At 37.9% G+C, this 61726-nt stretch overlaps 1 protein-coding gene across 1 annotated transcript; it reads right to left on the bottom strand.

The window, feature by feature from the left end:
• Window positions 1-12502: 12502 nt before the first annotated feature.
• LOC149262097 (uncharacterized) lies at window positions 12503-30709 on the bottom strand. Its single transcript, XM_089374523.1, has 3 exons — window positions 30160-30709; window positions 29772-30073; window positions 12503-12600 (listed from the first exon to the last, which is right to left on the bottom strand). Exons 1-3 carry the CDS (start codon window positions 30588-30590, stop codon window positions 12503-12505), a joined length of 831 nt encoding a protein of 276 aa, XP_089230649.1. The 5' UTR covers window positions 30591-30709.
• Between the last annotated feature and the right edge of the window lie 31017 nt (window positions 30710-61726).

Below are 61726 nucleotides of genomic sequence, written 5' to 3'. Positions count from 1 at the left end.
TTACTTGTGAACTCCATGTTCAACATGCAAGGAGTTACACATCTCCCTCATACACAATTGTAAAAAGCAAAAATGTCATCAATATCTTAAGATTTCGAGAAAATTATTGTATACTCTCAAGTTGAGAATTTTCATATTAGCATAGTTAAAACATGCTCCAAATATGGTATTTAACTAAGTGATTTAGAATTAGGTTGGTTTGAATTACAAAATCTGATGGTCACATTCTATAAGAAAGCTAAACACAAAATATTAATGTTATTAAGTCATTTTTGAGATCCAAACCCTATTAGAAAATAATTCCCCAAGGAATTAGGCAATTTTAGTGTGAGACATAAGCATCTCATAATTAGTAGCATACCATTATTTATTTTTGATTAATACAAACTAACATAATCCATTTTAACTCTAGATTTATCATATGCCTGGGATCAAATCTCTCGAGATAAAAACAAATTTGAAAAAGTTTTAACTATTTTAGTTATATATATATATATATATATATATATATATATATATACATGTTTCAACTATGTTATATATTCCATGTTTCAATCTTATGTTGAGCATGGAAGGAATTACACATCTTCTTTATACTAGGTTGTAGAAAGAAACACTTGACGCAAAAATGACACATATAATTTAGGCTTTCAAAAAAATGTCTTACACTTTCAAATTGAGAATTTACATGTTAGTGCAATTAAAACAAGCACTGCATGGCAACTTAGTCCCTACCTAAAAAATTAGAAGATACATAAGAAATAATCAAGCTTAATTTGACTAAGTTAAGCTTCATATAACTAAGCGCTTAAATAGTTTTTCTTTCACTTGCAAATTTTTTTTGGATTAACTTTACATATTATATTCAACAATGTAATAATTTTATATTTTTGAAGAAATTTGATAAAACAATTCCTCTAATAATGAATGAACTAGTGAATCTTGGGTAGCACTTATAATATGCTTAAATTTTAGCCAATACAAAATATAGCTTGTATAAATGTTCTCCTAGGATTGTTTTAGTAAACTTGACTCAGTCAAGTTACTGTGGTTTTGGGTTTCGGGTTTATGGACACCCATGATTTTTCCCATGGTATTCATCTCCAAATGTAGCCCATTTAAAAGATGATCAAACTCATGTTAAATTATCTTAGTGGCCACTGGGAACACAACAATGGTGTCTTTAGACACCACCATCTCTCTCAAGGCTTAGTGATCCTAACATGTTCAACAAACTCTAAAATATGCTTAAATGCAACATAAGATATGGTCAAAATCCTTGCATATTTACATTAAATATGGAGTTTAAGCTTAGTTTAAGCTCTTACTCCATGTCATATTTTTAGAAATGACTTGCAAAGTTTATACTAGATGTTTGAATCAGGTTGGTTGTTTTGTAAAGAAGGCTTAGCCTCATCACTTATCGTCTTCTTTAAAAAAAATGGGAATACCTTTGTTTGGTCATTTATATTCATTTAAACACAATGATAAGACTAAAAAAAAATTGGGGCAAATTTTCCTTTTGGTGCTATAACCAATCTCACAATTTTCTTTCTTCAAAAAGTAAAACCAAAAAATAAATGAAGATATTTTGTAAAAAGGATCTTTTTTAAAAAGTATTCATATATCAGATTAAGGGATCTTGTGATCGATAGAACGTTTGTACTCAATTTTCTCATATAGGATGACGCTCAACAAATTGAGGGACCGAAACATGTAGTAGTTTTTAATAAAGAAAGCTTGGGTGTGGAAGTCATCTCTAATAATTTGGCTCTAATTAAACTCTTTCCCCATTTTTCTTGGACAAATATCATATTTGTGAACTTGAAGTGTGAATATGGACTTGCTAGGTTTACATGCCAAAAAAGTTACCAAATGGAATGGACTTGAGGGATGATAAAGAACACCGACATTCTAAGACAACAATCTTTAGTTTCCTTTCAAGGTATGTAAATCTCATAATCATCATTCAAGTGAAGGTTTTAATTAAGTAAACTTAAGATTAGCATATTTCAAGCATAAAATTTGATAATAAAAAAATGGTTAATATTGAATAAATACAAGTTTGAATATGAAGTTGGTTGAAGCTTTCGATCTATGTATTACTTGGTTGCTATAAATGAATGAATATATTGCTCGGTAAAAGTGTTTCTCAAATGGAATACTGGAAAGATAAAATAAGACATGCTCACACTCTCAACCAGACACTAGTTTAACTCTAAAACAATTTGTCCTTACAAAAAGCACAGAGAATAAAAAGACATTTCACATAAATAGAAAATGGAAAATCCAAAGGCAGAGCACACAATGGGTTCAAATTACACGATACCTACCATTGTAGTTGATCAGTAGGAGAAGAAGACATGTCACCTCAACCTTTGAGATGAACTTTTTAATATTGCATGATTCACATGCACGAAGGAAACTTGGCTTGATCGTTATGGGAGATGAGATGCAAGCTTAGGCCATAACCGGTTAGTTATGAGTATTTACTTAAACCATTTTAAAGAAAAAAGTTTGAGTCACTCACTCATGGTTACTTAACAAAGCACTCACGGGTTACTTAAAAAAAGCGCTCGCGTATGTATCAATTGTAACAGTGTCCAAAAAACTTTGTAAAAAAAATTAATGATACATGTATTAATTGTAATTGTTCCAAAATTTATTACAAAATATTAATGAAACATGTATTAGTTATAACTATTTTTAGAAATTGTTGCAAAAAATTAGTGAGATAATTATCCATAACAAATTTTATCGGTGAGACTAAGATACATTAAAAATTTGTCCAAACAAATATTTACAAATTAAAATTTTAAATTATAATAAAAAAATAAATTATTTAATTTTAAAATTTAACATTAAATTTTTCATAAATCAAAACTAAACTAACAGCAATGAAACAACAAATTGATTATTAAAATCTCGTTTAGGTAAAAACTAATAACTTCATAATGTAATCTTAAGTTAATAATTTAAAACTAAATTAATTTTAATTAGAAGATACAATGATTACGTTTTAAAAGAAAATCAAAGGAATAATTCCATTAAAAAATCAGTTTCAAAATCCAAACCTCATCGCAAAAGAATTACCATGTGATTTTGTTAGGACGCAACATTTCAAAAGAATGATATCAACGTATCGTTATCAACAAAAAGCTTGAGGTGTCTAAGTTAATTCATTACAAGTTCTACTCGTGAAAATATATTTTAATTTATTTGTTAAGTCTTAACGAAAAGAGATGAGCATTTTGTTATTAGTCTCCACTAAGGTAGGATTTTAGTAATCTATTTGCTTGTAATCACTATTAGTTTAGTTGACTAAAACAACATATATATAATATATATATTATTAAAAAAAAAAAGAATCAAGTATTTGATTGGACTATAATTTGATGGTCTTATTGTAGCGTTTGCACAATATAATGCCACACTACCTCACATATTTTATGTCATAATTTATGGATATCACTATAATATTCATGCATGATTTTTAGATATTTGTGTAGTGATTTTTTATTCTTAAGCTTTGTAAGAAAACCATCCAAAAATAAAATCTTTGAAAATAACTCATACTCATATAAATAACATATTTACTATCAGTTACTTCACACCATAGTTTAAGCAAGTTTTTGCATAAACAATGGATAGAAATAAGACGTAAATAAATGTAATTACAAGGTGTTGTTTCCCACCATTGTTTATATTTTCCTTATATAGGAGTAAAATTTTAAATATGTAAACATACTAGTATTACTACCCACCAAAATTTACTCAATTAATTTATCCACTTCACATCTCAATTTATTAGTTCCTGTGAAAGCAAGACTATAGGATTCAATTTGCTTGTTGGTCACTATTAACTTAGCATGCATTTTTTTCTAGAGCATAATTTTAAACTATGGCAGGGACATCTTCCTTGCAACACTCGTTAAAATAGATTTTGATAGTGATATTTTCTAAAGACATTATTAAACATTGGTTAAAATTTATCATGTGAATCTTTTACCACAAGTAAAATGTGAGTTCATAAACATTAATTATCATGTATTCTCTTTCAAAATAAAAAATTGATAGTGATATTTTCTAAATGCATTATTAAATTAAAAATAATATCGATATAGTTGTAGCTTCATAAATATCCAATCTTTTAATTCAAATTCTCTTGTTTGGTGATGTTGATTTATTTGTTGCTTCATTTTATTTTGTATCGTAATTGAATTTTCCTTCAATAGTATTAGGATTTCTTACTATTGCTCTATGTGATCCTACATTACTTGAACCTTTGCTTCTTTGTCATCAACGATGTGATGGATGAAGGATAGTATCCATGAAGTGCCATAAATGGGCTACTTTTGATGAAGTATGGAAGGATGTGTTGTACAACCATTTTACCAAGGGAAACTTCTTGATCCATCGTGTTTGTTTATCATATGCATAACAACAAATATGTCCTTCTAACAATTTTAGTTTTCCCATCAAGTGAGAATGGTAAGAAGAGTTGTAAGCTAATTGAGTAGCCAAACAATAAAATAATTTAGTCCAAAATTTCCAATCATGATTATATTTTTATCACTTACAATAATCATGGAGGTTCCATGTAGCTTCTGAACTATATCCATGAATGTTTTGATTACGATAATTTCTTAAAATAGTGAGAAAGAGAGAAAAATTGGGCATACTTTGTGAATCAAACCACTACTACCTGTCATTCTTTCATTCAAATTTGCATGAACCTATAATAAATCCATTGTAACACTTACAAATGTTGACTTGGTATAACTAATGGTTGTAGGAGACTTCCAGCGTCTTAATTGTCTCTCGTTTGTTCTATTGGCATATCACTCATTCATCCACAATTTTTTGAACATTAGTTTTAAGACCTTTCCATAAAAAAATCCTTCTTTATCTTACGATAAGTTTTAAAGAAGCTTGAATGTCCTCCCATAAGAAAAAAATTCAATTTCAAAAGGACCTTTTGTTTGAGTTGGGAAATTTTACATAAATATAGGAAAGATTGATGCCACATTAGATCATTCTTCCACACAAATGCTTCTAATGCAATTGGGTCCTCTTGTAGTTCTTGAATGATCTTGCATATCATCTAATATTTATTCCATTCTATCCTTGCTTCTTCCACCTGATTAGATTGTGGAGTGGAAATAAGACATAGTAAACCCTTTATTTCTTCTTCTTTCCTTGAAAGTGCATCTACCACCCTATTATGTTTTACTTTTTTCTAAATGATTCCAAAGTAAAAACCTAGCATCTTTGTAACCCATTTATTTTTCTCTTCCAAATGTAACCATTGCTACAATAAATACTTCAAGTTATCATGATCAATTTTTTCCTTAAAGTGTCTTCCTATTAAGCAACGGTGTCATTGCTTACTAGAATGTAATATGGCTAGTATTATTTTTTCATGACTAGGTATGAGTTATTTTTTTCCTTTAATTTGGCTACTTTCAAAGATAAGGGGCCTACATTCTTGCATCAAAACTACATAAATTCCATGTCTTGAGGCACCACACTTCACAATAAAGGTTTTTGTGAAGTTAGGAATGATCGAGGCAAGAGTTGTGCACAACCTTTTTACATTTTTTTTTAAATATTTGATTGCTTCTTGAGTCCAAGAAAATGCTTTCTTTTCTAATAACACAATTAGGAGCTCTACTTTTTGACCATAATCATTTACAAGTTTGTGAAAATACCTTGTTAACCCTAAGAATCCTCTAAGATTATTTAAGGTTTTCATAATTGGCCATTTCATCATAGGTTTGATTTTGTTAGGATCCACTTACTTTGACATCTTCATGAGATAAAATATAACCCAAATATTCCACTTCTTGAATGCAAAAGGAAGACTTGGAAGAATTTTTATATAATTGTTGTTTTTCCAATAGTTCTAAGACCATGTCTACAAGTTGTACATGCTCTTCCTAAGATACGGTGTATGTTAGTATATCATCAAAAAGTAATAACAAAAATTTCAGAGGAAGGGTTTTAAAATAGAATTCGTCATGTTTTGAAATGTTGAAGGTGCATGAGTAAGACCATGTAGCATTACCAAAAGCTCATGATGACCTTAAAGTCTTCTAAAGGTTGTTTTGAGAATGTATTATTGCTTCATTCTAGTTTAATGATATCTAAAATGGAAATCCAACTTTGTAAAGAAAATTGCTCATTTCAATTCATCTAGTACTTCATCAATGATAGGAATAGGAAGTTTATCTTTGATGGTAATTTTGTTGAGCTATCTATAATCTAGACATATACACCATGAACCTTCCTTCTTTAAACCATTACCACTTGTGTAGAAAAATCACATTGGCTTGGTTGACTAGTGTTAGCCTCTAACATTTCTTGAATCAGATGTCGAAGATCACTCTTTTGTGCATATGGGTACATATAAGACCTAGTTTTAGGTGTTATGCTTCCTACTTAAAAATTAAGAGCAAAATTGTGATCTTGAGAAAGAGCAATACCCTTAGGTATCTCTCCAATTACCTTAGAATGATTTTCAATAACTTTTTTCGAGATTTTTTGGAGTAGGGGGTATAGATGTTTGAATGTCTAATTACCACAATTATGTGATTACATCATGGTGTCCCCTTTTGAGTAATATTTTCATGCCACTAGAATTTATCACTTTAGAGGGTCTTCGTTAAATACATATAAGTTTAATTTCCTTTCCTTCTACAGAAAATCTCATGAAAAGTTCTTGAAAATTAAGGTTCATTGTTCCCAATGATTGTAACTGGTGAGCCCCAGTATTGCAGCAATAATGCTGCAACTCCTGGAACTCCCTTCTTTAATTTTATCAACCCGGTAGTTCGTAACAAACTTGGAAGCGACGGTGCTGTATGCACAAGTACTAGCTCTTGCCGCGGCTGTCACTTGATCAGCTGGCACAAGTCTGCTAGGAGCTTAAGCCAACTTCTATGAGCTCTTAGAAGAAGCTTTTTAACTAATGGATGAAAGCTAACTCAAAGGAGGCTAATCTACTTGCAGAAAGAAGCGAAAAGCAGAAAGGAAATGCAAACCCTAGCAAACCCTAGTTTTATCGACTAACCCTACTAGTGCAAGAAAAATGATGAAAGCTACAGAAAGGAATGCCATTGACTCTTAGAAAGGTAAAATGCATGTGACTAAGCTACTTCTGAAGTGAAATCTGAGAAAAAAAACATCTTTTTGTATTTTTGAGTAAGTTGGCAGAATTATTGTGCATGCGATTTAACTGTTTTTTACTGTGCAGAGGTGGATTGGCGAGAGGAAATGCTTGGAGGAGGTCGGGAAGGTTCAGAGAGGGCCTAAGGGGTCCCTAACACCCTTCTAGAGAGTTTCACAGAGTTTGGCTATCAAGAAACCTCATTCGTGAGCTTCTACCGGAAGTCTGCAAGGGTTCTACAGGATCTTCTGGAATTTCTACAAGATGTCTGTAATTTTCTACAGGATGTTCAGAAATGGGATTTTGGAGGATGGATGGAGGAAGAAAGATGAAGGAGTGGGTATGGAGGTGAGATAAGGGTGTGAGGAGGTCCAGGACATGGGGAATGGAGCTGAGAAGTGGCGAGGATGGTTGGATTTGTTCAAGGAGGACTGAAGCAATGATGCACAAAAACTAGGGTTATGTGAGCAAATGGAAAACGTAAGGCAAGAAGCTGAGTTGAGGGATGGAGCAGATGGGTTTGATGGAGTATGGGCAGGTAGAGAAGTGGTACAGGTGCTCTGCAATTTTTTTTTCCAACTAAACCAACGAAGACTTGTAAAATCAAAGACCTAGTTACGTTGACCTAATCTGATCTAGCTGATAGTAAAGAGAATGAACAGGAGTTTGAACTGCAATGAAACCATGTATACTAACTTATGCAACTAAGCAAGAAAAAATCTGAACATGTAACCAACTTCTACAAATGATAATCAAAAACTAGTGATTGCATGGCAAAGAAAAGTCAATGTTTTTGTGGGCAGCAAGGTCACCTTGATCCCAGCTCCTGATCCCACTGAGGGAGAGGTGAAATCATAGGTGTTTGATGGCCCTTTTTTGAAGCTTTTCCCTGTTAACAACCTATCAACTTAATCTGAACATCAAAATCCTTTTTAATCATCAAAAGTAACCTAAAAACAAAACAAAATTTAAATATAAATAGCAGATTCTATTTTGAGAATGCAGCAAAAACACATAAAGGTAAACAAAGGAGGTACTGGGCACTTGAGATGCGCCCAACCCCAAGAGCTACAACCTCCTAAGGGAGATTTAGAGCTGGTGCAAAGCTGGATTCATCTTTATTGATCAAAAGAATAGTTACATTCCAAAAACTGTCCACAAGGAAAACTTGAAAATGTGCTAAAATGCAGAGCTAATCTACTGCCTAAAAAATGACTAAAAGAATGACTAAAATCGAACTACAAACTAGCTAACTTCTGCCTACAAAGTGACTAACTGAAATGAGGCCCTAAGCCCTCTTATTTATATAAATTGAGGACCCCAACAGCCCTCCTAAACTTTAGGAACTCGACTGCCAAAACTTGTAGTTAACAGCACTTTTACTAGCACTTGCCCGGCTGCCCTTGTGATAATTGATTTGGTGGCCCTTGAACTCCGAGCTGATGGTGGAGAATTTGAGGTAAGGGTCCATAAATGAAGGGGACACCTTCCTACAAATCCTCTCCATTGTTCTTCCACGAATTTGGCTGCCAAGTGCTCATTAAAACCTTTGATTTTGTCTCAAAATTGACTAAAAATCTACACAAAGCACTCATTAGACTTGTTGGCATAATGACTAACCCAATTCACTCTATTAGCATAAATATAATAAAAAACATGCAATAAACTAATGAGAATAGTGGATTAAGTCGAATTAGGAGGTTGAATGAGCCCATATAATTATCCAGTTTGGGGCTCATCAGTAACCATTGGACACCTAATACAACACCAACAAAACATTTGGATTACAGTCATGGGATTATCCAATAAATACTCCCCCATATTGATATGAATACCATGGAAATTCCTTGAACAATTTATGGTACCTTTGTTTCTAAACATTAATTGAACTTAGGTGTTGGAAATACAAATCAATTGAAATGTTTTGTTAATTTGCAAATGAAGTTATGGACATTACTAAAATCAATCAACCCTATTAACTTTTTATTTTTGATATATCCTTCAATATTGAGGATTTTTGGGTTACTAATGCCAACTAATGCATCACAAGATATGGATGGAGAAGTCTCTTCTAGTTCTAGATCTTGAAGTGGTTCTAACTCTTGATCTTTTTCCTCTATATATTTTGTGTATAATAATTTATTCTCACTACATTTATGTCCCTTTCCATACTTTTTGTCACACTTGAAATATAGTCCCTTTTCTCTTCTTTCATCCATTCACTAAGCTTTCAATCTTATAGGTTGAGTGATATCAGGATGGGGAGCATGATACTCTATATAATTGTCAATGACCACTCTTTTGCTAGTCATATTTTTAATTTCAATGTTCCTTCCCACACTAAAAGCATGCTTTATGGATTTAGATTTGAATACATGTACCTCATGTTGAATGCTCTCTCTTAAAGTGTCCATAAATAGGTATAACAAATTATCCTCTAGAATTTTATTTACCTTAATACATATTTTTTTGAATTGTTGAATGTACTTTGTAATTGGGGTTCTTTGTCATCAATTGACTAATATTTTACTACTCTTAATATCCCCATAATGTGCTATAAATTCATTCGTAAAAATGGACCATGAGATAATAGATTCAATTTTTCATTCACAAAGAAATTGATACTAGAAAAATTGATCATTTTCTAAATATGATGATGCAAGAGTTACATTTTGTAAAGTTGGCACTTGGTGTAGATCAAATAATTGTTCCAACTAGAATAACTATGTTATAAGATATTTACCATCAAAATTTCGCATATTGATCTTGGGAAATAAGTAGTTCCTTGATGCCAAGTGAAACCCTTGATGATGCAAATCTAGAGGTGATGAATAATGATTTTGGGACTTAATATTTATTTTCTCCACTTTTGCATGATTTCCTTGCATCCTAAATCGCGTTTAGAATATCTATCATCTAGGATACATAAGAAGATGATGGAAACATAATTTTTCAATTCTTTTTTATTTTTGTCCTTATTATTTTCCATCTATTCCTTATTCTCATCCATTTTATTTTACATCTCTTCCTTATTATCATTCAAATCATTATTTGTTATTTTGACCTAACATTCAATTCATTAAAATGTTTTTCAATTTTAAATAGCTAGTGAAAAATATTTTCTCTTTCTTCGTAAGTCATGGTTGAGTTCTCTAGATGTTTACCATGAGAATATTTTTTTATAGAATTATTTTCCATGTGAGAAAATAATAATACTCCTCCTTTATCATATTTTTTTAATGATAAAAACCAAATCTTCCACTAAAAATTTATGTTGTTGGTAAGTTACATAACTTTAAAAATCATGATTTGGAGATTACTCTGAAGTCGATCTTTCTCTTAATGTATATCTAAAATTTTGGCCTTTCTAAGTTCTAAATTTTAACTTGTAGCACATTGATATCTCTTTTTTCCAATTCCATGGATCTAACCAAAATTTTATGTGGCAAGTGAAAGTTATAATAACTTCCCAAGACTTGATCTTTGGCCCTTTATAGATAGCTAAACTATATCGATGACTGCATGTTCAATATTTGAGATCTATTTTTGAAATTATATTCAAAATACTATAGTTTATCGTCGTTTGAAAGGATCTAGTGGTATTACATTTGGTCTTTCTGGGATTTAGTTATGGTAGTTATATCCAGAATATATGTTTGAGACCAACTTTTAGACTAGCCAAAACCCTTAATTTTAATAGTTTATATTTCAAAAATTATATAGTCTCATAAACCAAAATTAATAATATATGTACTCAAATATGTTTGTCTAAAATCCTGAAAATTTCACAATATGAAACTTCACAAGAAAGGTTTATAGTGAAAGTTCCTAGATACTAACTCATATGAGACTAATTTTAGAACTAATCAAAAGCCCTAATTCCACAAGATATATTAATAAAATATAATGATCCAAAACCTTCGATTTTTTCCAAGATTAATTTGCTATGTCTCCTTAAGATAATAAAACTTTCATTGAATATGTCATCCAAATCAGTGAAGATGGCAACTTGTGCGTTCAGGTGGAAAATTAGAGGGTTAGGGTAAAAACCCTCATTTTACTGCAGATTATTTTGCCCGTCCGACTTACCTCAGAACGCCCGGACGACCGACCTGCACCACTTTCCTTTCACTGTTGTTGACATCTTGTCGGTGGTTATCGTTTCCAGTATGGGCGAGAACATGGAGGGTATGGACATCGAGCAGCTGGACTATTCTGCGGGCCCATTTCCCAACCAGATTATTTTTGGAAACCCTAACCCTAAGCGCCCGGTTTCCATTTATTCTCATCCCTCCATTTCAAGGCCACCTGTTTCCATTCTGGTGGTTAACTTCCCAGGGCATTGTGCCTCTTCTCTCATTTTTGGTTCTTTTTCCATTGACTCCCCCACGCTCGATTGCCCTCCGCTATCCCCTGGCACCCTAAACCTCCTTACTGCTCTTTTGCCGCCATCTCCCATTTTTGAACCGAATCCCCCAGTTAGCCATCTCCATCTGTCGATCTCGACTTAGCATCCGGCAGCGCCTGAGGAACCCCCAATCTCTTAGGGTCATAATTTTTCCATCCCGACAAGTTCCCCATCTAGGTGCTTTGGATCGCCTACCATTAAGGTAAAATCTACGACTCACCTATCACAAGAAGGAGCAGACCCCCCGGATCTGCTCTTAGATCACCCATCAGTGCCTTGCACAGGGAAGAGGAAATCAAAGTGCGTGAAAGCCACTGCAAAGGATATTACCATCTGTTTTAGAGAGGGGATTGCTATGGAGGAAGCAGCAAAAATGGCAAGCACTGTTTTGGTAGGTCATGTTCGTGGCAAGGCTTATTCAGCGGATCGACTAATCCTCTGGGTGCGAGAAATTTGGGGAAGTATGATGAAATATTTGCTTGAAGTGTAGGTACTCCCTAGAGGATGGTTCGCTCTTCATTTTGCTAAGGAAAATTACACTGATCTGGTCCTCTCCAAGTATTGGCACATAGAAATGACCCAGTCCTGCTCAAGAGATGGAGCCCCATTTTCGATCCGGAGAGGGAATAGATTGGGGTAGGACCCTTTTGGGTGTGACTAACAGGACTTCCTTTACAGTATTGGTCGGAAGAAGTTTTTGTTCGAATTGGAAATGCTCTTGGTACATATCTGGACCACGACAAGACCTTCGTGCAGACAAAGAATCGTACCCTTGCCCACATTTTAGTATACCTGGATATGCGAGAGGGGCTGGAGGAAAAGATCACACTCCAATGGAAGAACTATGCCCGGGTATAGATCCTGGACTACGAAGGAGTCCCATTTCATTGCAGAAGGTGCCATAAGGTAGGGAACATTTACAAGGATTACCCGCTAATCAAGAGACCGACGGATCCTCCATCTGCTCCAAGTGTTTCAAGGGGACCATCTGTGCCTCCACCAGAAAGCATCCCTGTCTCATCCCCTTAGGACCCAGTGCATAATAGATCCCCAAAGGCAACAGCTGGACCTCACAGGATGCCATCACCCCCCGACTAGAACTCGAGCAGCTGCGGAAGCTGCCAGAAAATCAGGTATTCCTCTGATCACTTCTTCCTTTTCATTATCTTGTTGTTCTGTAATGAATTCATCATCTTCCATCATCTCATCATCTATACACTACACTATTGCATCATCTCCACCCACCATAGCCACCATGGCTCCATCTATCCCCCCTTCGCCATCTTCCCTTTCCCCTCCCTCTACTGAAGGGTTGGCTCCTCCTCACCAGTACAACCTACGTTCCCGCTCTCATTCTGTTGGCCATCCGCCTCCCCTCATGGGTCTAGGTATCACCTCACCTAGACCTATTGTTCAATCTTCAAGAGGAAGAAAATCATTTCTATCAAAAGCCATTTTAAGGGTTGGAGCAGAGGTAGTCTTAGGCAGACAATCCACTTTGGAAGGGGTTCTTAGAGCGTTGAATACCCCGGGCAGGGTTCCCCCATGAAGTGCCTCTCATTCAATTGCAGAGGCATGGCTAGTGCCTCCAAGAAACTAGCCCTGCGTAGGTTATTTGATATAGAACCTATTGATATGATATTGCTACAAGAAACCTTGGAGGATGCAGACCATATCTCCAGAGCATTACTCTCCTTAAAACGTGGTTGGAATTTTCACTGTCTTGATGCCATGGGCCGATCCGGGGGTCTAGCCATTGGGTATAACCCTCGCACCATAAAGGCTCTATCTGCTTGGGGAGGATCAGGGTTTATTGGTATGGATATTTTTTCGGCAGAGCTGGGCCTTAATCTTCGGATAGTTAACATTTACGGGCCATGTCATCAAAGGGAGTCTTTTTGGCAGCAGTTCCTTAATCTCTCAATTGTATCCCCTAATCATGTAATCCTTAGGGGAGATCTCAATTTCTCCATTGGATTTGGGGAATCCTGGGGCTCACAAGCACAAGTGGACTCTCTCTCGGGACTTTTAATGAATCTCCTAGAACAACATAACCTTGTTGATGTCCCTATGAATAAGCCCCTTCTGACTTGGAGGAACATAAGGGTGGGGGAAGTTGCTCTAGCCAGACGATTAGATCACTTTTTGATTAAGGAGTCTCTGCTAAATCAGCTACAGCAGTACAGACAATGGGTTGGGTCAGGGGGTATCTCGGATCACTCTCCCATATACCTAGAGATCCTTGGCTCCCACCCTAAACCAAACCCCCCCTTTAAATTCAACCATGTCTGGCTTCAAGATCCTGGATACATCAATTTGATTTTAGGTTATTAGAAGGCCAACCCTATCTCAAGGTTCAGATCCTTAACAGAGGGTTTCTGTCATAACCTGAATTAGCTTAAGCACCTCTCCATCACTTGGGCCAAAGAGAAAAAACAGAGGGATGACCATACATTAGCACAAATTGAGTCTGATATGCGTGTCCTCTTGGATGAACGCAACCTGGGATTCTCATCTGACATTGAAAAATCCCACCTGATTGAGCAAGAGAAACAGAAAGAAAGGATCCTCAAGGAGAGAGAGGAAACCTGGAGACACAAAAGCCGAGCCATTTGGCTGCAAGATGGTGATGATAATACAAAATTATTTCAGAATTATGCCAAAGGATGGAAAGCATCTAACACTATCTGGAATCTTCCTCTACCTGACGGGGGAGTGGCAGATAACTTTAACAAGCTATCTCTCCTAGGTACCACACACTTTCGGCATCTATACAAAGCACCTCATGGATCTAATCTAGCTGAAATCATTAACATCGCTAGCCTTTTTCCTCGATTTGTAAATGAAGATGAGGTTGAAGAACTAAACTCCCCTGTTACCCTGGGGGAGCTGGAAGGAACTCTAAAATGGTTGTCCTGGGCCAGATGGATGGTCGATCGAGTTTTATATTGATTTTTTCGAGATCTTGGGGGATGATCTGTTAAAGGTTGTGGAAGAATGCATAACATCATGATCTCTCTACAATTCCATTAATTCGACTTGCATCACCCTTATTCCAAAGTCTGACTCTCCCTCATCCTTCAATGACTTTTGGCCCATCTCTCTCTGTAACTATCTTTACAAGATCATAGCCAAAATTATTGCAAATCGTATCAGACCTATCCTCTCTCACCATATCTCTCCTGAGCAATTTTCTTTCCTTGAGCATCATCAAATTCATGAAGCCATTGGTACTGCCCATGAGGCCATTCATTCGATTTGGTCAAAAAAACTAAAAGGTATCATTCTTAAGATTGATCTGGAAAAAGCTTTTGATAGGGTCAGATGGTTATACATCAAGATGCTCTTCATTCATTTGGGCTTCCCTCATGCTTTCATAACCTAGATCATGTCATGTATTACTACCCCATCTTTCAGCATTCTCATTAATGGATCAGCCTCACATTTCTTCCATGCTGAAAGAGGTCTCAGACAAGGCTGCCCACTCTCTCCATTACTATTTTTGATTGTCATGGAAGGTCTCAGTAGACTTCTTGATCTGGCAAAGAGAGAAGGTAGACTTGGGGGCTTAAAAATAAATGATTTCTGTCACCTCACTCACCTTCTATTTGTGGACGATGTTCTCATATTTCTTGATGGCAGCATCTGAGACTCAGCCACTTTCTCATCCGTACTTTCTCTCTTCTCACTGGCTACCAGTATGCAAGCGAATCATGAAAAATCCACCATTACCTTAGCTCTCACCTCCATCCTGGAGTCTCGGTTTTCTCAACAAAATTTCCCCTATGACATCCTTCCTCTTGACTGTGGATTCAAATACCTTGGTTTTTGGATCAAACCCCTCAGCCAAAAGATAACGGACTGGATCTGGTTGGTTATCAAGTTGGAGAAAAATCTCACAAATTGGTGTCACAGATTTTTATCCAGAGCTGGTAGACTTGTCCTTATTAAATCTATTTTGGAGGCTACACCAGTTTTTTGGATGGCTTTGGCATGGATCCCCAGAAATATTCTTGCATGTATACAACAGATTTGCAGCAAATATCTATGGAATGGACAACAGGACAAGAGAATTTTTGCATGGGTCAGCTGGGCAAATATTTCCCTGCCCAAAAAATGGGGAGGATGGGGTCTGAAAGATCTTGCCCTATTTGCATAGGCCCTGGTTGCAAAAATGGGCTGGACTCTACTAACTGGGTAGAATCTTTGGACTTCGATCACTTATTATAAGTACATTTGGCCTCTCTCAATCATGGATTGGATTCGCATGCCCCGCTGGCCAAGGACAGGCATATCATCAGTCTGGAAAGCTCTTCTGCACTCCATTCCCATCATCCGCAACAATCTGGCCTGGAGAATAAATGATGGAACAAAAGCTCGTATAGGTTTGGATCCTTGGACTGGGGGGGGAGGAAGATATCAACTCCCCAGAGAGCTAATCCAATATCTTAATCACCACGAGATAAAAGTCATTGCTCACATTGCAAATCAGGAGAACACCACCATCTTCGCTCAAGGGTGGAAATCTGCCCAACAACTCAGCATACCTCCTCAATGGCATCAAGAATGGCAAGACTATATAGCTGCTCTGATCGAATCCCACATCAGGATAAAGGAAGGTCCTGATGAACTAGTATGGAGTCTAGCAGAGAATGGATTATACACTCCCAAGGCTGGCTACCTCAGGCTTATATCAAACAGACATCCAAAAATGGTTCATGCGTGGCGGCAGAGAATTTGAAAGCTTTGCTCTCCCCCAAGAACTAAGTTGTTCTTCTGGTGCATGCTCAGGAAAAAGGTCCCCACTGGGGAATCCTTTTCGCACTATGCTTTCCAAGGGCCACACTAGTGTGTCCTGTTAGTGCCTAAATCTACCTCAGGCTAAAGGAAGGCAGGTCTAGGGTAACATCAAACCACGCTTAACCTAGTAGCTAGCCCTACCAGGTCGGGAGAGGGCTCTCTCCTTGTCAATCTCAGTTGAGATGACTGAAATGAATATGGATTTTAGGCTAGGTATGGTAGCTCTAGGTTTTTTTTGGATTTTTTTGGGTCGAAACAGCAAGAGAAAGGATGATTTGGATCATGGCATCAATGTTAGTTTCTGCTGGAAAACTTGGGGAAAATTAAGTGCCATGTTCAGCCAAGTGAAGATTGTAAATGTGATAAGTATAAGGGAGAAAGACCGCTGCCCTGTAGGCATCAAACAAAGGATGGATCTGCAGCAGCAACTTTAGATGAAAGAGAATACCGAGGTTGCTCAACAGAGCATCTAACAATGGATGAATTCTGCTAAAACTACCATTACAACTAACAACAAAATCATCATGAAAGAAGCATAATTATGGATGAATTCCTAACATATCACTTAGATAATGCTGAAACAAAGGAGAAAAACATAATGTGTAAATGAATTACAGGAGAAAAAACATGCTGAACATTTTAGCACCATGATGAATCCCAAGCCTAAAGGGCAAAAACTGCTTTATTATGATATTCAATAAAAATTTACACAATCCAAATGCTTCTTTGCTACCAAAATCCAACCTCTACACTATGAAATTCATAAAATATATACATTTTCTCATCCCTGTACTAAGGGAATTGAGCTTAACCATTTTCTTCAAAATAGAATCAATTACATTAAACTTGGACCGAATTTCTGAAAATAGGTGTTGAAGATGAACTCGTATGTCCTAAACCATAGCACCTGTTACAAAACTAAAAGAGGCTTTTGTATATAAGGTCATGTTGGAGAAAACCCTCACTCAAATTTTAGAAATTTGTTTCCAGTTGTTCGCAATCTGTGCCACAAAATCATCTCTAAAACAGCAAATCATTAAAAATTTAAATCTGTGAAAATGAGCTGTAAAGATCTAGTCACATATCCAAATTCACGACACCTGTGAACAAAATGAAACAGGTTTTTGTTATATGGCCCGTGGTTAACAACAACCTCCTTGGGTTTTGCAAAATTACTTTCCATCTATTGTAAAATGGCACCGCATTGAAATGACTAAAACAGTAAAATAAATGAAAAGTTTTCTTTGTTTTAATGCAGGCTCCAAATATCACTGCATATCTCCCACATAGTAGTGCCTGTGCATAAAATTAAGAAGGTGTTTGTTATTTGGTATGTGATGGACAAAAACCTCTTTCACTTTTGTAAAATTTCTGTCCAAACTGATTTTGTAGTAAACTTGTCCCTGTATGCAGCAACTGACCTCAAAACATGCATAACCAAGAATCAATCATTCATTTCGATCATATCTTATGATCCAGAAATCGGTTACAGGAGTGTGATATACCGTTGAAAATAATTTTCCGAGCTTCTTCTAATGGACACATTTGTGACATGTTTTAAGTTGAATATCATGTGCAAAACATCTAACCAAACCAAACCTAGTAAGAGCTCATGTTGATCCCTACTGACAGGCTGCGAAGACTGGAACTAACATGTCCTTTGTAAGCAAGCTTCGGAAACTACAGAACATCTTTTCCTTCATTGCAAAACTTTGGGTAACCTCTGGCAGACCGTCTCCTCATCCATCCATTCGACTAGTAAATGGGAAGGCGATAACATTTGCAGAGCCTGGGAAACATGGTGTAATTTGCATCATGGTTCAAAACTATTATGTCTCCCTCTCCTCATTTGCTGGCACACCTGGGTGGCCCAGAATCGCATCATTTTCAGAGACGTTGTTGTTAGATGGTTGCATATTACAGCATAGATCATTTCGGCTTTCCATGAACTGCATGATCCCTCCATTCCCTGACCAAGGAGACCTCGTGCCTCCCCCCCCCCCCAACCCCATCCACCATTGACAAACACACACCTTGGGCATTCTTTGATAGAGCCACTCAAAACCAAGGTTGCGGGGGTGGTTTTATTCTATATCTTTCGGATCAACATCTCTTTAAGGTTAAGATGGGGCTTGGAAACGGAACGAATAATTTTGTTGAACTCATAACACTTCGACATCTATTGCATTTCTCTATTGGTCATGACTACATCAACCTTCAGATATTCGGAGACTCAAAAATCATTATAAACTGGTTCAATAATATTATTGCTTGTCATTCTCATACTCTCAGTAATATATTGGATGAAGTGAATATATTCAAAGCTCATTTTAACACTATTTCATGCCAACATATTTACAGGGAACATAACTGTTGTGCTGACGGGCTTTCCAAGGAGGCCACGACACTACCCAGAGGACAGTGGTTGATACAGGAACAGAGAGGTACAAATGAGTACCGTTACTATCACAGGCCCTACATTGATCAGATATATCATAGGGTAGAGAGTCCCTAAATTTTTGCAGATTTTGGACATGCACAGACAACATTTGTATATATTTACAGTATGTTTTTATTTTATGCTTATTTACAGACCTTATATATATGGACCTTGCCCTGCATGGTAGAGGAAATATTTTTGTAGATATCTGTTTATAAACAGTTTCATATGAACACCCTGCGTGGTGAAATGCTGAACAGACACAAGCACCAAATTTTTGGTAAGACAAAGCTCCATGTTTTACTAATGGATAAAGATAAATGATGCATATGTTGAAAAGCATCTACAATAAGTAATTTTTCAAATAAAATGAAAGATTACGATTTTTCCAGTGGAAAAAAAAAAACAAAAAAAACAAAAAACAAAAAACAAAAAAAACAAACAAACAAAAAAAAAAAAAAAAAAAAAACAAACAAACAAAACAAAACAAAACAAAACAAAACAAACAAACAAACAAACAAACTTTCATTGTCTAAAAATTTTCCAAAAGAAAGTTGTAGCAAAAATGCCAAGATGAATAATTTGAAATTGATTTAAAGACTGGTCACAAACCCCTAGAAATTATCATGGAACTGGACCAGAAATTTTCATCATACACACTTTAATATTTCTCCTAAATATCCCCATAATTTTGTTGTCTGAAACTTCCCAAAAAAAAAAACTTATAGTGAAAACTCCAAGGTGTCTTGGTTGAAGGGGAAAAACCTTAAGATTATAGGCTTCAATATTAAATGTTAGACAACAAACATCAATAGAGCCTAAAAATAGAGACAAAACTAACTCCATGCTCGAAGAAATAGATGTAGGAATGAAAATAAGCATCTTCAAGGGGGGAAATACCTTTGACAATAGAACAAATGTACAAGATGAGATGATATAAAACTAGTTCTCCTGGAGACAAGGATTGCGATTACAATTAAATGGTTTAGTTGAAAATAATAATAATAATTGAAATATAATAACTCAATACCTTGGACATTTACGAGAGGAATTATACTTAAAAATGGGCTTTGTCTAGGGCTTAGCATGTTATGATTCTAAATTTCCAATATACTTGAAGATCAAGTTGACCAATTGTCATAGGGGCCAAATATAGAAATTCTTGGGGAAGGAGGTGAAAAATAGGTTGGAATTATGACCAATTTTTTGTTCTTGATGTCAACCTCATGGTTTTTCCATACTATTGTCACATTATGATTGAGTGCAGAATGATGTGGCTAACTAGATCTTGGATGGAGAATGTGCTTAATGATTGTTTAAGTGTTGCAAGAGTCCTCATTGTTACAGAGAATCTACAATGGTTTGTTCAAGTATTGCAAGTAATATGAATGTTTATATCGGTGATGCAGAGGATGAGGAAGTGTATTAGTAGCTTAGTCATAGGTTGCATTTGAAATAGATTGAGAAATGTGAACTTTGTGAACCATACACTACCTCTGTGAGAGAAAATCGCATACATATGTAGGTTTCAAGAACAAAATTTGCATACACAACCATGCGCATGGAAAATAACAAACCATGTGCATTTTCCACAGTATTCTGCTAGAGTTTTGAGTCATCAACGTCTATTTGATCCCGTTAAAAATGATAGTCAACAAACCCAAGGGATTTTCCTATGGTATTAGCAAGACAAAGAAATTATAAAAGGAGAAGGGGAATGAACAATTGTGTGTGCATTTTTTATGAGCTATTCGATGTGATTTAGTTTGGAACATGTGTGCACCAGGGCGTAAAGATTGAAGATTAGATGGATATGTAGATCTGATGCAGATCAAGGAGACACTATGAGGCAGAGCTAGTTTTGTTATCTGTGGTGACTAACAAATGTTGATCCATGAGTTGCAGGGGTCTGTATATCTGAATGTCCTAATCTGATTTGTATACAGGATAGAGGATAGAAGCCTACAAATCTAAAGTAAATAATGTTGTTGATTGTATTTTATTTGTCACCCAATATTGGTTTCATGGTTTCCTATTCAAGAATTATCAGTTATTGAGTTGCTACTGTGATTTGCAGTGAGTTTGGAACAACAAGGATTTGATTGAGCATTTTCTATAGAGAGTTGTTGCAGAATAATTACATTGAGTTAATGGTTGGTTGATGAGGGTTATGTTTATTTTAATCTTCTAAGATCTATATGCTATTTTTGTTCCTAAATAATGCGTACATAGAAAATATTCTTCAGAATAGTCATGTATGATATCTTATGTATGTAGGTTCAGTGTGTTACAGTGTTGGAAAAAACTTGTATGGTTGTTGATGTTATGAATTTATGACGTTTCCTTTTTGCTAATGTTCATAAACATGATTTGCAGATATTTGACTTGCAAAGTGTGTTTTGGCATTGATTGAGTTCCTTGTGGCTTAAGGTTCATAAGCATGATATTGTAAAGATTTATGATGATGATAAAGTGATAGTTGTTGCTACATATTCAAAGAAAAAAGTTGATTTGGTTGATGAAGTCACTGTGTGTTGGAAATAATACTAAGAGGGGGGGTGAATCAGTATTATCTAATCAATAAAACTTTTTCATTTTCATACTGAGATTCATATACGCTACTTCAGTTAAGTATACCCGCGTATATACGCGACTGTGTCTATTGCAACTAGCGTATAACCATTAAACTCATGATTCAATTATGTGATCTTCAATCGGTGCATCAGAACATTATTAGCCATATTAACAGTCAACAGTAGCAGTAAAACAGATAGATCAACACACATAAGCAACACACATGAACACCATGATATAAGGTGGAAACCCAATGTGGGTGAAAACTACGTGCTACAATTCGTTTCTATCTTCCTTTATTAAGAAACTTCTTTTACAATGTACTGGTGCAGTCCTTTACCAGAACGCAGGCTACAACCTGCAGAAGGCTACAACCTTCTCTCGTTCTCCAGACTCTCCTGGAAGGGAGCTCCAACCCCCTTTGCTCTTGTACTAGCTAAGATACTAGTACGTAGGCGTCGGCCTACAATCTTCTATCCTCCAGGTACCACATTTCATACATTTTCAGACTGGATACACCTGAAGCACAACACTATAATCTAAAGGCCACGTTTCATCAAATTTTCATACTGGACCAATAACTATCATTGAAGCTCAAAACAATCACTACTAGCATCATCAATCTCTGAATCACTGAAACCCTGTTAACAACACTGTCACCAGAACACAGAGCAGACACAGAACTCTGTAATAACAATCAGACCCAACTGCAACTTCAAATATCATACTTTACAATGTAAACACTACTACGATGAATCAAACCCGCGTACATACGCACTTATTCAAAGGCCAACCCGCGTACAGATCTAAAAATATTTTCTTGTAACTTTGCAGCTGTACCAGACATCAGTCATACTCATAACATTTATAGAACATTACTTGCGTCAGTATGTAGATCTAGAATAAGCACAATCAACCATATAAAGATAGTTCATTTCAAACCATTTGATCCCGATCTATCCTTAGATCTTGTTCTCCATCAACCGGTGAGATCCCTCCTTAGCTCAGATCAAGCAATGCATCATCAACCCATAACCTGCATACTAGATCTCATCCTTCCTCAGATATTCAAGACTTTTCGGATGCATTTGCCTAATGATCTTCCTCTCCTTTTATAGTCTTAGGCCTTGCTCAATACCATGGACCAAAACCATAATAAAACAATACCATCGACCCAATACTTGGGATCAACACTTATGGGTGAAATACCACGGACCAAAACCATAGGTCTAAATACCACAGACCCAAAAATAAGCTTTCCGACATGTACGCGCTTTTTCGTGCATGAAACTGTGTGTATACCCTACTTGGTATATAGCGAACCTGCGTATACGTGACTTGGTATATAGTGAACCTGTGTGTATACCCTACTTGGTATATAGCAAACCTGCGTATACGCGACTTGGTATATAGTGAACCTGCGTGTATACCCTACTTGGTATATAGTGAACCTGCGTATATACTCTTCTTTCTTCATTCTTTGTAATCTGATCATCAATTCTTTGCTACTGACCTGCTGCACTATAATCTGTCATTTTGCCATCAAGGACAACACTTGTATCATAATGCCAACAATCTCCCTCTTTGGACTTGATGGCAAAGCTAACTTGTCATACTAAGAACTGTCATCTGATTCCTTTGAGTTGTCCTGCATCCCATGTATTTTGTCACATCTGATATCTCTTCTGTAGATTCATCTAGTTATATATAAGTGATTTGTTCTTCTACGATTAGGTTTCCATCAAGTACAACAAATGCATCATAATGCCAAAAATCTCCCCCTTTGGACTTGATGGCAACAACACCAAATCACTCTCCCCCTTTGACATCAAGGGCAAAGGGCGGACCAAGATATTTTCTTTCCTTAATAAACATTCCACTATCCATACTCCCCCTGAGTATCTGCTGAAATCTCTTAATGAGCTCCCCCTTTGTATATGCCAGGGTGTACCAATCTGTCCATGCTCCCTCGGAGTACATGCTGAATCTCTACTCTCCTGAAGTGTGCTAATCATGCTCCCCCTGACTGTAGGCGAGATCTGCAAAAGATGTTCTTCAAGAAGAACCATGACTTAAGCATCATAAAATACCTTCCTATCACCAAAAGACTCAATACATACATCCATTACCCAACCAAGTGGGGATCATCCACCCAACCAAGTGGGGATACCTCAGAAATTTACATATGACAACCAATTGCATCAATCATCCCAGGCATAGTGGGGAAACCAAAATAGGCCGTTACATGACCTTGATAAAAAAGATATACATGACATAGAGACGAAATATCAAGACTATGCAAATCACCAATAACTACTATCAGCAACATCTGACAATCACTGTATATATCAGCAACCATGTTCTCCTTCTGTTCTCCTTTCTGCAGCTGATCCACCTGAACCAAAAACAGCTTGAGTACTAGAACCAAGAGTTTCTAAGGTAATGCCAACAATGCAATATTAGAAGATTATCTGCTCCCCCTGAACCTGTGCCAGATGGTCTCTGTCAGACCCATATCATACTCTTCTCACCCAGAGTCTGGCCCACATATACGCTATTGTATCCACAGAAAATGGCGTATATACGCGGATACTCCTTGTGAAACTCGCGTACAACCAATTCCATATCAGCAACCTGTAAATGTCCTGTAGAGTATAAGTCATCAACCTATAACAAGGTATGTCTGCATCAATTCATCCCTTTGAACAGAATTCAGAGTCATTCACATTATATCATGTGTGAAACCACCATAGCCATTTCATCAACATTAAGATCTACATGATCCAAGTATCATTACTTGGGAACATCTGCATCAATCAACATATGTAAGTATCATATAGATAAGAACTCATCATCATGTCTCCAACTATGCAACTTTGAATAATCATCCATGTATCCAGCCAACAATCCTCATCCATTTATGTGCCAACATCATAACTGTATGATCTTTTATGCATATGACGACAGCAGCATACAAGTGACTCATCATCAAGTGAGGAAGATGTGTATTCAAGCTTTGTACTTCTCCTTATCATGTAAGCACCATATATGCATCATCAAGTAATCAACCATAAATCTGATCTGAACATCAACTATGTAACCCCAAGAATCATATGAAATTTTATCATGGACAACTCATAACCACATCATAGCAAGATATATCATTTAGCCATATAAGCATCATCACCAAGGACTATTAACCATAATGCCAACAATGAATTATTAAAGGCATATGCTCCCCCTCAACCTATGCCATCTGTTAGATCTGATCATGCATATATCAGCAATAAGCATCAAGACATCATCATCATCAAGTTAGGATCAAAACACTTCTAGACATCTTACAAGTATCAAAACATTTCCACACATCCTCAGCAGACTGTAACTATTAACCAATAGAGCAAATAATGGACTGAATCATATCAGATCCTTTTTCTGAGCCTGTCCCCACTGCTTTTCCTCAGACTGACATATACGCGACTTTGTAGTGTCTAACTCGCGTATATACGCGACTTCCCTTTATGGAACTTGCGTATGAGATTCAGGATACTGAAGTTTTATACTTTCAGCTCCCTCTGAGTCTATTATGTCTGTGCTGTGCTGTATCTGAGTACATTGTGCTGTGCCACATCTTTCTGACTGTACTTCCTTCTTCTTCCATATCTTCAAGTGTGATGATGTTTTCTCCTTTTGGTGTGATGTCCGTCCTTTGTTCCTGCATTCCTTTGCTATATGTCCAAGCTTGTTACATGCATAACATCTTACATGTTTCATATTCCTCCTGTAGCAATCAGCAGCTTTGTGACCAAACATATTGCAAGAAAAACAATATCCATTAAAGTACCTGGAATGTGATGATCTTTTTATGTGATGATCTTGAACCATTCTTCTTCTACATCTAGCTGCAACATGTCCAAGATTATGACATTCATAACATTCAATATTATTCATCTGAGTAAATGGCCGACTATTACTTCCATAGATAGGAGTAAAAGATTTTCTTTGAAGAATCTCTTTCCTTGATTGTTGACCTCTCATCTCTCTTATCTCCTTGTTGATCATTTTAGATTTCTCTTTAGAGTTCCTTGCCTCACCTTGTGAACTAGATTCATGAAAACCAAGACCAGTCTTGATAGCAGGAGACCTTTGACTACTAAGAATATCATCCAAGGCTTTAGTACTATCTTGAAATCGTAATAGTTTATCCTTTTCCTCTAATTTACCTCTCAAGATATTTACCTCAACTTGAAGTTGTTCTTCCTTTTCCAGACATTGTTTCTTCATGTTTTCTTCAGCATTTCTTTCCTCTTCCATTTGTTGCCTTAGTTTTAGAATCTCCTTTTCTTGTTCTTCATTCACATCGCGCTGCATTTGACAAATTCTGAAGGCACATTCCAGCTGAGATTTTAAGCTGATAACTTCGTTTTCCTGTTTTTCAATAGCTTGGAGTAGATCTTTATTCTGCTTCTTTGTTTCTTCAAGTTCTTCCTTTAGCGAGAGGGTCATAGCTTCAAGACTTTCATAATAACTGGATCGATCTCTGAGCTCCTTGATTGTTGTGTTCTTTTCAATGACTTCATTTCTTAGAGATGTTACTTCATCCTGCAACTTTTGATATTTGTCCTTGAATAACTCTAGTTGAGTCTTTAGTCTAGTAGCAGCTTCTTTGAAGGCACCATCCTTTATGTTCAAAAGTTCTTCTTGAGTTCTAATTTTGTTTGTCAGACTTTTAACTTCTACCTCTATTTGATATCTTTCTTGTTCACCCATAAGAGCAAATTCAGTTGTTTCGCTATCACTTTCATCTTTTCCAAATGGATAGATAGCTAGAACATCAGAGGATAGAAAATTCATACCTGATAGTTCATCTTCATTCAGAAATGATTCTGAATCTGATTCTGAATCTGAGAGCTTCTTATACCTAATCCCCAATCGATTCTCCCGCTGTCATAGTTCTTCTGAGATGTCTTCTTCCGCTTATGTGCTTTCTTCTTAAGATTCTTTCCCATTGTTCCACAGATCTCCTTTAAGTGATCAAGCCTCTATCAAAGGACCTGCTCTGATACCAATTGTTGGAAATAATACTGAGAGGGGGGGTGAATCAGTATTATCTAATCAATAAAACTTTTTCATTTTCATACTAAGATTCATATACGCTACTTCAGTTAAGTATACCCGCGTATATACGCGACTGTGTCTATTGCAACTAGCGTATAACCATTAAACTCATGATTCAGTTATGTGATCTTCAATGGGTGCATCAGAACATTATTAGCCATATTAACAGTCAACAGTAGCAGTAAAACAGATAGATCAACACACATAAGCAACACACATGAACACCATGATATAAGGTGGAAACCCAATGTGGGTGAAAACCACCTGCTGCAATTCGTTTCTATCTTCCTTTATTAAGAAACTTCTTTTACAATGTACTGGTGCAGTCCTTTACCAGCACGCAGGCTACAACCTTCTCTCGTTCTCCAGACTCTCCTGGAAGGGAGCTCCAACCCCCTTTGCTCTTGTACTAGCTAAGATACTAGTACGTAGGCACCGGCCTACAATCTTCTCTCCTCCAGGTACCACATTTCATACATTTTCAGACTAGATACTCCTGAAGCACAACACTATAATCTGAAGGCCACGTTTCATCAAATTTTCATACTGGACCAATAACTATCATTGAAGCTCAAAACAATCACTACTAGCATCATCAATCGTTGAATCACTGAAACCCTGTTAACAACACCGTCACCAGAACACAGAGCAGACACAGAACTCTGTAATAACAATCAGACCCAACTGCAACTTCAAATATCATACTTTACAATGTAAACGCTACTACGATGAATCAAACCCACGTACATACACGCTTATTCAAAGGCCAACCCGCGTACAGATCTAAAAATATTTTCTTGTAACTTTGCAGATGTACCAGACATCAGTCATACTCATAACATTTATAGAACATTACTTGCGTCAGTATGTAGATATAGAATAAGCATAATCAACCATATAAAGATAGTTCATTTCAAACCATTTCATCCCGATCTATCCTTAGATCTTGTTCTCCATCAACCGGTGAGATCCCTCCTTAGCTCAGATCAAGCAATGCATCATCAACCCATAACCTGCATACTGGATCTCATCCTTCCTCAAATATTCAAGACTTTTCGGATGCATTTTCCTAATGATCTTCCTTTCCTTTTATATTCTTAGGCCTTGCTCAATACCACGGACCAAAACCATAATAAAACAATACCATCGACCCAATACTTGGATCAACACTTATGGGTGCAATACCACAGACCAAAACCATAGGTCTAAATACCATGGACCCAAAAATAAGCTTTCCGACATGTACGCGCTTTTCCGTGCATGAAACTGCATGTATACCCTACTTGGTATATAGCGAACCTGCGTATACGTGACTTGGTATATAGTGAACCTGTGTGTATACCCTACTTGGTATATAGCGAACCTGCGTATATAGTGAACCTGCGTGTATACCCTACTTGGTATATAGTGAACCTACGTATATACTCTTCTTTCTTCATTCTTTGTAGTCTGATCATCAATTCTTTGCTACTAACCTGCTGCACTATAATTGTCATTTTGCCATCAAGGACAACACTTGTATCATAATGCCAACAATCTCCCTCTTTGGACTTGATGGCAAAGCTAACTTGTCATACTAAGAACTGTCATCTGATTCCTTTGAGTTGTCCTGCATCCCATGTATTTTGTCACATCTGATATCTCTTCTGTAGATTCATCTAGTTATATATAAGTGAGTTGTTCTTCTATGAGTGGGTTGTCATCAAGTACAACAAATGCATCATAATTCCAACACTGTGATATATGGTTTTCTTCCAGGGTTTGGTGAAAAACATGTTTTGAGATTTGTACATTGTTGTTGTGCATTAAAAGTGTGTATATACATAGGTTTCCTTATTGACATTCACGTATATATCCTGATTTGATTTTGGACAGAGTTTGTGGTATTATTTAGTAATGAAAATGAACTGGTATTGATAGAGTTTTATCATATGTTGTTGATTGAACAATGTAAACTTTGAAACGGGAACTGATACTGTTACCCGTTTTGTAGAGGTGGCAAAAAAATGACCCGATTTTCAAAAGTGTTGATGCAGAATACACATGTTTTTTTAAGAACATGCTTTTTGGAACTTTAATTTTTTTCATGTGCATTAAGTGGGTGAGGCTCGGTGAATGGTAGTGATTTTCATCCTGATTTTAAAAAGTGTGTATTCTGCATCACACTCTTTTTTTAAAAGACCTATTTTTTGACTTTAAATTTTCTAGTGTGTGAAATGTAAAAAATTATTTTCTAAATTTGATAGTTTTTGAAGTCGTCATTGTATTCATATTTTCTTGTTCTCTATCTTAATTTTTTTTTTTTTTTAGTGGGTTTTTTATTGTTTTGCGTTTTTAAATTATAAATTCGATAGTTTGAATTTTAGATAATCTACATATTTAGACATCTTTTCAACCCCCTTAATTAATTTTTCAATCCACATGAAATAATTGTTTCTAAAAAACAACATTTTTTAACAATGGACATAAAAAATAACCATTTTTAACATAAATATAACAAAAAAACTAAACGTTTTGATAATTTTTTGCTAGAATTAACATGTCAAAATCACAATTTTTATACAAAAATATTAACTAAAAATGGTCAAATAATAGTTTTTTTTATGAATTTCATGTCAAAAAGATAATAATAACTACTTTTTTTTCAAAAAAAAATGATTAACTTAAAAATCAATGCAAAAATCACATATTACCAATATTGAACGTATAACAACCCTAATTGAGTGTTTATTCTTCTCATAAAATGTCAAAGTCAAAACATTGCAAAGCTTGAGTTACAAGCATAACTTAAATTTAATCAAGAATGTCACGTAATCCAAACTCTTCGTCCTCTAGAGTTTCATCATTGTCCTCTTCCACAATATTTTCTGTTTCATTTTGCTCATTTTGCTCATTTTCCTCTTCTAATGGGTCTTTCATGTCTGCAAATCCCCCAATATGTGTCTTTCCATACATTCCATGTAATGGTGGTTGGGGTTCCTTTGCCTTTTTTGCCACACGTGATTCACTAAAGTCCCCTTTCTTCAACCCAATTTCTTGCATTGCATCTGGAAGAAATTGAAGAGCATTAATTCTTTGCTGAATGAAATTGCATTGTAATGGATCTTTCTCAATTGCAATGCAATTTCTTCCTTTTTGAAGGCAGCATGCTAGTGTTGTACCTAATTATCAAGCACAAAAAAATAATGAAGTAAATTAGTACAATGACATATTAATTAAAAAAAAGAACATATTGAAATTCAATTCCATGTGGCAAAACGTACCTGAGCCAGAAAATAAATCCAGAACCCAATCTCCTTCATTTGAACATATGTCTATAAGATAGTTAATCAATAATTGTGGTTTCTGATAAATGTTAACTATCTCTCCTTTCATTTCTTTGTCTTCATATGTTAGTTTTCTCACAACAGCATCATAAGTCAGTATTTGGCTATGACTCTTTTTGTCCACCCGATTAAAAATCATAGACATATGGCTATCATCTTTTGCCCAACTATCAATATGAATGAACTCACAGTCATTTATAAATTGTTGATCTTCATTGTCAAGAAGATTTGACTTTTGCCTGTAACATAAAATAGTAAAAGTTCAATTAACTTGTACATAAATTAATTTTTCAACATTAATCAAATATACCTTTAAACATCTTACCATGTAAGCTGCATCCTTGAATTTGTTTTCCCCTTGAAGCTTGACAATAACATTGCCAACTGTGTGTCTGAATGAAATGTCACAAATCTCCATAATGGTGATGACGTCACTTCCTTAAATCCCGCCACCACTTTATTAAAAGCTTGATAAGTATAAGGGTCATTATCATAGCAAATGTTTGGAATATTGAAACCATGGGGAATATCTGCAATAACGAGGGCATAATCCCTTTTTGGTATGAGTTTCGCAATGTCTTCACAGTCGCCTTGTATTACTTGATATTGAATAGTGTCTAGCCCATTCCAAATGAAATGATTAAGAGTTGGATCAAGTTCAACATTCTTAATACGTTGCTTTCTCAGTCTTTCAATCTTTATTTTTTCAATAAAAGTCTTGAAACTGTCTGGTGCTCCATTATCTTCTTTCTTCATCTTTTACCAAACAAACAAATGTATGTGTAAGTTTTAATTTAAATTAAAAATAGTACACAGATGATTAAAACTGAATGTATAAATCAAGTTACCTTTTTAAATGCAAGATAAAAAGCTTTCAATGTTGATGTAGAACTTGAATCTGGATAGTTGCGTACAACATCATCCCAACTATCTTCATTCAACAATTTAACCATTTGTTCCTGAATTTTCATGTAAACTTTGTGACTGCATAGATAAAGTAAGAAAAAGTTAATATACTGATATGTATAACAAATACTACCAATAACAACATGTTTTAGTTAAAAGATAACTATAATCCTGGAAATAAGTAAAAATAATTCAGCAAACTTACTTTTGAAATTCTTCAGACATTTCTTCCAATGATAATTCCCCCGACTTCACACGAGATAATATTGTTTTGACAATTTTTTCATCTTTCACTCCTTGCATCGCCCTCCAAGGCGTGATAGTCATATCGTCTGGAAGTTGCTTCAGTTCAGGCGCTGATTTATTGTTGCTACATATCAATGGCTTAGACTTTCTGACCTTCTGGTTTTTAATGCCAATGTCTTCCCACATGCTAAAAATGTCATCAATCAAATTCCAAATATCTCCAGTTCTAAATGCCAATTGGAAAATGTTATCAACACCTCTGAATAAATCGCTAGATCTGTTGTCTTTTCCATTTTTTGAATTGCCTTTATCTTCAATTTGATAGCCTATTTCCATACAACATTCCTTTCGGAAATCTGTAGTAATATTGATCTTATCCCCACCACATTTTTCTAGGAATTCACTATGAATAAATCTAACCTTTTGGACCAAAGTCATAGACATCCTATATTCATTATCTGAATTATGATCCCAGGACACTAGCTTTGCTTCTGTTTCATTTAAACCAGCATAAATGATACATTTCATCGTTTCAAAACGTGGGTTATTAGGATATTCCTCCATCAATTGTCTTTGAGCTTCAACAGAATGGTTCCCCCCAAGCACATAATAATTGTATTCAAAACATTTTGACTTATCAAATGCTTCTTTGTTGGGAACTTGAAGTGGATCAACAAGAAGCACATAACTAACCACATGAGCATATGGATTGTACCTCATCAATGTCTTCAAGTTGTGAACATGCAGATGATGCGGCTTTCTGACTTGATATTGGCATTGTCCTTCACTTGCCTTATAGGTTTGTGTCACATTTAACTGAAATGTACGACCACCATCAACTAAGTTTCTCTTTGTCAAATTCTGTCGAATGGCATTTTGTTTTGTTTTGATAATGCCATCACCTAAATCAGCTCCTGGTGTAATGATTTCTCTGCTTTCTTTTGAAGTTTCACTAGGTTCTTGACTGCTGGTAATGACTACTTCAAGATCTTCAACTCTACTTTTTTTCGTCTTAACATTCTGAAGAGATCTATTCTTGGCCATTGTTACTTTTGGTCTTTTACGACCTTCCACAATTTCAATGTCATCTTCAGTAATGGCAACATATGCTTCATTGTCAACTTCATCGTCCTCAAAAGTAACTTGTTTACCCTTGCTAGATTTATCCACCAGAGGCCTTTTTTTATGATTCTTTGGATGTAGTTTTGTAGCATCATCAATTACTACATTTTCCATGTTTTGCATATCTTCCTCTGACACTGAGTAAAAATGGCTGACAACGTTCATGATATCATTCTCTATGTAATGAATGCCTCCCACCATAATTGAACAGCTTTCAACAAAATTCTGCCAAACAAAATATCATATGTTAATATAATCAAAGTTAAAAAATATAGCGAGACATTTTCAAAACGCAAAATAAAAATACAAATAACAATACTTACCGTGTTTTGTGTCATATCATTTACGATTTGTTTACACAACTTTGTAGATACCTCTCTCCTATCATATAATGAATATGATAGTCGGTATTTAATCCTTTCATGTGACTTGGCAGTTTTTGTAAGTACGTAAACAACTTCAGTGTTTGGTACCGAACACATATCTATGACTTTTCCCATCACCTCCAAATTTTCATTATTATTGTGTGTATCAATGTATAGATATATATTCACAGTTGTGCTCTCTCTTTCTTTCACATACCAGGCTCTTGATGGAAATTTCACCTCTTTTGAACTTTTCCAATCTGAGATTAGCTTCTTATCACTTAAAGCAGTTGACATATTTGTAGGTATGAGCTCAGGTGGAGTTCGTTCACCAACGTTTTTTGAAGATACACCTTTAAGACTCCTTGCTCCAGAAAGATTCACAAAAAATTTTCTTGATGCCATTTTCCTAAAAAAAAAAACACATAAATTAGTAAATAAAAAAATTGCTGGTCGGGGCTGGGCGGGGCAGGCAGGGTGGGCTGGGCTGGGCTGGGCGGGGCGGGTGAGGTGGGCAGGGCGGGGCGGGCGGGGTGGGCTGGGCGGGTGGGCTGGGCGGGGCGGGCCGGGTGGGTTGGGCGGGGTGGGCGGGGCGGGCCGGGTGGCTGGGCGGGGTGGGCGGGGTGGGCTGGGCGGGGTGGGCGGGTGGGCTGGGCGGGGCGGGGTGGGCGGGTGGGCTGGGCGAGGCGGGCCGGGTGGGCTGGGCGGGGTGGGCGAGTGGGCTGGGCTGGGCGGGCTGGGCGGGTGGGCTGGGCGGGGCGGGGCGGGCGGGGCGAGCCGGGTGGGCTGGGCGGGGCGGGCCGGGTGGGCTGGGCGGGGTGGGCGGGTGGGCTGGACGGGGTGGGCTGGGCGGGTGGGCGGGGCGGGCTGGGCGGGGCGGGCGGGGCGGGCTGGGCGGGGGCGGGGGCGGGGTGGGCTGGGCGGGGCGGGCCGGGTGGGATGGGCGGGGTGGGCGGGGTGGGCTGGGCGGGTGGGCGGGGTGGGCTGGGCGGGGCGGGGTGGGCTGGGCGGGGCGGGCGGGGTGGTCTGGCCGGGTGGGCTGGGCGGGGTGGGCGGGTGGGCTGGGCGGGCCGGGCGGGTGGGCTGGCGGGTGGGCTGGGCGGGTAGGCGGGGTGGGTTGGGCGGGGCGGGGCGAGTGGGTTGGGCGGGGTGGCGGGTGGGCGGGGCGGGCGGGCGGGTGGGCGGGGCGGGGTGGGCTGGGCGGGGCGGGCGGGGTGGGCTGGGCGTGGTGGGCTGGGCGAGGTGGGCGGGTGGGCTGGGCGGGTGGGCGGGTGGGGGGCTTGGGCGGGTGGGCCGGGCGGGTGTGGGCGGGCAGGCGGGGTGGGCTGGGCGGGGTGGGTGGGCTGGGCGGGTGGGCTGGGTGGCCTGGGCGGGGTGGGCGGGTGGGCTGGGCGGGGTGGGGGGCGGGGTGGGCTGGGCGGGGTGGGCGGGTGGGTGGGGGGAGGGGGGAGGGGGATGGGGAGGGGGGGGGGCGGGAGAGCGGGAGAGGGGGATGGGGAGGGGGGGGGGGAGGGGGGGGGGCGGGAGAGGAGGGGAGGGGGGAGGGGGAAGGGGATGGCCGGGTGGGGGAGGGAGGGGGATGGGGAGGGGGGAGGGGGCGGGGGTGCGGCGGCCCGGGCGGGGGGTGGAGGGGGCGGCTCGGGCGGGGGAGAGGGTGGGGCGGCCCGGGGGAGGGAGACGGTGGGGCGGCCCGTGGGGCCGGAGGGGGAGGGGGGCGTGGCGGCCCGGGCGGGGGACCTAGGGGTCGGCCCGGTGCCGGGTGGGCCCGGGGTGGGGTGTGGGATGGGCAGGGGGCCGGGGTGGGGTGGGGTTGGAAATTTTTTTTGGCCGGGGTGGGGGCGGGTGCCGGGTGGGGTTGGAAATTTTTTTTTTTTTAAATTAAAAAATGGGGGGGGGGGGGGAGTTAGGGGGGCAGGGGTTGGAGAAGGGGGGAGGTGTGGCGGGCGGGGTGGGGTAAATAGCAAGATTAGGCTAGACAGTTACCGATTCACCATGTGGTATAAAAAAAAAAATTGGCTTGGAAAATTTTTTAATTTAAAAAAAAATATATTTTTCATTAACGTAATTTAATATGAAAATTTCGAAAAAATAATTGTACTTGCCTTTCAATTGCGACAATTCTTCGTTGTATATATTGTTGATAGCAATATCGCTGCTCCACAAATTCACAATTCTTTCAAGGAATTTCAGAAAACCTAGATGTGAGGCGAGTAATAGTGATAGCGAAATTTATTATATAAGTGAAATTACGAAGATGTTTTTCCATACGATTAATGTGGGATAATTTGTTTTACATTATTATAGAGAGAATATTGTAGAGTTGTTTTACAACGGATTGAATGTGGGATTAATATGTTTGGGAATATATTATAAAAATTAGAAAAAAAAGAAATTGTTAAGTAAATATGATATACTTTAACTATTAGAATAATTAATGTACAAGTTGTGATTTACAATTTGAATTTTAGTGATTTATTTCATAAAAATAAATTAGTTTATGTTTTTCAATCAATTGTAGAATAAAATAATAAAGGTAAATAAATCTAACAAACTTTTGGAGGGAAATATTTTTGCGAAAATTTTTGGAGGGAATAACTTTGGAGGGAATATTTCATTCTTTAAGCTATATAATACTCTCAGGAGACTCCATTTGTGTCATTCAACATTTTCTATTTGAAAGTGATGGATTGCTCTGATGGTGAAGTTTCGGTTTATACACCATCAACATCTTCATCGCGTAACAACTCTATTCATATTGATGAATATAGTGGGAATCCTTCCACTATGAATAGAAAGTCAATTCTTCCACTTAGTCCCGATTCTAAGGACTACGAGAGCAACACTGATGAAAGAGGGGATGGAGAATTTAAAGAGTCACAGATTCCACTTAGTCCAAATTCTAAGGACTATGAAAGCAGCGGTGATGAGGAGCATGATGGTGAAGTTCAAAAGAATGGGGTGTCACAATGTCCACTTAGTCCTAATTCTGAGGACTATGAGAGTAGCAGTTTTGAAGAATGTGATGGTGAAGTTCAAAAGAATGGAGGGTCACGATGTCCACTTAGTCCTAATTCTGAAGACTATGAGAGCAGCAGTTTTGATGTGCATGATGGAAAATTTCAAAATAATGGAGTGTCAAAGTGTCCACTTAGTCCTAATTCTAAGGACTATGAGAGCAGCAGTGATGATGAGCATGATGATGAATTTCAAAAGTATGGATTGTCACAGTGTCCAGTTAGTCCTGATTCTAAGGACTATGAGAGCAGCGGTGATGAAGCGCGGGATGATAATTTTCAAAAGATTGGAGTATCACAATGTCCTCTTAGTCCTAATTCTATGGACTATGAGAGCAGCGGTGATGAAGCGCGGGATGATGATTTTCAAAAGATTGGAGTATCACAATGTCCTCTTACTCCTAATTCTAAGGACTATGAGAGCAGTGGTGATGAAGCGCGGGATGATGATTTTCAAAAGATTGGATTATCACAATGTCCTCTTAGTCCTAATTCTAAGGACTATGAGAGCAGCGGTGATGAAGCACGGGATGATGATTTTCAAAAGATTGGAGTATCACAATGTCCTCTTAGTCCTGATTCTAAGGACTATGAGAGCAGCGGTGATGAAGCACAGGATGATGATTCTCAAAACATTGGAGTATCACAATGTCCTCTTAGTCCTGATTCTAAGGACTATGAGAGCAACAGTGATGAAGAACAGGATGATGCAGTTTGTCCTAATTCTAATCAGTATAAAGGTAGCAGTGACAAAGGACAGGATGTAGCATCTTCAATAAGTAAACAGCCACATTTTCAACATAGTCCTAATTCTATGGACTATGAGAGCAGCACTGACAATGTACATGAGGAAGAATATCCATTAAACATCGAGTCAGATTTTCCATTTAGTCTGAATTCTAAGGACTATGATAGTAGCACTGAAGAAGGGGAAGATGAAGGGTATCCTCTCAGTCAAAATTTGAAAATCAGAGCAGATCATAGTGTGGATAACGTTCCTCTTAATGATGAAAGTCCTTATAAAAATGAAGATCCAATGATGGAGATGTTGCCAAGAAATATTGTATCAAGGAGTAGGAGTAGACCTTTTCGTATCAATGCAAGCTATTCTAGTTATACAAGGGGTAGAGCAGAATATCTGACGAGAAGAAGTTCTATCAGCGCTCTCATTTCAAGTGAATGTTGCCAAAAAAAATGCTTGAAACGTATGGATTTCACATTTGCATTAGAAAGCAGGAAGAGATATTTGTCAATGAATAAAAGCATGCAAAACTCATATTTAGTTGGCTGCATGCAATCTACATTGTCAGGTTATGATTATCATATTAGGAATTTTTTATTGTGTAGAAAAGCTTTCAAAATGTTTCATTCACTTGGGAATTTTCGTCTCTCGAGAATTCAAGAAAATTTGGAAAAGGATCCCACATTTTATTCAGAAGTACGTTATAAAAGACAGTTTGGGCCATTATCAAATACTGCAATGTCATGGATGAAAGATTTCTTTTCAAAGCATGGAGAGTGTATGCCAAATAGAGAGACAATACATATTCCAGATAATTTTTCAAGACGAGAAATCTACAACTTATACAAAGAATATGCAGAAAGTGCTGAGGGACAGGGCCACTTTATTACATATCAATATTTTGTGAAGCTATGGAAGAAAGAATTCAATAATGTTCGTATTCCTAAGAAGACAAGGATGGGGATTTGCAGTACATGTGCTTCTCTAAATCAAAAAGGGACAAATGTGAAGGCTCAGAAAGAGGTAAGTGTTCATAACTTTTACTTTTAAAATTGTATAGTCATCAACTATGAAAACATATTTCTTAATGAATTTCTTTTATGTTGTGTAGATTTAATTGTCAAAGAACTTCAGGAGCATCGCGAACAACAAACAAATGAAAGGAAGAAGTTGTACAAACATCGAAAGAAGTGTTATGATAATCCAAATAAATATTTCGGTTTGATAATTGATGGTATGGACCAGAAGAAAACACTTTTACCACATTTTGTTCGCACACCCAAAAATCTACAAGAGGAAAATTTTATTCAGTTTCACTTGGTCGGTTGTATGGTCTTCAATGGGAAAATGTTGCCAAGGGTGTACTTCACAGCTCCAAATATTCATAATGATGCAAATCTAACCATAACCATAATTCATGATGTCATTTCTCATTGGTCTGGTAATCTTCCTGAAGTTTTGTATCTACAATTGGACAACACTTGCCGTGAAAACAAAAATCAGATTGTTTTTGGGTATCTGAACATGCTTGTTGAATTGAGAATTTTTCAAAAGGTAAAGGTTGGTTTCCTTCTTGTTGGGCACACTCATGACCATATTGATCAGATGTTCAGTCGTTTTTCAGTCACATTGAGGAGGAAGGAAGTTGGGAGCTTGCCATCACTAATTGAATGTATTAAGAAATCATACATGCCAGAGCCTGCTTTTGAAGTGTTGGAAGAAACTGTTGACATGGGAAGGTTTATTCTGGGATCATATGGTGAGGGGAAATGCATTGAACAACTTAATGACATTAGCTTCCAACATCAATTTCGTATCAAAAAAATTGATGGGAAAACACTAATATGGGGCAAGAAGTATTCAACTACTACAGAGTGGGCACCGTCATCAGGATTGCAATTTTTGAAGTTCATTCCAGATCATCCAATATTTGCATCAAAAATATTGTCATTACAATCAGTTGGTGAAGTTCAGAATGCACGTAGACAGAACAGGGCTATAAATTATTCTGATTGCCTGGAAGAAATTAAAAAATGTATTAGATATACATATGAGTACTTTGACATTGCTGATTCAGTTTGGTGGGAGTCGTTTTTCAATAATCAAAGTGATCTCATTTCGACAACAATAAATGAAGATATACCTTTGAAAAATCCATTTATTTGGCCACAAAATGTGTCGAATGAACATGAGGAAGTAAACATTGTTGAACAACAACAATCTCAGGGTATTATTAATTCTTCACAGGCAGAGGAAAGAGAGATGTATATAGGTTCCAGAAGATCTCGTGCACAACGTGAAGCCATGGAAGACCTTTATAGAGGTTCAGTACAGGATATTAAGGAGGGTTGCATGATTGCAGTGCTAGCAGATGGAGATCCCAATGGCTATCCATTTTGGGTTGCTAAAGTTTTAAAGGTCTTTACAGAAAATGAGGATGTTACAGGTGTTGAAGTACATTGGTATGCCACAAATACACACCCATTCAATGGTGTGTATAAGCCAGAGATGGTAGTTGACAAAAAAAATGGTGGAAAAAGAAAAAGAAAGGGTACAAATATAAATCGCCGCCGCACAGACATATTACAATTGAAGGATGTTGACATACTTGTTTATGACTTCAATTTAACAAAGAGAGGAACTCTTCGCTTCAAGACGACAGAGATTCTGAAAAGGTTGTTACCAGAAGGAACAGTGTTGACATGGGACTCTGCTGAAACCAGTCGTAGATCTAGAAGACTTTTGAAACCTGGAATCTTGGGCATGCATGTGGACTCAGATGGGGCACTAGTTGATGACAGAGAAGAATATGGAACATCTTCGTCAGCATCCAGTCACTCATCTGAAGATGTGAATTCTGATGGTGTGCAAGAAAATATGAGTGATTTTGAATAATTGTTTAAGACAGTTTATATAACTGATGTATGCATCGTATCTTCAAATAAAATGGATGTTTTCCATATTTTGTTAAATGAGAAGTTATGAAGCATTTTTATGTTGTTGGATTATGTCTTAAGTATGATAAATCTTATTGTTTAAATATCTACAATGCAATATCAAATTAGAGATATAATGTCTCTTTTATTCAGTGTACAAATAAAGACTTTTGAATTCATTCAGTGAAATAATTTGTTCATAATGTCATGTTTTTTTAGTTTTGTGGTTGAAAACATGTTAAATTTATACTTAAGAAAGAAAAATGATATTCTACCAGAAACATTAATGTGTTTTTCCTTAAAAGTTAACTTTGTTTGAGACATAAAAAATTGGTTTTATTAGCATTGTTTAAAAAGTATGAAAATTGACCCTAAAAAAAAAAATCATTATTCCAGTATCAACACTTTTTTTCTGAAGCTATATTTTGCAGGAAAATTTCGTAGAAAATTTCGTAGTTGCTGCCATTTTTAAAACAACCGCAAAATTGACACCTAAAAAAAAAAAGCATCGTTCCAGTATACACACTTTTCGTTTTGAGCACTGTTTTTGTGGTTTGGGGTTTTTGGGCCAGAGTTCTCGTTTTGAGTTTATAGTTCCCGTTTCAAAGTTTACATTGTTATTGTCAAGGATTTCTTTAACAACGTGTTTGGAATTTGTTGACTTAGTAAGGCTTGATGTTGAGATTGGCTACCAGGACTTGCTATTGGATGCATAGGTTATTGAGACTGATTATGTAGTGTTCCTTCAATTGATTTATTATTGTAGAGGGAGTTTGTTGACAATTGTTGAACAAAGACTTATTATAAAAGGGTTTTGGTTCTATGCTTTGATGCTTAATGAATATGAGTATGATGTATGGTTTGAAATTTGAATTTGATGAGCTTAATATATCAGTGATTTGGTTGTAGAAGGGTTGTCGATATCTTGGTATTCAATGAGCATATATGTTTTATCAATGTTTAGTTTCAGAGAAGTTTTTGGTATTCAGTGATTGAGCATATTTTTGGTTGTGGGTCTAATTTGAAAATTGGATGAAATGTGGTCTGTGAGTTTTATGTTGGTTTTGAGTCATGTGGATCCAGTGTGAAATATTATGAAACATGGTCCACAAATGTGTTGAGGGTTGAAGCCTTTACTGAGGGAGTAGGAGATTCCTTCTAGTGGTAGCTAGTAAACTTGATGAGGGAGTAGGATCTTCCTTCTGGTAGGAGCTGGTAAACTTGATCAGGGAGTAGTAGATTCCTCCCAGTCGGAGCTGGAGAATTTATGGAGGTTGTAGCCTCCTACATGTAGGAGCCTTCATACTGGTAAGAGTCTGCGCTAATAAAATATGTGAAAATATTTTCTTTATAATAAGAAAGAAGACAAAGACAAATGCAACGGTTGTTTTCTCCCAATTGGGTTTCCAGCTAAAATCCCGACATTCCTATGTGTTGATTATGTGTTATGGTTTATCTACTCTTATACTGCTCATGGTTATTGCATAATGTATGGCTAATGATGCAATGATTTGGATAACTATCTAAAACTGTGAAAAATCGAGTAACCTACATATAAGTTGTTTATGTTCATTAAAAGCACGTACACAAGCTAGTTGAACGAAGGGAGGTTGCGTATAAAATTCAGAATGCATCTAAATATTAATTGAAATGAAATTCTGAATGTAGGCTTCCGTGAGTAGAATTATTTAGAAAATTGTCTTTAGGATCCATTACATGAATGAATTGGTTGTCAACGCGTTTTGAACCAACTAATGTGGTTCATCATCAAGACAAAAGGATGGAGGAAATATGATCTAGCAAGGAATTATAAAGAACAAAAGTTAAAAGAGAATGACCACTGAAAAAATTAGTCAAATAACCATTAAGAAATAATAATAAATTAATATAAACGCATAATATAATTATTTATAAAATTGAATAACAAGTATTAAGCATAAAATAAGGAAATGAATAAAAATATAAAAATAATATAATAATAATTTAGAATAAATTTTAAGGAAAAAATGGAATCATAATTAGCATTAAGGAAAAATAGGATAAAAATAAGGAAAGTTAAGAAGAATAATCAAAATATAATTAGATATTATATTAATACAATAGAATAAATACTAAGGGTAGGAGGATAATCAAATAAAGGTTAAAAATAAATAGATGGTTAGAATAAAGATAAGGAAAAAAAACCAACTAAAAATTATATTAATACCTTAGAGTAAATATTAAGAGAAGAAAAATGGATAAAAATGAGAAAATAATAATAATAATTAAAAATATTATATTAATACCATAAAAAAAGATAAAAATATAGATATTAAATAAAATCATAAATATAAATATAAATAAATATATAGGACGAAATCAAGAAACATAAATATTGATATTATAAATATATCAATATAACTCTTATATATTTAAATAATAATAATAAATAAATAAATAAATATATTTTGTAGCAAACAAACTGTGAAAATACAAGAAAACATACTTAAAAGTAAATAAATAAATTTGGGGGGAGGGACCAAAAACCAAAGGAAACTTAAGAAGAAGAGAATTTTGAGGCAAGAACAAGGATCCAATTTCTACTAATTTTTCAGTCGTCATCCTTGTTCAAATTATTGGCAGCTCTCTTTTCGATCTCGATTGCCTCTCTGAACTTTTTGTGATGAAAATGAGAGATCCTAGCAAGGACAGAAGCATCCTCAATGCAAATGTGATGTTTTGTTTTAACATAATGTTCAGCAAGAGCCGAAGAGTGAGAGTGATTATGCCTAATGTCTGCAACATGTTCTTGAATTCTACACATAATAGATCAATTTGTTTCACCTATATAAGGTTTCCTGCAAGGACAAGGGATCATGTAAAGCCCTTTAGTGTTAAAGGCGTAAATTCGGTCTTTAACATATCTGAGGGAGGATATTATAGTGTTAAGCGGCTTAAAGGTTGTGAAGATATTGTTCTTCTTAAGAATACGAGCCAACTTGTATGTTGTTCCTTGAATAAAAGGAAGATGAACAATGGCAATAGGATTGTTACGATTAGTCTTAGATTTAGGTCCTCTTGCCACTTTTTGGAAAGCCTTTAGGCCTTGATTCTTACTATAACCATTGTTTTTAAAGACCTCTAAAAGATGATATTTCTCTTCATCAATATGAATATCATCATAAATCCTAAGGGCTCTAGTAGCAAGGTTGTTTAAAACATGAAATTTCTAAGCCGAGTGATGATGGGAACTAGCATGGAGATATTGTTAAGTATGAGTTTTCTTGCAGAAAAATTGATGGGAGATAGAGCCATCCTCTTTCTTGGTGATGAGGACATCAAGAAAGGGAATTCTACCATTAACTTCAATCTCCATGGTAAATTTTATAAATTTGGATTGGCTATTAAGATGTTGCAAGAATATTTCAAGCTTATCACAACCATGGGGCCAAATGATGAAGGTATCATTAGCATGCATTTTCCACATCTTAAGGTGGAAGGGAGAAGAAGCCAAGGCTTTAGTCTCAAAGTCCTCCATGAAAATATTAGCTACAATCGGGGAGAGAGGGGAGCCCATAGCAACTCCATACGTCTGCTCGTAAATCTCATCTTGAAAGCTGAAGAAAGTAGATTTTAAGCAAATGCTGACCAATTTGGTTGTATTAAGGTCAGTAATTTTATTAATGATGTTGATATCCTCATTGATGGGGATATTGGTAAAAAGAGAGACAACATCAAAACTGGCCAGAATATCAATGGGCTCTAGCTTAAAATCCTTAATTTCATTGATGAAAGAGTCAGTATTACCCACGAGAGGTTTAATCCTCAAGGCTAAATGCTTAGCAAGAAGATAAGTAGGCCCACCAATTTTGTTAACAATCGGTCTCAAAGGAGCACCTTCTTTATGTATTTTTGGAAGGCCATAGATATGAGGAGTGATGGGGTTGCTTTCAATGAGCTTTTTACTAAAAGTGCAACAAACACTATTAGAAAAAATAACATTAGATACCTCCTTGGAAATCTTAGAGAGAGGATTTTTTCTTAGCATTTTATAAATTCCATTGTTGCAGAGGTGGTCTAGTATTTCATCATTGTAATTCTTTCTCTCCAGGATGAAAACAACACCTCCCTTATCAGCTTTAAGGACAATGATATTCTGATTATTTTTAAGGGATTTAAGGGAAAGAAATTCCTGCTTAGAGATGTTACCTCTAGGTAATTTCAACTTCTGAAGAATAATAGAACAATCTTGTCTAATAATTTCCTTAAGGTGATCAAGAATGTCCTTAAGACCATACTTTAAGCTGCACAAAATGTCCTCAATGGGGATTTTTTGAGGAGCAATGGAAAAAATCAAACCTTTGTCAAGAAGACATCGAGTAGGATAATCAACAACAAAGCTAGAAATATTGACCACTTTTTTTCTAGGGGATTGAGGTTTAGGCCCAAGAGGGGGAGGATGAGAAGTTTACTTAGTGTTTAAAAGGAATAAGATTAGAAAAAGAAGACAAAATACTACAAGAATTAGAAAAAAATATAAAGTATTGCTCGGGGAATTAAGATTATAATTAGGAGATAAAATATCATCATGAGAATTAGAAATATAAGTCAAATTAACATGAGAATTAGAATTACAAGTCAAATTATCAATACGAGAAATAAGTTTGGAATTTGAAATTAGAGTATCTTTATGAGAATTAGAATTATGAGACAAATTATCATTAGGAAAATTAAGGTCGAAATTAGATGTTAAAATATTATTATGAGAATTAGAAGATTAAGAATCAAGGTTAAAATTAGAATTAAGGATAGAATTAGAAGCATAATTAACATAATGAGGATTAGGGATTGAAAGATTATAATTAGAGGAAGAAGAACTTGGGTTAGAAGAGTTAGAATAACTTAGGTTAGAGGAACAAGCAGGCGAATTATGGTAAGAACAACATGCAGACTTTGAATAGTTGAAGAGTGTGTACTTGGATATTGTCGTCTTTAAGGATAGAATAGAGGACGAAGAAGAATGAAATGAGAGAGCTTCAAATATTCGAAGAGGAGAGCACGGACTTGGAAAAATTAGAGATTGTGGACCAATAAGAACTAGAGATCATAGTCTTTGAGGACGAAATCGAGGAAGGAGAAGAATTAGAAGAATCGGAGAGCACAGTGTTTGAGGACAAAATTGAGGAAGGAGAAGAATAAAATGAAGGGAGAGGGCTTCACATATTTGAAGAGAAAAACGTTGACTTCAAAGTATTGGATACCATGGACTTAGAAGAAATGGAGATCATAGTCTCTGAAGACAAAGAAGAATGAAACGAAGGGAGAGAGTTTCGAATATTTGAAGAGGGCGTAGACTTGGAAGAATTGGAGAGCATGGATTTTGTAGTCTTAGAGGACAGAATGGAGGAAAAAAAGGAATGAAATGAAGGAGAATCGAGTGAAGTGTTTGAGATGTCAATAGAGGTAGAGCCACTATGGAGGGAGTCCATCAAAGACGAGCATGAAAGCGAAGAAGAGAGTGAAGATGAAAGTGAAAGAGAAGAGGACGGAGGAGGAGCCAAGATGACAAAGTTAAGGGATTGTGAATTGGAAGGAAGGAATGAAATAATGATTCACCCTCCCCCCCCACCTCAGTATATCTAATAAAATCAACATGAGAAAAAATATTTTTAGGATTGACAGATAATATGCATCGTAAACATTATTAACTTGATCAAGAGTAAAACATGAGGAGGAGCCTTCATGGGAAAAAGCGACCTAACGAGTATGGATGAGACAAATAATTTTAGTTATTTTTCTTTATCTTCCATGGATTATGATCCAAGAAATATCAAATATTATCTTAATGGTGAAGATGCCCCACAGATAATTACATAATCGACCTGCGAGCGAGGAACCAGATAGCGGGAGCCTGGTGCAGCATCCAAGGGCAATAGGAGGAAGCCCGAGGAGAGCGTGAAGAGCCACAGCCAACCACGAGACTACGCGCAACTCCAGAGCCATGGCCCTAGGAGGGGGCCGCGAAAAGGATCCACCCTTTCCACTTGAGCTAGCTACATTCCAGGATCTAGTTGTGGCATGCAATAAATAGCTAGCAACCGAAAACCAATAGAAGTTTGTAAAAAAAAATGGAATCCATCCCCACAACTGCTCAGCCAACTAAAGAACCCTGCAAAGTGAAATTAAACCTAGAAGAACGAGGGCTTATTGTAAAGTTCACAGGCTTATGGCGCTCTCCTAAAGTTGTAGAATCCTGGGTGCAAAGGAACTGGCGACCTCTGGTCAAGGAAAGAATAAAAAGCCATTCTGTTGGCAAAGGCTTCTTTGTATTTGTATTTGAAGCAACAGAAGACAGGAACCTCATATTCAGAAATGGACCATATTTCATGGGGCCTTAGGGTCTCTATCTAAATCAATGGACACCAGACTTCGATCCGACTCAGGATGTGCCCTCGGTTGTTCTGATCTAGGTGTGATTGCCCCATCTACCTCTGCACTGCTGGAACCCTAAATCCTTAGAAACCATAGGCAACAAGCTAGGCAAATACATCGATCGAGCAAAAAGAAGAGATCAGTACTCCTGTGCGAGAATTTGTGTAGAAGTAGACCTGGAGGAAGGTCTCCCTGAAGCTATTAAACTCACGGTGGTTGACTGGACACACATACAAGTGCTAGACTATGAGAAACTCCCATTTAAATGTCGACACTGCCATGGCTATGGGAATTTTGCCAAGCACTGTAAAAAGAAATTAGAGGATGGAGCTGAGAAGGAGAAAGGAGATCAATGGACTCAGGTTCAGAAATCAGGAACAACTAAGCAGAGCAACAGGAACAAAGGGAAAGCCTTGTCCACTAGGAGGGTTGCTCCTCTCGAAGCCCAAGCAGAAGGAAGCTCAATCCCACCAAGAGAAGACATATCCACAAATCCCTTTGAAATACTCAACACACTAGAAAAACTCCAAGATCTAGCAGATAAAGAGGTTGAACAGCAGGCTAACAACATGGAAGAAAACAAAAGGCAAGAGGAATCAGTCCCTCTCCAAATCTCATCCCCAAAAGGTGCCTCTAGCTCCCCAAATTATGCAGATATGACAAGAAAGAATACCCCAGAGATATTGGGATCCTCGGAAAATGAAACAACTAAGAGGTCCTTGAAAAGAGTGGGGATGGAATCTCACAGAGAGGCCAGATAAGAAGAAGCAGAGAGACAAAAAATGCAAGGCAGTTAGGCCACTATAGAGATGTCTATCGACAGAAATACTAGAGCTAGGCCTCCCAAGGGAGGTGCTACCCCAACCCCTACCAATAAATAATGCGATTAGTCTCTTGGAATTGCAGAGGACTGGGGAACCCATCAAAAGATTAAGCAGTCAAGAGCCTATTGAAATCAGAACTTCCTGAGATCCTCATGCTCCAAGAGACTAAAATAGAAGGCAAAGCCCTTCTAGAACTCAGCAAAGTAAAATGGAAAACAAAAGTTGGAAAAGAGGTAAGTGCTAGAGGTACATGTGGCAGGTTAGCCACTCTCTAGGAGGCTGACAAATTTCATCTTGAGATCTCCTTTCAGACACAGCACTGGATTTACACCGAACTCCGACACCTATCAAGTAAGATAAACTTTTCTCTCCTTAATCTATATGTACCTGTCCTCTATGCAGAAAAGGAACAATGCTAGAAAACTCAGACTAATTTGCTGGAAGCATACTCCCTCAACAATATAATTATTTCTGGAGACTTCAATCTAATCCTAGACCTAAAGGAAAAAAGAGGAGGAACCAGCAGAAGGGATTGCTTTCTTCCCTTAGTGGAAAATCTTATTCAACAATGGGATTTATTGGATTTCAATCCAAAGAAAGGGCTATACACATGGATAAATAACATAATAGAGGAGGAGCACATATCAGCCAGGCTGGATAGATTCCTTCTTCAGATTTCCTTCCTCTCCGAGAATATGACCATCTCCACAAAAATTCTGCCAAGTGGAACTTAGACCATAAACCCATCCTCCTTCTGCTGGAAGAAGAAGAAAACCTGGGGCCAATCCCCTTCTAGTTCAGCCCACTATGAGAAAACAAAGAAGGGTTTTTGGATACAGTGAATAAGGCATGGTCCCTCCATGTTCTTAGATCACCCAGCTATGTTTGGGAACAAAAGATAAAAGCCACCAAAGCATCCCTGAAGCAATGGATAAAAAATCCCATAGATTCTCCTACTACCCAACAAAAACAGAGCATAAAGTAGCTGTTGGATCTCCAAATGGGCCTGGAGATTCAAGACATAACCAGAGCAGAAATACATAGTCAGAAAGAACACCAAATTAGCACCCTCCAGACATTTAGGGAGGAGGAACAATACTTTAGGCTCAAGTCACGCAATCTCTTACTTGCGTCTGGAGACAAAAATACAGCCTTCTTCCACAAGAAAATTCGAGCTCGTCTCTCTAAAAACCACATTGTTGAAATCACCTTGCCAGATGGGACTGTTCTCAAAGTCACAACTCTGATAAAACAAGTGACAACCTCTCATTTTCAGCAGTTGTTCAAAGAAGAAGGCACGAAGGATGATGAGGAATTTCATGACTTCCTCAAGCACATTCCAACGATGGTTAATGAGGAGGAAAATGCAACACTCCTAAAGCCATTCACTGAAGAAGAAATTAGCAATTTCATATGGAATATGGAACTAGACAAAGCCCCAGGACCTGATGGATTCTCAATACACTTCTATAATTTTGTTGGGACATCATCAAGGTTGATTTGTACCGAATGATCAAAGGATTCCTATGAAAATCCAAAGTGGGAGGAAGCACAAACTCCACCTTCCTAGCTCTAATTCCCAAAGAAGCCAACCCATAGGCATTCGATAGATTCAGGCCAATCTCGCTATGTATTGCGTCCTACAAAATTCTCACCAAGTTACTTGCTAATATAATAAAACCTTTACTGGAAAAAATCATCTCACCCAATCAAGGAGGGTTTATCAAAGGTAGGCATATCCTGGACAATGTGATACTGGTGCAAGAAATCATCCATTCTAGCCATCAACGCAAAGAGCAAGGTATGCTCATCAAACTAGATATGGCAAATGCCTTCGATCCAGTAAGGCACTCCTTCCTCCTCCAATTTCTTTCTACTTTTGGTTTCAGTTCTAAATTTGTAAAATTGATTAAAGCATGCATTGGAGAACCTTAGATAGCCCCTCTAGTAAATGGAAGGCCGGCAAATTACTTCAAAGCTTCGAGGGGAATCAAGCAAGGCTGCCCTCTGTCCCCCTTCCTATATATTTTGATGGCAGAATCTCTAAGCCGAAAGCTCACAGATGAGAAGCTCAATGGGACACTTCCTGGCATCAGGGCGATAACCAAAACAACCCCAATCAATCATGCCTTGTTCGTCGATGACTCTATCCTTATGGGAGGAGCCTCCATTAAAATAGTAAGAGCCTTCAATGGAGTAATCCAAAGCTTCTGTAGAGTCTCCAGAGCTATGGTCAACAAGAGGAAAAGTGTAGTGTACGGTTGGGCAGTAGACCAGCAATATATATTCAGGATTGCCCAAGCCCTGGGCTTCACCGAATATGTCTCTTGGGAAAAATTCAAGTATCTTGGCCTGCCTTTATCCTTGGGTACCACTAAGGCCCCTCATTGGATGGAAATTATCAATAGAATCAAGGCAAAAATGACTGCTTGGGGTGGACAGTGGCTTACCACAACCAGGAAGCTCACTCTGGTCAAGTCATTTTTCTCATCCATTCCTATCTACCAAGCTTCATTCCTTTTAGCTCCAAAAATGATCACCGAACAATTAGCAAAGTTGATTCGAAATTTTCTATGGCAAGGAGGAAAGGGGAACCAAAAAAAAAATCATACAGTAAGCTGGGACATAGTGAAAAGTCCAATATCTGATGGTGGACTTCAAGTAAGAGATCCTGGGTTGGCCAATTTGGAAATGGGAGGGAATATCCTCTAGAAAATATTCTCAAACCAAAGACGCCCTGTAATTCAAGTTCTAATTAAAAGATATCTGCACAGACTCTCAATAAAGAATATGGAAGAAGGAACTTCCCACAAAGGAACCATGTTGTGGAAGTTGTGCAACCAAGGCTGGAAATTCTTTAAAGATCGGCTCTACAGAATACCAAGAAATGGGAAAAGATTAGACTGTGGGATGACAATATCATGGGCCTCCAACCCCTAAATATTGCATCGGAAATGTCAGACTTGCGCAACTGGCTCATCGAAAAAGGTATCCACAAACTAGGCCCTCCATCATCTCCCTGATTGGATGCTCTCTCAACTCCATCAATTACTAGATAAACTATATGTTCTGGCTCTTGTGCATCTCCATTCGAGGAATAAGTGGGGTTGGGGATGTCCGGAGCTTACTCAGCACGGCTGGGCTTTGTAGCTCTACAAGAACAACAACATCAGATCCACACTACAAAGCTTTGGCAACTTGTTTTGGACCCATTTGGACTCCCAAAAATCAACTTCTTCTGCTGGATATTCATGCACAAAAGGACCCTCACTGGAGATAACTTAGAGAAAAGAGGAATCATTAGTCCCCACAGTTTCCCTCTCTGCTACAAGGCCCAGGAAACGATCGATCTCTGTTCATAGACTGCCCCTTCTCTCAAGAAGTCTGGTTGAAAGCAATGATGGGGCTCAACTCCCAAATCCTGGAATAGACTTCAGTTGATAGTCTCTTCACAACATGGAAGGAACGCTATCCTCACCCTCTGAAAAGAAAATCAATATGGAATAAAATCTGGAATGCTATCCCAAAATATATCTGTTGGGGAATCTGGTTGGCAAGGAATGAAGCCATCTTCAACAACAGACTATAATCCACCAACTCAGTGACTGCCAAGGCCAAAGCTCTATTACTAGAAACTTTTGAAAATAGACCATATAAGTCTGACAATTCCCTACTCCCTTAAGAGCTCATCTAGATAGGTGAATCCCTGAGTCGGGCCAGCATCAAAAAGAATATCTCCCTGCCAAACCACAATCTAGAGTGGCGGCTTCGGATCTCTGAGGAGGAGTTTAAAAAGTGGTGGAAAAATCAGGAAAAGTCACGATATTCTTTGATGGAGCCTGCAAAGGAAGCCTGGCGATATCAGGTGCAGGAGGAACAATTTACTCCAAAGATGGGCACAAAAAGGATAGTTTCAGTTGGGTCCTAGGACAGAGCACTAACAATCAGGCCGAGATTCTCAGACTACTCAAAGTGTGTCAGCTAGCCCTGAAGAACAGAGGGGAAAACCTTCAAATCTTCGGGGACTCCAAAATCCTGATTAAAATCCTTAACATGGGCAACCAACTCAATAGTGCGGCTCTAAACAAGACCCCTGAAAGAATAAGAAAGTTGACCCAAAATTTCACTTCCTGCTCATCCTATAATGTCCTAAGAACTCTGAACAAGGAAGCTGATATAATGGCCAACAAAGGATGTCTTCTAGCTCAAGTTATGCTGGCAAAAAACAATGAAGAATTTGAAAGGCACCCAATTCCTTAACAGAAAAGGAGAGCTGAACATGGACAAGTTTGACAAGGCAATGAGTCTGAATCCCTATGCATAAGCACTGTCTCCATGAAACTGCAAAACTTAAATGAGTGCAGAAGAAATACGCAGAACCAAGGCTCTGGCACATGCTAACAATCATGGCCAGGAAAGAGTGGAAAGTGGCATGATGGATTAACATCGAGCGGAACCGACAGGTTAATGGTTTATCACATGGGCCATCAATGGTTTGGTGTTTTAGTAGGGCACAGAATTGAATTCAAACGGAGGTTGGTTGTATATGACACAGAGAGTGGTAAGTGGTCTTTATCACACCGCTTTTGGTTGTTGGGAAGTATTTCTCAAAATAGACGCGATGTACCTAATGGATTGATGCGTGGCAGGACAAAACCACCCTTCTCATGCACTTCTGAGGTGTTAAGGGTCGAACAGCGAGAGACACAAAAAGTGTCGACTCTGGGCGAGGGAAGATATATGGTTATCGCGCATTGAATATGGAGGGGAGTTAATGACGCGGGGAACGGTTTGCAGTTTTCATCGCACCACTTCTGGCAGCTGGGAAGTATTTCTTAAACGGGCGCGATGTATTCGAGGGAATGACGCGTGGCAGGACAAAACCGCCCATCTCGCATGCTTCTAAGGTGTTAAAGGTCGAACAGTGAGGGACGCGAAAAGCATTGGATCTAGGCTGGGGATGATCTGACGGTTAGCGCGCAGAGAACAAGGTGGGGCGTTAATGACACGAGGAGCGTATGCGGTTTTCATCAGACCGCTTCTGGTCACTGGGCAGTTTTTATTAAATGAACACGATGTACCTGAGGGAACGACGCGTGGCAGGACAAAACCGCCCATCTCGTGCGCTTCTGAGGAGTTAAGGGTCGGACAGCGAGGGACGCGAAAAGCGTTGGATCTGGACGGGGGAAGATCTGATGATTATCGCGCAATGATTATGGTGGGGTGTTAACCTTGTAATGGGGTCGAGTACTGAAGAGTTGTGGGACATAAAGGAGGTGGGGTCAGGAGATATATTAATATATTTTAATAAATGTGGGTTTATATTATTTGGGTTGGGATTAATATAAGTGTGGGAATTGTATTAAGTCATGCAAGTTTTAAAGCAACAAAGAAAAGCGGAAATGTAAGACAGGATATACAACAATCAAGAGCAAAGCAAAAGAATCAAAAGCAAAAACTAACTTATGTTACTAAAGCCAGATTATGAGGATTCTAAAAAATCCATAAATCTCTCAATTGACTGTAATAGAGGTTGTTTGGCCATGCCCAACCTCTGTTTATAAATAAAATTCAATCATTTCTGTTAACAAAAAAAAAGATGCCCCACATAAGAAGAAATCCCTAAAGGAAGAAAAGGAGGCCTTGGAATATAACTATACTTGATATTTGTTGGGTTTTTCTCAAGGAAGGAAGATGGTTGGATGAAATGGGTGTCAAAGAATTATAACAAGATGGTTCTGTGGAGAGTTTTAAGGTTCATTTGGGAAAAAAGGATAGCTCTCAAGTAAATCTTAGTGTTTATTTTGATAATAGCTTCTCTCCAATGGAAAATATGGCTTATAATAGGTTGCTATTAGAATTAGCAATTTCTTATGATTTTGAATTGGAGCAGATAGACATGAAGACAACATTTCTTCATGGAAATATTGAAGCAATTGAAATGATTTTTTCTATAGAGAAGACATCGATGTGTCAATTGAAGAGGTCATTGTATGGTTTGAAGCAGTCCCTAAAAATGTTACCAATGGTTTTACTAATATTTTATGGGACAAGTGTTCTTAAGAAGTGAAGTGAGCCATTATGTTTTATTCCAGCAAGAAGATAATAGCTTCATTACATTGGCCTTATACATTGAGGATATTATTTTGATTAGTGATTGTAAGTAGCTAGTCAAGGAGACTAAGTCCCAATTTTCACGTGAATTTGACATGACTTCAAGATTTAGGTGAGTTACACAATTGTTTGGGAATTAAGATGAAGAGAGACAACTAAAATAGAAAGTTGTATATCAACCAAAGAAAACATATGGTAAACATAATTGATCTATTTAGGGTGGATAAATGTAAACCAACTTACTTTCCATCTCCAGTGGGAGCTTTTTGTTGACTCATATGAGTCCTCAGAGAAAACATGATGAGGAGAGTACGGAAAAAGTGCCATATTCTAGTTTTGTTAGTATCCTTATGTATGTTATGGTGCACACAATACCATATCTAACACATATAGTGGGAGTAAAGTAGGAACATGGAAAATTTAGGGAGAGGTCGTTGGACAAATATCAAAAGTATCTTTGAGTACCTATGAGGCACCAATAGTTATGTTGTTTTCTATCAAGGAATTAAAGCATGAATCTTTAAATACATGGGTTTGTTGGTTTCAACTACACAGGTGATGTGGACAGTGTAGAGCCCACTAATGTGTGTGTGTGTGTATATATATATATATAGAAGTTTTTGTGACGTGAAAGACTGAAAGGAAATCAATGGTTGTTCATTCTAGTACTACGCATAGTATATTGTAGCTTTGGAGGTTTCTGAGGAAGTTAGTTTGCTGCAATTTTTATGTAGTGATATGGGACCTAAACATGAGACTATGCCTATTTGTTTTTTTAATCAAAATACAATTTCTTTACAAAGAGTCTTAATTTTTATCTATGGAAAAAACATATTTAGGTGAAATTTCACTACATTGGAGAGGTAGTGGATTCCTATGAAGTAACTATACTTAAGGTTAGGACTTAGGATAAATTGGTAGATTCCTTAACTAAGGAAATGGATGTAATAAAATTTGCTTAGTGTAGAAGCAAGGCATGGATTCAACCTTGGTTGATGTAATTACCAAGTGGGAGATTGTTAGGATATTTCTAGTTACATCATATGCATAGTTAAAAATTCCCATTTGTATATGAAATGTGTAAGAAATATACGAATTTCATCCTTATGTTTAGAAGTGGAGTTTTTTTCCAATTGTATTCCTTGTATTGGGGACAACATTATTTCTATGTTTGTACACATTAAAAAATAAAAGAAAACAACAAGGCATACAATAATTTGCCCCCATTGAAAAAAAAAATCTTATTTATTTGTAGTGTGTGCTTCATTGTTATGGTTGTTTTATTATTTTTAATTTCATCTCTATGTTAAATATCTTCATGTTATAATTATTCTTTGTTTACTGTAATTTTCTCTTCAAGTTTAACAATATTTTGACAAATTTTAAATTTATTTTAATTAGTAACATGTTAAAGCATTTTAAAATAATTTTATGCCATATGATTTTGTTGATGGTGCTGGACCCGCCAACATGTTAGGGGATCTCCCTGGCAAGAAGTACCAACTAGACCTCAGACCGTTTGGTGTAGGAGTCCCAAAAGTGGGTCGTACAATATCGCCTTGACCACAGTTGTGAACAGAGGCAAGTAAGATATCCCTGTTGGTAGCAAGGGTGTGACATGTACAACAAATCAAGGAAGGTGCATGAATGGTTCTAACACGTGGAAAGTGAGGTGAGTGTGCCCCTTGGAAACCTATGAAAGCATGCGACTAAGAAGGGAACACACGAGCGAAGATGCATCACAAACTGGAAAGCAAGTAAGCTGACAATCCAAAGTGATGGTTAAACCAACAACACATTTCAGTAAGATTCATACATACATATACAGAAAGAGTCTATACACACATGCATAAGAAAACAGATACATATATCATTAGAGTAAACAAGATAGTTGAAATACAATAACAACATATGCATGAAATGTGATGGCTATGTTATATTAAGAAGTGAAAGTTCCAATCATACAGTACAACCATGACTGACCACTAGTCCCGATAGTGGAACGTTACAGTCACTGCCGCCTGCTCCTCCAAAGAGATGTACTAGCTCTGCACTGTGGAGAAGCCAAGGCTTGTTACAATACTCTCCAAGATTTATCTAAGATACTCCTATCGAAAGCTTGGCTAACCAAAATCCTATACAATTGAGTTATGAGGGAATATATATAGCAAAGGGTGGGGTGACCCTTGGCATTCCCCTTTGTGACTGTTCGCCTAACCTCATGACTATTCAACTAATCTATGGTTGTTACATTCAGCTATTGACACTTGAACTTGCACTTGACAAGACGTTACATACAATCTACACATGTACCCATGTGACATAAAATAGGCTTGAACAAGCCATGCAAGACATCACTATGACTTGGAAAACTGTGGGAAGACCAGCTCTTCGACATCCTCACGATGATCAAAATTAGCGAACTAATGCCAAGCTCGGTAGTCCACGATGGTGTCTATGTACTCTATTGTGACATCTTTCTGGAAACGAACTCTTGCCTCTGTTGCATCCAGGTACACTACTATAGCTCCTCTGTCCAACTCGTCTAATAACATGTGCATCATTGTCTTGAGTGCGTCCGGACCAATGACATACTGATGCATGGTGTCTGCATTGATTGCCAAGTCTACACTAGTGGCTATGCGCATCAGCTTGTCAAAGTACGAGTCAAGCTCCAATCGGACTTGTCCTTTGTCTTTGCCTTGGTGAGTGTCCCAATAGATGGGATGTATGTGTGCGCACAACAACATCCATGATTCTGAATACCCATGCATGGGAAGCCTACAAACTAGTGATGAGCTGTGAGAGTTCTTCGTAGTTCTGGATCTGACTTCGGATACGTGCCTTCATCTCAATCGCTATGGGCTTCATCATCTTAGGTAAGTGTAATGAGGCTACCTTGTATCTCATTGTCCATGTTTGCATGTGATCGACAGCAGTATGCAAGTTTGACAAGATACGTGCTCTCCTAGCACATCGTTGTTTCCAACCATTGAGATGGACATCCACCTTATGCATGGTACCAAATCTGTAATACAACTCCCGCATGACTGTCTCAAGGGAAGATACTTCATCCAATATCGCCTTCTTCAACTCTTCTTGGGTAGATGTTGTAACCAGTTCTCATCCCTACTTGGCCATCTGTAAATTCTTAGCCATTCGCTCATTCTCTACTATCAAGAAGCGAACACTCAAGCTAGTGGCTTCGACATATGATTTGGTAGCATCAGCGAATGTTTCTAGATGCTTGCACGCATCAGATATGATCACTCATTCCTTAAACTATGTAGGAGATGTGTGGTCATCTGGAGTAGACACTCTGCGTGATTGCACAACTCTATGTTGTGACTCATCGAATGATATGTTGTGCATCTCTTCTTCCAGATTGTCTCCAAGGATCTCAGTATCTCCTTGGTCACTTGGGACTTGCTCTGCTTCCAAATCCGGTGAAGCTGGTGGGTCGACCTCTTAGTGGTAAGGCATGAGGTCGATGTCTTGCTCTAACTCTCATTGCTCCATCTCTATATCCATCTTCTCAAGTGCTCATTCAATCTCTTGAGTGAAGTCCTTCTCCTGCGACTACTCACCCTGTCTACTTTGTGCCAACTTCTTGAATGAGTCTACTACATGTACGGGTGCATTTCATCTGTCTGTACATATTGCACCCCCTGCTGTAACTATCCTTGTTGGACTTCCTTCTCCTATTTTCACAGCTTCTTTTCCTTCTGGAGTTGCTCCCTCAACTCATGCAACTCCTTCACTATTTCCTCCATTCTTTGTTTTTCTCTCTGCTTTTGCGCAGTCCTCCTGTCGCATTGTTGCCTCTTCGCCTCTATTGCCAAAGCTTCTTTCTGCACAAGTGGGTCTGCTTTGAACTTGCAGCTTTGCTTTGCCTCTGCGCTATCGACAATCTTTCTCTTGCCTTTGTCGCACGCTGGTATGTTTACCTCTGTTGCTGCTACTTCTGGTGCTCTCATGGATGTTGCTTCACACTGCTATGCTAACCATTCCATAGTGATGTCGACTGGTTCATTGGGCCTGGAGAAGCTGTGACAATATCTCCATAGGTCTTCCTCATCCCAATGACATGCCTCGTGGATCCACAAAAATTGTACTCTTGTGCAGTGATCCTTCACAAAACAATGTGGGTCATACGGGTTATAGCTTCGAGTGTCGAAAGGATATTTCTTAAACTCTTATGTTTCAGCATCCTCATGCTTGAGATTTCGTATCTTGTACAACCTGATTCGCAACGAAAGAATAGGCCAAGGTGCCTTCTTCTTCTAGTGCAACCTAGTTGACAATCACTCCAAGATGTGGTATGATACTTCTTGCATGACGATATTTCCCCTGGAAAACTTCGACAAAACATGCGGAAGCTTTTCCACATTTTCCATTCGTATGAAGGTGTTTGACGGTGAGGCATACCAATCTTCTATGTCGATTAGTGCCTCCATCGCTTCCTTCGACATGCAAGGTGGATCCTGTTCAAATATCATCTTGTACACTGAGGTGACAAAATGATTTGACAGTTGTGTGATGACTCCTCGAAAGCTATATTCAAACAACAATTTACAATAAGTGTTCATAGAGGTTTCCGCTAATGTCCATGCCCATTTCAAGCCCGCGAACTCCTGACAGGCATAGATTGCATCCAAGATGTAAGAGGACATGTAGATTTCTTCTTGCTGACCTTTAGGCGGTTTTCAAGCTCTTGTTACCTATTCCTTCAGCCCGTGAGCCAACATGTCGGAATAGTTTCATGCTTTGCCTTCACTGGCCAGTTGATCCAACACAATCACCCAACTCTGCGAGAAGGTCTCTGTGCTCTCTTGGCCATACAAGCGACATGCAAAGATGACCAAGTACTGATATGCCTTTCGTAGTATCTTCGTCTTGTAAATATGGTTGGGTGTCATCCTGAATTCGGTTGGCTCCTTCACCCAGTTCTTCAAGATATCCCTAAAGATTGTATTATTGCTAGGTATGCTGAAGGGTATCTCCATGGTGATCACTGGCTTGGGCAAGTGGTACATCTATTGATAGTTTTGTGCCCTGAAGGTAGCAATCTCTATCCTGCTGACACTTCTCAATGTCATCGTCTCAGGGTCAATGTGTAAGACAATCTAATGTATCATGTTCGCGCATGGGAACGCGGGATACCTACATGCAATCTGGTACAAGTCAGACTTATGAATGTTCATAGAGACTTGGCGGTCTTCAAGATCATCCCCAAATGTTCCTGAGAATGCATCGTTGACCTTTTTCCATTTCAACTTGACGTCTTTTTTTACGATCATCTTGGTGTTTTTGTATATCGGCAAAATCATAGACACTCACTCAACTGTTGCTCTAGTTACGCTTCTGTAGGTGTCCTTTGATCCTGCTCTCTTAGAGGCCAATGATCCTAAACTGTTAAGAGACAAACGAACACCTACTATATCTGGAGACATGGCGACATGCATGGCAATAAATCTGTTTGTTAAAACCAAAGCAAACTTGAGGTATGACATGCAACATACCTGGGGAACTACTGGCAAGGATTGCACAATTTTCACTGGGAGGCAGGGAGACTGACTGCCGGAACTTCCCAAAAGGTAGTCCAGAATGTCGGGAGGCTAGTTGACTGTTGGATTTGTGTAATGTGCAATCCAGACTAGCCTGTTGGGTGTTGAGATTGTGCAATGCACAATTTCAGCTGGAAAATGATGCAGGCCCAGGGACTACATTGTGCAATTTTCTGGACCATCAGTCACTGCCTCTCAGAATTGCACAAAGCAAGACTGCATGACACTGACTGGCCAAATTTGTGCGTCTTCTAGGAGGAATGCAAAGCCTTCCCTCTCAGAATTACGCAATGCAATCCGAGCAAGGCAGAGTCCGGGCCAAGGTACCCAGACCTGCCGATGGGAAACTAAAAGCAAATGAATATGTGAATGCACGGTGATACTAAGTGTAAGTAGGAGTGAATGACCATGCATGAAAACAGTGAATGCAAGATTCATAAAATGGAACAACATGCATGTGTGTGAAACGAGTCGTTGAATCAGCGACCATTCATGCAAAACAGTGTCATGCATGCAACAGCAGTGAGACGCTAACAAAAACTGAAACAGTGCTTGTATAGGAAAACATGCATGCAAACGACATCAAGCGTTCATAGAAATCAAGCAGACAACACTCACACAATCCAAAACACAAGATGTTAGGCCCCTATAATACTAGTGATTCCCCCATTACTATTTTCATTGTATCCCTTATTGTTATTATTGTGCCCCTATTGTCCCCATATTGTTATTAGTATTCCCCATAGAAACCCACTATTGTTATTTTTGTGCCCTTATGTTATTACTGTTATGTCAACTTGATTATATTGTGACCCCTTAGACTCCTATATATAGAAGAAAGGTTTAGTCATTTGTATCATCCAAGAATTGTTCATTTGTGTAATGTAGAGGCTGAATTATAAGGCGTTGATCTATCTTTTCTATCTTTTTGTGAGCTGGTTTCCTAACATTTGGTATCAGAGCTTTGGATTCTAGGGTTTCACTGCTCCAAACAGATCATCGTGGTATTTTCACTATAACTTTTTAACTACGATGTTTCAGAAGCTAAAACAAAAACCCATTTGAGCCGAAATCGCTCTAAACTTCGGGTCTGAATTTCAGAGCTTTTCTCGCTATATTTGCGGAGATATGTTTTGAGAAATTTAGCGTTTTTGCATACTCCCGAATTACATTCCAAATAGGTGACCTGGGGAAAATCGCCGTAACTTTTGTTTTGAGCATCAGATTGAAATTTCGTAAGAAGTTTCAGAAAGAGAACGGCCTGTAGTTTTTTTTGTATCAGTTTCAGGTACTAAGTTCGAAACAGTGACACATGGCACATCAAACAAGTTCACTCTACTAAACTAGTCTATAATCAAGTCACTATGGGAGATTTGGCATAACTCTTCCTTGGAGAATCCAATCTTGATCAGACTTGCGGGGTTAGAAAGAGAACTCGAAGGAATATCGCAGGATGCGATTTTAGATATTCAATGTCTGCAGTTACAGAGATACAATAGATTCAATATCAAGCTCTTACAAAGTGAAAAAAAAAGGTGTGTAGTTTTTTTTTAAATTTTGCATAAGATTGGTTTGAAAGATTAGTTTGAAGGAATTCAAAGGAAATAGTGAAGAACTATGAGCATTAATTAGTTCCCCGAAGAAAGAAAAGGGAAACACCTAGTAAGCAACCTGAAAGCTCTAGCATGACTCGTGAAGAAGAGGAAGAAATGCAACATGATATATCAAAATTACAAGACCAAGTACAACAAATTCCACTCTCACTAAAGGTAAATGAAGCCAAGATGAATGGCGTGGAAGCTAATATGAATGGCATGCAAGTTAATATGGATGGCGTGGAAGCTAATATGGATGGCATGGAAGCTAAGATGGATGGCATGGATGCTAAGATGGAAGAATTGAAGATAAATTTGAATAAGTTGCTACAAGAAATGGTCACTAATGGTTAAAGGGTAGTAAAGGAAACTCATAATGAGAACAAAAGAAATGTTAATCATGATTTCATAGACTCTAATGTTGGATTGAAGACCCACCATGTTCCAAAAATTGATATGAGGAAGTTTGATGGCAAGGATCCCGGAACATGGATACTACAGATGGAGCAATTTTTCGATCTCCATAATGTGAAAAACACACAAAAGGTACGTATTGCAACTTTATATTTGGAACCAAATCCATTTGTATGGTATCGATGGCTTTGCTCTCGTAAACAAATTGTCACTTGGGCAATTTTTACGGAAGAAATGATAGCACATTATGAGGATACAAAAAGCAACACTTTTTTTAGCCAATTGATAAATCTCAAACAAAAGGGTTCAATGATGGAGCACATTGAGGACTTCAAAAAATTGAATATAAGGGTAAAAGATATTATAGAGGAGCATAGGATTGATAAGTTCATAGGGACTTTAAAGGATAATATCCAACATGAGGTTCGCCTTTGGGAACCTAATTCATTGGAGAAGGCATTCAGGTTAGCAAGAAAAATGGAAAGCAAAATTATGGCAACCAGGAAGCCTACCACTCACAACTATAAAGATGGAAGTGTTGTTGCCCCCAGCCTTCCACAACCTACAAGGTTGACACCAAAACAATTGGAAGAAAAAAGAGTAAAAGGGTTGTTGTAAATAATACTGAGAGGGGGGGTGAATCAGTATTATCAAGCCAAATATTTCTTTTTCAAATTCCAGATGATATACGCTACTTCAGTTAATACAACCCGCGTATATACGCAACTACAGATAAAGAAACCCGTGTATATAAATCAGACTTATAATTTGAATTATCTTTCATATGTCAGTTATTAATCTGTGATTCAGATGGACATAAACAGTACCAGAAATAGTGAAACAGAGCAGAATACAGTCACACACAAGAACACAAGATATAAGGAGGAAACCCAATGTGGGTGAAAACCCCCTGCTGCAATTCATCTCTATCTTCTTTTAATTAGAAACTTCTCTTTACAATGTCTTGTACTAGAGCAGACTTTACCAGTATGCAGGCTGCAACCTGCAGAGAGCTACAACTCTCTCTCGTTTTCCAGCTTCCCTGGAAGGGAGCTTCAACCCCCTTAGTTCTTGTACTAGCTTGAGATACTAGTACGCAGGCTCCTACCTGCAGAAGGCTGCAACCTTCTCTTTGCTTTCAGGGACCTCGTTTCATTAATTTTCAGACTGGATCCACAAGTAACATCAATCAGACATCAAGAATTTCTGCATAACCCAAACTCCTTTTCACCAATCAAAAGCTGAAACAACTAAGCACTCCTCTGACCACTGAACCCAGAACATAGTAACTCTAATCAAACACCAATTCTGAACCCAGAACACTGCAGCAATAAAACAGAAGCAGCTAGAACATAAATCAAGACATATACGCTACTTCACTGTTCATCAACCTGCGAGTATATGCTTCTATACCACGACCAACCTGCGTATACGCGTCTTTCATTCACAGAAAATGCGTATATACGCACCTTCAATTCACTGAACCTGCGTACAGATCTATAAAGGATAATTTATTCTTTTAAGCATTCAGACATCAGTTAGCCCAGATTTATAGATCAAGAGTGCGCCACATATAACAGATCAAAATCATACAAAGATACCAATGTTCAAGCCTTGAGATTTAGATCCATCAATA

Source organism: Pinus tabuliformis, chromosome 6 (assembly GCF_031772625.1).
Source record: "Pinus tabuliformis cultivar Carrire ecotype Pingquan chromosome 6, CPIR1, whole genome shotgun sequence".
Taxonomy (NCBI): Eukaryota; Viridiplantae; Streptophyta; class Pinopsida; order Pinales; family Pinaceae; genus Pinus; species Pinus tabuliformis.
The sequence above is the reverse complement of the archived record's forward strand: the minus strand, read 5'-3'. Positions and strand labels throughout refer to the sequence as shown.

Excerpts from the sequence above, each read along its gene's own strand:
- LOC149262097 (XM_089374523.1), bottom strand. The coding sequence starts at position 30,590 with ATGAAGAAAGAAGATAATGGAGCACCAGACAGTTTCAAGACTTTTATT. Across the intron at positions 30,074-30,159 it reads TCAAGGATGCAGCTTACATG|GCAAAAGTCAAATCTTCTTG; the intron begins GTAAGATGTTTA and ends TTTATGTTACAG. Across the intron at positions 12,601-29,771 it reads GGATTTATTTTCTGGCTCAG|GGGATGAGACAGGGATGCTT; the intron begins GTACGTTTTGCC and ends CTGGGTCCTAAG.